The 72089-nt window shown below is 42.5% G+C and overlaps 4 protein-coding genes across 5 annotated transcripts in view; 1 reads left to right on the top strand and 3 right to left on the bottom strand.

Moving 5' to 3' along the window:
• togaram1 (TOG array regulator of axonemal microtubules 1) overlaps positions 1–14806 on the top strand; it is a 43399-nt gene extending 28593 nt beyond the window's left edge. The window contains exons 13-22 of the mRNA XM_079527916.1: positions 441–564; positions 1141–1246; positions 2181–2416; positions 3588–3746; positions 4119–4245; positions 5185–5288; positions 6022–6205; positions 8139–8358; positions 10386–10472; positions 13466–14806. Coding sequence (XP_079384042.1) covers positions 441–564; positions 1141–1246; positions 2181–2416; positions 3588–3746; positions 4119–4245; positions 5185–5288; positions 6022–6205; positions 8139–8358; positions 10386–10472; positions 13466–13770 — 1652 coding nt within the window. The 3' untranslated portion in view covers positions 13771–14806. The remainder of the gene's footprint in view (positions 1–440; positions 565–1140; positions 1247–2180; positions 2417–3587; positions 3747–4118; positions 4246–5184; positions 5289–6021; positions 6206–8138; positions 8359–10385; positions 10473–13465) is intronic.
• Positions 14807–22621: 7815 nt separating this feature from the next.
• On the bottom strand, positions 22622–36840 carry ccdc28b (coiled-coil domain containing 28B). Its single transcript, XM_079527920.1, has 6 exons — positions 36635–36840; positions 34756–35026; positions 31006–31175; positions 29493–29647; positions 26236–26258; positions 22622–22898 (listed from the first exon to the last, which is right to left on the bottom strand). Exons 2-6 carry the CDS (start codon positions 34989–34991, stop codon positions 22841–22843), a joined length of 642 nt encoding a protein of 213 aa, XP_079384046.1. The 5' UTR covers positions 34992–35026; positions 36635–36840; the 3' UTR covers positions 22622–22840.
• Positions 36841–40415: 3575 nt separating this feature from the next.
• tmem39b (transmembrane protein 39B) lies at positions 40416–53287 on the bottom strand. The gene is made up of 9 exons (XM_079527282.1): positions 53074–53287; positions 50217–50419; positions 47858–48077; positions 47437–47520; positions 46626–46780; positions 44678–45011; positions 43160–43347; positions 42347–42467; positions 40416–40800 (listed from the first exon to the last, which is right to left on the bottom strand). Exons 2-9 carry the CDS (start codon positions 50345–50347, stop codon positions 40567–40569), a joined length of 1467 nt encoding a protein of 488 aa, XP_079383408.1. The 5' UTR covers positions 50348–50419; positions 53074–53287; the 3' UTR covers positions 40416–40566.
• A 2002-nt stretch (positions 53288–55289) lies between these two features.
• Positions 55290–63215, bottom strand: khdrbs1a (KH domain containing, RNA binding, signal transduction associated 1a). Of its 2 annotated transcripts, XR_013792193.1 has the most exons (10): positions 62869–63215; positions 62029–62153; positions 61228–61344; positions 60547–60693; positions 59996–60394; positions 59806–59882; positions 59603–59670; positions 58845–59035; positions 57047–57114; positions 55290–55876 (listed from the first exon to the last, which is right to left on the bottom strand). XR_013792193.1 is itself a non-coding variant. In XM_079527179.1 (8 exons), exons 1-8 carry the CDS (start codon positions 63023–63025, stop codon positions 58920–58922), a joined length of 1206 nt encoding a protein of 401 aa, XP_079383305.1. In that variant the 5' UTR covers positions 63026–63214; the 3' UTR covers positions 58044–58919. The 2 variants fall into 2 exon arrangements, 1 of the variants encoding a protein (XP_079383305.1); XM_079527179.1 differs by lacking the exons at positions 55290–55876; positions 57047–57114 and having other exon boundaries at positions 58044–59035; positions 62869–63214.
• Between the last annotated feature and the right edge of the window lie 8874 nt (positions 63216–72089).

Below are 72089 nucleotides of genomic sequence, written 5' to 3'. Positions count from 1 at the left end.
CCCCGGCATCGGTGTATGAATGTGTGTGTGAATGGGTGAATGTAAATGCACAATCTCTGTAAAGCACATTGGATAAAGGCACTATATAAATGCACCATATACCATATTAACCACATGAACCCTAGCATCACTAGTCTGGGCCTACCATAGAGCTAGGTGGGACTCCATTCAATGAAGTCATTCTATGTAGAGTTTTAAGTGGCTGACAAGGCCGCGGTTCATTAATTGGCCCATCAAACCTGGCAGAGCATGGCTGAACAACATGCTCTCAGAACAACTAATGGGCCACTGCGCTCTCCTTTTGACAGGCTACTATTAAAATGCCTCCGCCCACGCCATGCACTGCTTGCTTTCAGGAGATGTAACGTGAAACTGTGTGTGTGTGCATGCGTGTGTCTGTGCGTGCGTGCATGTCTGTGTGTGTGTGCGCGGCCGTGCAGACGAGCTGTCCCCAGGTACTCCCAGCCAGACGAGAGATGTGACAGAATCTTCGGAGCTAAGGCCCTTCACTGATCCTGAGCTGGCTCTGACGCAGAGCTTCAAACTCCTCAGCTCAGAAGACTGGTGAGCACGATCACACACCACACACCACGCACGCACGCACGCACGCACGCACGCACGCACGCACGCACGCACGCACGACGCACACGAAGAGTGGATTTTAAAGAACGTATTTTAAGCACACATCTATATACAGTGATTAACTTGGAGGTGGTCTCTCTAGTCTCCCATTGGCCCTGGTGTCTGGTAGGACACCTACTGGTGAACAAGCAGTACTGCTGCCTTAAGCTCATAAGACCAATATCTCCCCTGGCCAAACTCGTAGATCTAATCGTGAAAGCGTATGCAAATCTTTGAATATATATATTTTAAAGCAAACATTTGTAACTCAAAGCTTTGGCGGCCAGATAAATCTACTACTTGCACGTACTCTCCTACGGGCTGGGACGGCACCGGTCAGCGGGGAGTGTTGGGCATAAAAGGTTTGATCACCACTGATTTGAGCACCAAAAGGATTTGGAAGACATTTTGTAGAATCGGCTAATCAGGTCTAACTGGGTTAAAATGGAAAATGAATGAACCTGCATTATGAACATGGGACCAGTGATGTCTGTTGTGTTGTTGATGTTGTGAATGCAGGGAGGATAAGATTCGAGGTCTGAACGTCCTGCGCAGCCTGACACAGAACCATTCAGACACCGTGCTCAACAAGCTCCACGATGTGTGTCTGATTCTCATTCAAGAGGTACACAGACTACACACACACACACACACACACACACACACGCACGCACACAAGGGCTTTAAGCAACTAGTCGACTAGTAAATCCACTACTAGTCGACTTGTTGGTACTAGTTGACTAGTTGATAAGAAAACATTTTTAAAAAAATCTGTTTTTGTAGGCCTCAAGATCAGCTAGAGCTAGATTATAGTTATACTCAGTTTTGAAATGTACAACTATTATTAAAAAAAACATACATAATAGGTAGGCCTAGTTAAACAACTAGTCGACTAGTAAACTAGTCAACTAGTAAAAATCACTAGAAGTGAAAGCCCTACGCACACACGCACGTTCAACATATGTGTGTTTTGTTTCAATTACCTCATTGACATGATATTTCCGTTTATTTCTCTAGTGATATTAGCAATAGCATTGACAGTATATTATCGACTCAGCCAGTCTCACTGCATCAGTCTTATTCAGCCTTGGGTTTCATTCAGACTGTACGACGTGTGGGAACGTCAACTAATCCAACCGACTGATTGCGACGACGTGTGTACACATCCTAGCGCTTTTTCATTGATATCAAACGGAGAAAATATATTGCGCACACACAGTCTATGACACACACACACACACACACACACACACACACACACACACACACACACACACACACACACACACACACACACACACACACACACACACACACACACACACACACACACACACACACACACACACACACACACACACACACACACACAAATCAATGAAACGAAAGTAAGCAGCAAATGAAAATAATAATAACACTCATCTTTGACTTTCTCTAACAACAACCTCCTATAACATAAGCCTGGGTTTAAAAAAACAAAAAACAAAGTTGTCCTAAAGACAACCTGAAAACAAACATTTTAAAAACCCACCTGCTGCATCCTTGCTGTCTGTGTCCAGATCAAGAACCTGCGTTCGGGCGTGTCCCGGGTGGCGGTGGTGACGCTGGGCGACCTGTACCTCCACCTGCAGAGGAACATGGACCAGGAGCTGGAGGCCACGGCCAGGGCCCTGCTGCAGAAGGCCGGGGAGACGAACGCCTTCATCCGCCAGCACACGGACGCCGCGCTGGAGTGCATGGTGCAGCACTGCACCCCCATCCGCGGCATCTACGCCCTGATGGCAGGAGGACTCGGGTCAGGACTCCCTTCAATTCAATTTCACTTAACACAATCTGTGCCAATGTCGAGAATCTCGTCATTCATCTATTAGACGTCGCACATGCTTCCGCAGTGCGACGTCATTGAAATGATTCTGCTCCGTCCACATACATTATAAGTGCGATCTTTAGCAGCGTTTTTCTCGGAATTGAGGCTCAGATTGAGGTGATGGGAGGCGATTAAAAACATATCACCGCCACCTTGCGGTTATGATATTAGCGCTTCTGACAAAGAGTAGTAACTAGCGGCCGCCCTGGAAATAACTAATAATGATTATTACTTCCGGTTCACAGGGGCGAATCATTGGGCCCTAAGAATCGGGCTTAAAATGTCCCGTTCATTCTGTTGTCAAAGGGGAACCACAGTGCCGGAGTCAATGGTGGCATCAAAAGATGCCACCATTGACTCTTCCCATTTAATTAAAAACAATCTCTCTCTTCATCCTCAAGTTAATTCAATTTCAATTCCAAGGAGCTTTATTGGCATGAGAAAACATGCTTAAGTTCAACATTGCCAAAGCAAGTGTCAAAAAGTAGTAAAACCAGTTTAAGAAAATGGGGCAAATATATACAGTACAGTCATGTACAAATGTAAATATATACAGTACAGTCATGTACAAATGTAAATGCTCTATGTAGTCAAGTCAAGTCACCTTTATTTATATAGCACATTTTAAAAACAACAGAAGTTGACCCAAAGTGCTTTCCATATAAAAAAATTACATCATACAATACAAAATTAACATAAACGTTTAGCAATACTTCAAATAAGAAAAAATACAATATAACAACATCTTAAGGAACATGAAACAACAAATGGCCTACTGATAACAATTACAAAGAGGTTTAAAACGATCACAGAAACTAGGAGCTGAAGGCAATGGAGAAAAGGTGAGTTTTTAGGGATGATTTGAAGCTTTCGATGGTTGGGCTGGATTTGATATGCAATGGGAGGCTATTCCAGAGTTTGGGGGCAATTACCGAAAAGGCCCTATGTAGGGCTAGAACGCATTTTGTGGTTTACCTATGATCCTAGATTATTATTTCTATGTATTTCCTGGTGTTGTCCTGGCTTTACTGTAAATCACTCTGGATTTTGTGGATTATGAGCCTCTGCTAAATGCCTAAATTATAAATTGTGTGTGTAGAAATCTGAATGCGGGGGTCCGGAAGTGCACGGCTCAACATCTGGCCACCCTGGTAGAGAAGGTTGGCGCTGCCCGCCTCCTCTCTGGAGGGAAAGATCTCACAGACAGAATCGTGCCCGCCGTGGCCAGGCTGGCACAGGACTCCTCACCGGAAGCAAGGTACGGTTGTAGTCACTGATCTGGTTTGTGTTGCTTTAAAACTATTATTATTCCCAAGTATTATTCCCAATTTTGGACAGTAATCTGATTTGATAATTATAAAACATTTATATGAATACTTAGTACACTGATCTTACCTGGATTCAGAGTGTATAGCGACACGCTTTGATCTCGCCACAAAGCGGTTGTCTACGGGCTATAGTTCCAAACATTGCTCCTATGGCTGGAACTATCCCATTGAGATAGAATGAGCATGTCCGCATTCCATTGTTACAATGGGAGTCAACGCTAGTGTCGCCACTCTCTTACTATATTACTCTGCCTGGATTAAGGCAATAATCTTTTTTAAACATACATTTTATTTCTCCTAAGGTACTTTGGTCGGCGGATGCTCTTGTTCCTCTCGTCACACCGAGACTTCGATAAGATCCTGGAGAAAAACGTCCCCGCTAAGGACCTGCCGACTGTCCGAGACATCGTTCTTACTCTCAAGACAAAGGTTTGTTGGTTGTGGGTTCGTTCTGCTTTGTCGGGCCGTCTATGCCAGGGGTTCTCAACGTTTTTGTCCGGGGACCCCCGAAAATGCTTTGGCAACGTCTCGGGATCCCCGCCCCGCCCCCTCCCGACCCCCAATATAAATTGACTGCTACAATAACCTTAAACCATTTTGGGCGGGAACCTCTTTTGGTGTTTTAAGCGTTGTTATAATTTAGCTATTGAAAAATAGCAGATCTACAAGCTCATAGCTTGTAGGTCTACGAGCTTGTAGGACTGCTATTTTTGAAAAATCGTGAAAAAATAATTTTTTTTGAAAATAATTTGGGGACCCCCTAAAATATTTTGGCGACCCCCCGAGGGGTCGCGACCCACGGGTTGAGAACCCCTGGTCTATGCGAACACAAATCACTCAACAGCCCTGCGTTATGCGTACCACCTGTTTTGAATTTGCACATAATACAGGTGGCAGCAGGAGGTTGCTTTACTAAAAACCAGCGCTTCCAAACTCCCAATACTTTACCTGCAAGGAATTTCTTGACAGGAAGTAGCTCATAACAAGTCTACAGTGGATTTTCATGAAACAAACACTTATAGAAAGAGGATAATTCAAGCTTTTTGCACAGCTGCAATGTTGGTAAGTTTGACATTGTTTAATACAATCAGATAGGACTTTTCTGTTTGGATGAATGGGCTGTCAATGGGAAGTTGCACCTAGTTAGCAGTTAGCACCTTGTTGCACCTAGTTAGCACCTTGTTGCACCTAGTTAGCACCTTGCTGGCAAGACGGCAGCGGTCTGAATATCGTCAGTAGGACTAACGACTATAAAGACATAGAAACATGTGTGTTTCAGGGTCTTCACGTAAGAAACATGTGTGTTTCAGGGTCTTCACGTAGAAACATGTGTGTTTCAAGGTCTTCACATAGAAACGTGTGTTTCAGGGTCTTGGTGAAATGCCCCAGGATGCCCCAACCAGTGGGAGGCGCTCTCTCCCAGGCAGTGGTACAGTCAGGGCCTCGTCCCTCACCAGAGAGCCAGTCAACAGGTGGGTGGCAACATCTGCACATCCAGGGTCCCAGGGGGGGTCCCCATGTGATTGTTTTTTTTTTGGGGGGGGTGGGTCCCCAGATGACAGTGAAAATACAATTTAAGGACTTTTAAGACCTTTTTAATGCCTAAAAAAAGAAATACGACCAAACTATACTATGAAAACGGGTCAAATATTGGCCTAAAAAGGTGAAAATAGCTGGGCGTTGTGAGCTTGTAGAATAGATTGTCTATTTTCACAATAGTTATATGTGGAACCTCTGTGTTAGGATTTAGAAGACATTCTTTTGAATCGGCCTCAGGTCTTAATGGGTTAAAAACGAATTAAAAGTTTTTTTTCTAAAGAATTTCTTTTTCCATAAATTCCATTTATATATATTTTTTTAGTTTGCTTGTAGATAGATAGTCTATTTTCACTAGTTTGGGTCACCGGGGAAGACATAACATTTCTCTTTTGGGTCTCAAGCTAAAACATTTGGGAACCGCACTGCTTTTACAATACGTCCTCCATAATTAAAACTCATCCATCGCCACTAGGGGGCGCCAAAAGGCCCTGACCGCCACCATATATCTTTTATTTTATTTTATATATTTTTATTTTTTTCAAAAAAAAGTCTTTTTACCATGTTATAAAACACGAAAAACACGTCCTTGGCGCTCCAGGACATCATGAAAAAGAAATTAAATAAGTCCTTGGCGATGGATGAGTTAACGTTTGAGCCGTCCTGCAGGGAGTCCGGTCGGCAGTACAGCTGCAGAGCCGTGCATCACAACATCTCGGACAAGACGGAGTACATCAAGCAGATCTCCGGTCTGCTGGCTTCCAAGGACTTCCGGGAGCGAATGAAAGGCATCGACCAGCTGGTGGCGGACTGCCAGCACAACGCCAACATGGTCATCAACAGCATATTCCCGGTGAGTAACTCCATGAAACAACGTTTCACCTCTCTGTCTTACTGCTTAATCCATTGAGACCTGGAACGCATCCATGTCACGTTAGCGTTTAACCACATTAACCATTAACCCATTTTGGGGCGGGAACCCCTTTTGGTGTTTTAAACATTGTTATAATTTAGCTATTGAAAAATAGCAGATCTACAAGCTCATAGCGCGCCACCGAGTGGCGCGCTATGAACTTGTAGGTCTGCTATTTTTGAAAAATCGTTAAAATGTGCCTTTTTCTTTCCGAAAATTGTCATGATTTAGAAAACTTTTTTTTTTTAAATTTCGACGTCAGGCCTGAATGGGTTAACCCATTTAGATCTGAGGACGATTCTACAAATGCCTTCTAAATTATGACAGTTTCCTGAAAAACCCATGTTTCTATATCAGGCGTCACTATATCAGTGACGCCCAAAAATGTATGTAATTGGCCGCCGACCCCCATCTGAAAATATGTTGTTCCAGGGACCCTCCAGAAACAAAGATTTGAGTTAAAAACGTTCGCTCTGAAAGAATATATATTCAAAGATTTGCGCCACATTTTCACGATTTTCCAAAAATAGCAGATCTACAAGCTAGCTATGATCTAAAGCATAACATAATGCTTAAAACACCAAAAGGGGTACCTGCCCAGAATGGGTTAAGAACAGGCTACCCGATTAGAGCAATCCTTTTCAACCAGTGATGCGGGGACCACCCGTGGTCCTTGAGGGGGTTCCAGGTGGTCCCCAGCTAAGTGATGGGAGAGTTCGTAACCAAATGGACCCTTATAGATCTTTAACTCTTGAGAGCGTGAGATTATTGTTAAGCATCTAATTTACAAGATGTCTACACAATCATAGAATTGTTATTTTGATCAACTCTCCATTTAGGCTGGGGACCACCTGGAACCATCTCAAGGACCACTGGTTGAGAACCCCTGGCCTATGGGGTTTTCAAGAGAAAAAATTAATCTGTGACCCAGGGGGATAGCGCCCTCTAGCGGCAGTGATGTCAGACATGATGGCAAGCCAATAGAATAGTTACTGAACTAACCCAATGTTCTATCATATTATGCGTCCTCTGGTAGGAAGACCAGTTCAGGTTTCGCAGCTACTAAATCCCTGTGTCATTAAAACTTTTAATGTGGTTAATTAACCCATTTAGACCTGAGGTCGATTCTACACGTCTTCTAAATCATTAAAAAATACTGTTTCTATATCAGTGGTTCTCAAACTATTTCATGTCAAGGAGCCCCAGAATGATATGGATTTGGCCGCGGACCCCCCATCTCAAAATATGTTGTTCCAGGGACCTCCCAGAAGCAAACATTTGAGTCAAAAACGTTCGCTCTGAAAGAATATATATTCAAAGATTTGTGCCTGCATTTTCACGATTGTTCAAAAAAATAGCAGATCTACAAAGCTCGTAGCGCGGCACTCTGTGCCATGCTATGAGCTTGTAGATCTGCTATTTTTCCAATAGCTAAATTATAACAATCCTTAAAACACGTCCCGAATGGGTTAACACATTGAGAGCCCACGCTTAACTGCCCAAAATCACTTTCACCTAGAAAATCCATTCACATTTTTTATAATTCAGCTGACTGTGGAGACACATGCTGGAACTTTTTACTTTGAAATGTTTTATAGTTTCTGAGTTATTTAATTTAAACGCCAAATGCATTCTCAATGGCGAAAAAAACAAACTTTGGCACCACGTGTAAAAAAAAAAAAAAAAAAAAAGTGTTTTGATTTTTCTGATTTTTTTTTTTTTCAAAGACGTCCACAGACGTCTTGGGCTATGCACGTTGCGCAATACCCAGGACGTCCACAGACGTCTTGGGCACAAGATGTGTTAAAAAGAGGAGACTGCACCTGCTTACCTGTGTTTATGTGCTCTCTCTCTCCCTCTGTGCTCCGTCAAGGTGTTCGATGCCTTCAAAGCCAGACTGCTGGAGTCCAACAGTAAGGTCAACCTGCACGCCCTCAAGTCCCTGCAGAAGATCATCGTCCTGATGAAAGACAACCTGTCGCCCGTGGTCAACATTCTGGTGCCGGCCATCGTGGACAATCACCTCAACTCCAAGAGCATCGCCATCTGCGCCGCGGCCAACGGGGCGCTCGACGCACTTCTCCTCCATCTCGGTATGCGAGCTCACATATACAGTACAGAAACCCCCCTATCCCGCATGTTTCAACTTTTTATGTTTTTATTTTTGTTCATACATTTATGCCCCATTATGTCATTGGTTTTTCAACCCTTTGCACATCAAGGTCCATTATTTATTCGCCATTTGAGCCACAGACAGACCACCATTTTGATGAGATTTAGCCTCTCCAAAACAATTCCATGCTGTATTGATGGTACTGAAGGTACCATAGGAGAGGTTGCAGGCAAACGTTGATCAAAATAACAATTCTTCTACATTTTCTAACTGTGCAGACTTCTTGAAAATTAACTAATGCAGAGGCTTAACAATAATTTAACTTATCTTTAACTCTTGAGAGAGTAAAATTAAACCAAATGGACCCTTAAATTTAATTTTACACTCAAGAGTTAAAGATCTACAAAAGGTCCATTTGGTTACCAACTCTCCTCCATTTATCTGGGGACCACCTGGAACCCTAGCCGCAATTTGCAACTCTAGATTTTTTTATAATGGGATGATTCTAGGGTTGCAATACCCTCCATTGACTCCCCACTCATCATTTTGCGTTTGCGATCTGCTTGTCTTAAACGACGTTAAACTCACCAACATTGCAGCTGTAGTCCAAGCTTGAATTATTCTCTTTCAATCTGCAAAGCTTGTTTTTCATAAAAATCCCCCGTAGACATGTTATGAGCTACTTTCTGTCAAGAAGAAGAAATGTTGGAGTTTGGAAGCGCGCTGCTGCCTCCTGCATTATGTGCAAATGCGAATCAGATGCATGCAGGGACGTTCAGTGACTTACGACGAGCGCTTCCAAACTCCAGCACTTAGAAAAATAATCACTTGCACAGAATTTCTTGACAGAAAGTAGCTCATAACATGTCTACGGGGGATTTTTATGAAAAACAAGCTTTGCAGATTGAAAGAGAATAATTCAAGCTTGGACTACAGCTGCAATGTTGGTGAGTTTAACGTCGTTTAAGACAAGCAGATCGCAAACGCAAAATGATGAGTGGGGAGTCAATGGAGGGTATTGCAACTCTAGATTCATCCCATTATAAAAAAATCTAGAGTTGCAAATTGCGGCTACTGGAACCCCCTCAAGGTGGTTGATAGCTCCTTTCGGAACCCTACGTTAAAGTTTCTGACATTTTGATGACTTTATGTAGGGTTCCTTATCACCGGATTCAAGCGACATGGGATGCAATCTGATTTCCCCTGACTTACCCCTGTGCTGCGGTGTGGGTGTCACGCTGACATATTCCAAAAGAAGCATATGCACGCTATAGGATACAACGAACCCTCTCACCCCCCCCCCCGAACGGCACAGAAGCCGTTAAGTATTTTTAATGTTTGTACGACCGTTTGGCAGCTCTGAAATTCTCTCTTCGGTCCCTCCTTGTTGACATCTCGGTTGGCTAGCTGCGCCTACGAGGCGCGTAGGGAGGCGCAGCTAGCCAACCGATATGCTGGAGGCGGTACAATGGGATGTCAACAAGAGAGAATTTCAGAGCTGCCAAAACGGTCGTACAAACATTAAAAATACTTAACGGCTTCTGAGCCGTTCGCGGGGGGGGTCAGAAGGTTCGTTGTCTCCTATAGCGTTCATATGCTTCTTTTTGAATATGTCAGCGTGACACCCACACCGCAGCACAGAGGTAAAACAGGGAAAGTCAGATTGAATCCCATGTCGCTTGAAGCCGGTGAGACCGGACCCTACGCGGTAGGTCCAAAGGAGCTCAACCCTGGGGGTCCGGAGACGGGCTAGGTGGTTGAAAACCACTGCCCTGCGTCATCGTACAAGAGTGCCGCTCAAAAGCAGTGAAAATAGCAGATCTACAAGCTCACAACGCGTTGCGATGCAACACGTTGTGAGCTTGTAGATCTGCTATTTCTACTACTTTAATATACCGGTTTTGGACATACAAGGTTTCCACCCCGACAGCAACGATGTACTTATCACCAGGTGGAAAGTGAGCTCTGTGATGATGACGATGGTCTTCCATTGTGTTTCCACTCCAGATAACATCCTGCTGCTGCAGCCGTTCTGCACCAAGTCCCAGTTCCTCAGTGGCAAGGCTAAGGTGGACCTGGTTCACAAGGTGGCAGGTAATGAATCACAAAATGACCCGTCCCCTCGACATTTCCACTGTGGAAACTATTGACGGTTCCATGGGAGCGCACCGCTATCTCATATCAAATGTATTCAAGCATTGTCGTGTCTGTCCCTGTTCTCACGAGAGTCTTACAGAGAATGATACCACCATGATCTTATGTAGATAATTAGATGCTCCTCACACCTTCTGTGTGTTCACAGGTGTGAGACAATCACACTCCCCTGTAGGAGTGTCTACTCTCAATGATTGTCTGTGACCTGTTTGACAGAGTCTCTCTTTTCCCGGTGTTTCATCCACTATAAAACCAAGACAAAAGGTCAAAAGGTCGACTACCTTTTTTCACTGAAACTAAGCTATGAATATGATGGCTAATTATATCGACAATTTCGTCAACAAATAAAAAAAATTGCCGAAAATGTTAGGGAGGGACTCGTGGAGAAGAAATCCGGTATAGAACTAAAAGACGAACGAGTGTTGAAAATAGCAGATATGCAAGCTGTAAAACCAGGCATTACGGCGACATCAAGGCCTGCCAACATACATTTAGGAAGACAAAATCAACTGTAGATTTAGTTGACAATATTTGGTCGACAAAAAATAGACCAAAACCAAAACTATGACTAAACTAAATTGAAACCTGCTGTCAAATCAATCAACACTGGTTTGGCATAATGTTGTGACTCTGCCTTCTCCCTCTCTCTCCCCGTCCATAATGTTGTGACTCTGCCTTCTCCCTCTCTCTCCCCGTCCATAATGTTGTGACTCTGCCTTCTCCCTCTCCCCCCGTCCATAATGTTGTGACTCTGCCTTCTCCCTCTCTCCCCGTCCATAATGTTGTGACTCTGCCTTCTCCCTCTCTCCCCCCGTCCATAATGTTGTGACTCTGCCTTCTCCCTCTCTCTCCCCGTCCATAATGTTGTGACTCTGCCTTCTCCCTCTCTCCCCCCGTCCATAATGTTGTGACTCTGCCTTCTCCCTCTCTCCCCGTCCATAATGTTGTGACTCTGCCTTCTCCCTCTCTCTCCCCGTCCATAATGTTGTGACTCTGCCTTCTCCCTCTCTCCCTCTCGTCCATAATGTTGTGACTCTGCCTTCTCCCTCTCTCTCCCCGTCCATAATGTTGTGACTCTGCCTTCTCCCTCTCTCTCCCCGTCCATAATGTTGTGACTCTGCCTTCTCCCTCTCTCCCCGTCCATAATGTTGTGACTCTGCCTTCTCCCTCTCTCTCCCCGTCCATAATGTTGTGACTCTGCCTTCTCCCTCTCTCCCTCGTGTCCATAATGTTGTGACTCTGCCTTCTCCCTCTCTCTCCCCGTCCATAATGTTGTGACTCTGCCTTCTCCCTCTCTCTCCCCGTCCATAATGTTGTGACTCTGCCTTCTCCCTCTCCCTCTCGTCCATAATGTTGTGACTCTGCCTTCTCCCTCTCGTCCATAATGTTGTGACTCTGCCTTCTCCCTCTCTCTCCCCGTCCATAATGTTGTGACTCTGCCTTCTCCCTCTCGTCCATAATGTTGTGACTCTGCCTTCTCCCTCTCTCTCCCCGTCCATAATGTTGTGACTCTGCCTTCTCCCTCTCTCTCCCCGTCCATAATGTTGTGACTCTTCCTTCTCCCTCTCTCTCCCCGTCCATAATGTTGTGACTCTGCCTTTTCCCTCTCTCTCCCCGTCCATAATGTTGTGACTCTGCCTTCTCCCTCTCCCTCTCGTCCATAATGTTGTGACTCTGCCTTCTCCCTCTCGTCCATAATGTTGTGACTCTGCCTTCTCCCTCTCTCTCCCCGTCCATAATGTTGTGACTCTGCCTTCTCCCTCTCGTCCATAATGTTGTGACTCTGCCTTCTCCCTCTCTCTCCCCGTCCATAATGTTGTGACTCTGCCTTCTCCCTCTCTCTCCCCGTCCATAATGTTGTGACTCTTCCTTCTCCCTCTCTCTCCCCGTCCATAATGTTGTGACTCTGCCTTTTCCCTCTCTCTCCCCGTCCATAATGTTGTGACTCTGCCTTCTCCCTCTCTCTCCCCGTCCATAATGTTGTGACTCTTCCTTCTCCCTCTCTCTCCCCGTCCATAATGTTGTGACTCTGCCTTCTCCCTCTCTCCCCCGTCCATAATGTTGTGACTCTGCCTTCTCCCTCTCTCCCCCGTCCATAATGTTGTGACTCTGCCTTCTCCCTCTCCCTCTCGTCCATAATGTTGTGACTCTGCCTTCTCCCTCTCGTCCATAATGTTGTGACTCTGCCTTCTCCCTCTCTCTCCCCGTCCATAATGTTGTGACTCTGCCTTCTCCCTCTCGTCCATAATGTTGTGACTCTGCCTTCTCCCTCTCTCTCCCCGTCCATAATGTTGTGACTCTGCCTTCTCCCTCTCTCTCCCCGTCCATAATGTTGTGACTCTTCCTTCTCCCTCTCTCTCTCCCCGTCCATAATGTTGTGACTCTGCCTTTTCCCTCTCTCTCCCCGTCCATAATGTTGTGACTCTGCCTTCTCCCTCTCCCTCTCGTCCATAATGTTGTGACTCTGCCTTCTCCCTCTCGTCCATAATGTTGTGACTCTGCCTTCTCCCTCTCTCTCCCCGTCCATAATGTTGTGACTCTGCCTTCTCCCTCTCGTCCATAATGTTGTGACTCTGCCTTCTCCCTCTCTCTCCCCGTCCATAATGTTGTGACTCTGCCTTCTCCCTCTCTCTCCCCGTCCATAATGTTGTGACTCTGCCTTCTCCCTCTCTCCCCCCGTCCATAATGTTGTGACTCTGCCTTCTCCCTCTCTCTCCCCGTCCATAATGTTGTGACTCTTCCTTCTCCCTCTCTCTCCCCGTCCATAATGTTGTGACTCTGCCTTTTCCCTCTCTCTCCCCGTCCATAATGTTGTGACTCTGCCTTCTCCCTCTCTCTCCCCGTCCATAATGTTGTGACTCTTCCTTCTCCCTCTCTCTCCCCGTCCATAATGTTGTGACTCTGCCTTCTCCCTCTCTCTCCCTCTCGTCCAGATCTGGTGACGGAGCTCTATCCTCGCAAGCCCCAGATGGTGGTGCAGAAAGTGCTGCCCCTGCTGTGGCACCTCCTGGGCACCTCGGGCCACAGCGGCACCGTGCACGGGCGTGCCGGCAGCGTGCGCGGGGCCACGGCCGACCTGTGCCACGCCCTCCACGCCCAGATGGGGCCCGGCCTGGCCGAGTGTGGCGCTCTGCAACCCGCCAACGTCCAGAAGGCTCTCAACGACGTCCTGAGAGCCGGCAGCGCTGCTAAGCAGCAGCACCAGGCGGAGAGGAGCGCCGACGCCGAGCTTACTTGAAGACGTGGATGATGGAGAGAGACGTTCTGTATTTCTAAACAGTGCCTGCACTTTTGTATATCGTTAAGAGAGAGAACTCGACTCCGGGGCAAGCCCCTCGGTGGCTCGACCTGGCAAGCTTGCATACCACCATAAATAAGGCTGTTCTTCCCACAGCTGGCCCGGGTTCGAGTCCAATCTGAAGCTCTCTTCTGCCGGAGCGTACCGAACCGAAACCTACCTATGTTCCCAGTTGTCCCACTAGGGTCCTATCATGTTCCAAGTTCAATATTCTGTTAACACACATTAACCATCCTATTGTGTTGCTGCCAGTCTATCTTAATGGGCATATCATTGTCAAGTACAACGGTATGTGAAATGACCCATTTCCAGTGGTTTTGAAAGTGTGATCAAAGGATCCACGCAGTGTTCCCCTCGAGAGGGTTCCAAATGGACGCTAACAGGTCTGTAACTCTTTGAAATTAAAAAAAATGTTTGAGAGACACTGACCTATTCGCTCCACCACGGCTTGCCAACTTGGGACAATGCACTTGTTGACTCGTTGGCGGGTCGTCCGGGCGCTCCCTACAAGCGCCAAGGCCTTTTATTTGATGTCAGCGTGCTTGCCCTGCCTCGTTGACAAAATCATGTAAAATCACTGCGATGTGGGGCATGGTTTGACCGTGGGAATGTGGGACACTTTTTTAAGTTCCCACGTAGGACCCGGGAACGTGGAAACATACTGTAGGCATACCCCCCTTTTCTGCATGTAATCCCTCGACTTATCTCCTTCCTGCCTTTCCTGCCTCTCGCTTTCTGTCTCTTTCTAAACAACACACACATATCTGATCTTCTAAAGAATCATGAACTCTTAACTCTCCTCTGGTACTCACAGGAAGACAATTGACTCACACAGACACTCAACCACCTGCTCTCTTTGCACTTTGAAAAGGTACAGTAGCTCGTTACCGTGAGAGGCGTCAGGTGTTTTACAATGGACGTATCGCCTGTGATTGTCGTTGCTGTCGTTTTTTGTTTTGTGTGTAAGAATCAAAAACGTCACGTACTGTACTGTAGTCGACAAATCAAGACACCATTGCGGAATGTAACATTGAAGTGCACAAAAAGGAATCGGAATTGCAGGGCCTGAAAAAAAGATGTATATATTTTTGCCGTTTAATTCAAATATATTTCTGAGATGTGGCGTACCGACCCTACACGGTCGTTTTGAAGATTCGTGAATTTTGTCTCAGTGACTGAGGATATTACTTTTGTACAGCTCAAATGTAACAATTTTAATTGCACAGTATTACCCCGATCTGTAATCGTATGCTGTATGATAACTAGAGTATATAAATTATCTATTGTGTCAACGTTATGCTTTTGAGGTTCTATTGTCTGAAATATGTCAATGGTGTGCTTAATCGGCACCGTCCTTTTTCTGCATGACCAAATTGTACTGATGGGGGGTGTGGGGGGGATAAAAAATGACGTTTATATTTTTAAGGAGATATCTATGTACACCGATGCCTAAATCAATGTTGGAGAAATAATAATGCTTGGTGGATATAACAGAAAAACTATTTAGCTTTACACACTAATGCAGCGGTTCCCAAACTGGGGGTTGGGGACCCCCAATATTTGCACATTAAGCTAATGCTTAATGTGCAACATTGTGTTCTCACTCAACAGTGAAACAAACCAACATACAGTATAAGCATACACAGGGTATAGGTGTCTGTCAAATATTACGTAAGAAAGAAGCAAACGGGATAACAGACGATCTACAAGAGTCACAACGCCTCAGCTATTTTCACGATATTTAAGTGCTTATCAGGGTGGGGGGGGGGGGTCCCCAGTTCAAATATGTGGGTGGGTGGGTCGGGGGTCACGGCCTTAAAGGTTTGGGAACCCTTGCACTAATGGTTGATTCAGAAAACAACGAAGCCCCAGCGCTGGGCTTCTGTTTCAGTAAACAACGAAGCCCCAGCGATGGGCTTCTGTTACAGTAAACAACGAAGCCCCAGCGCTGGGCTTCTGTTTCAGTAAACAACGAAGCCCCAGCGCTGGGCTTCTGTTTCAGTAAACAACGAAGCCCCAGCGCTGGGCTTCTGTTTCAGTAAACAACGAAGCCCCAGCGCTGGGCTTCTGTTTCAGTAAACAACGAAGCCCCAGCGCCAGGCTTCTGTTACAGTAAACAACGAAGCCCCAGCGCTGGGCTTCTGTTTCAGTAAACAACGAAGCCCCAGCGCTGGGCTTCTGTTTCAGTAAACAACGAAGCCCCAGCGCTGGGCTTCTGTTACAGTAAACAACGAAGCCCCAGCGCTGGGCTTCTGTTTCAGTAAACAACGAAGCCCCAGCGCTGGGCTTCTGTTTCAGTAAACAACGAAGCCCCAGCGCTGGGCTTCTGTTTCAGTAAACAACGAAGCCCCAACGCTGGGCTTCTGTTTCAGTAAACAAGGAAGCCCCAGCGCTGGGCTTCTGTTTCAGTAAACAACGAAGCCCCCGCGCTGGGCTTCTGTTTCAGTATATCTAGTGCCAGTCTTCAAGTAGCTTTTCCACTATTCTGTTGTTTAAATTATAATGAACTTGTTGGTGAACAGGAGGGAAGACAAATTGATATATAAAGTGTTTTATTTCCTTAAAACTGGACCCGTTGTCTCATTGAAATGATAATGGTTACCCTTACCCTGCCCTTTGATACTCCTTTGATACATAGCGTTTGCATTTTTAATATGTAATGTACATACAGTAATTTCTATATATCCACACACACACACACACCCCTCAATGACTATACTAGTACTATATTTTGAGGTTCAAAATGTTTATTTTATTTATATATATATATATATATACACACACATACACGCAAAAGATATTTAACCCAACATTATGGGCTGTCTCAGCGCAGTGTCATTTAAAGACATGGGGCAGTATTATGCGTGTCTTAAGTACCAGGTCTTATGACTTAACTTAAGACCTGGAGGCGTGGTCGATGCTGTTTGGCCACTCAGAATAGCCAAATGGCATTGATCCAGGTCTTAAGTTAAGTAATAAGACCTGGTACTTAAGACACGCATAATACTGCCCATGGTGTCCAAATCTGAGAAAGATTAACCCATTAAAACCGGGAAAGCCGTGTCATTTCAAAAAGCAGATCTTACATAAGATCGCGAGCTTGTAGATGTGCAATTTTAGAAAATGTGTGTGAGAACCACAGATTTCTTTTTTTAGAAGTCATGGTCAGGTCTTAATGGGTTAATGTTATGGACACATTTATGTCGAGGTTGAATTATATCTTTATAACTTAAAGCAAGGCAGGAGAGATGTTACAGCAAGCAAACCTTTACACTAAAGGCCTATTCATACTCCACTTTTAGGTGATAAGGTGGTTAGTAAAAACAGAAAGATGTGTGAGAGTGTGTTGCTTATCACACAGCGGAGTGACGTCATCATGTTGTGGTTTTCCCAGCTGGGTGCAGTTGGTTAGACATACTAACAGTCCGACAGGCATTGGTCCGACAACACCGTCGCTCCCGACGTGCGTGGCAGGTTAAAACTAACCTGTGGCTTCCCTGTGAGGTTAGGGTTCGATTAGGGTTTTGGTTAGGGTGTCGGTATAATGCCTCTTCGGTCTGTTAAAGGTATATTCAGTGATTTCACTTAATTCAAATATCACTTTTTTTCCCTTTTTGGGGATATAATCCTCCCTACTGTATAGAGTGTGCTCACCATAAGGAGTTCCTCCCTGTGTCTCCTGTAAGCCCCTGGGGTAAAAAAAAAAACCCTAGTTTTGTGGTGGCAGGTGAGAAAGCCTTCATCCAATCAGGATGAGGGGCCTTCCTCCAATCATGATCGAGTGGGGGCGCGCCTTGGTGCACGTGCTGTTGGCCTGTTGCACTTCCCCCCACTGTAGATCTTGTTACCGGAGAAGACCCGGGGGGGGGGTTCTTTTCAATGGACCTATCCCACAACGGCGGCGTCAGACGCGCGTTCACGCCTCGCCCTGTGATCCGATACGCCACTGTTCTATTTCCAGGTGTTGCCGGGCGGTGAAAGTTGGCAGCTGTACAAAGTTGGCAGCCGCACGCGCGGCAGAGCACCGCGTCCTGTTGGTGCTTATGGGCGGCACTTCACGCGCGTCGATACAGTGCTGCGCAACCTGTGTGTTGCCCTTTAGTACGTCAGACCAAACACATGCACCCACAACCACGGAGGTCACCTTATCACCTAAAAATGAAGTATGAATAGGCCTTGAAGTAACACCAGTGAGTGTCACTGTAGTGGCCGCTGGTCCAGGAGACATGAGGTAGGCTGATAATAAAGCACATGACATACATTACAATCTGCTCTGCTTTTGATATCCAGTGGTGGAAAATAACTAAATACATTTACTTAAGTACTGTACTTAAAGGACAACTTTAGTTTTTTTCAACCAAGGTTCATGTTTTAGGATGTTATTAGAGAAAGTAAAAGATGAGTGTTATTTTTTTCATTTGCTGCCTTCTTTCGTTTTAGGGATTTTTGCTGTTTTTTACAGGGGGGCGGGGGCATTCGAGCATGGTGCTAAATATGTATTTTTTTACAAAATATTATGGAGCTTTATTTTTTATTTTATTTACTATAGTCCTAATAAACCCCAGGAAATTACATCTGGCCACAAATAAATCACAGGATCTACTGAATATGAAGTATAGCCTACTGGGGGGAAGCCACACTGTGTGTCATAGGCTCAATATGTCAGTTTGACACATTCAGTAGATCTCGTGATGTTTTGTGGCCAGATGAAATTTCCTGGGGTTTATTAGGACTATAGTAAATAATTCAAAAATAAATCGCTATAAAATGTTGAAAAAAAATACATATTTAGCCCCATGCTCGAATGCCCCCGCCCCCTGTCAAAAAATCCCTAAAACGAAAGAAAGCAGCAAATGAAAATCTTTTAGTTTCTTTAATAACAACCTAAAACATGAACCTTGGTTGAAAAAAAACTAAAGTTGTCCTTTAAAGGTAAGGTAACAAGTGATATTATTTGGTTAAAAACAAAAGGTTTTTATTTTTTAAAGGTTAAATCACTATTCTGATAATCATTGCTATACACTAGTGTTTGTTCAGTAACAGGAGTCTCCCCATCTCTTTAACAGAAAATACATTAGGTAGGTGACAACATTTCAGCCAATCAGGAGGGAGTAGCTATCTATGAGCTTAATTTTTATAGTGTTCCAGTTCCAATAAGCCTATCTCACAGAATTTCCCCGCCCCCCTAAATACGCCCGCTTTCGGGGTTAGTGGTGATAGCGTGACGTCACTCCATAGACGCTACATGTTAACAGAGGTAATTTAAGAAGTCTACAACTTTTGTTTTCTCAAGGTAAGGTTTGTTCTATCTGTTCGACCTGATTTACCATCTTGTTTGCTTCATAATAATATTGGTCTGTCACATTTTTACATTAGAAAATGTACTTAGATTCTCCAGAGAAAAAAACGTGTAAATGCTCATGTTAAAGACACCACTATTTACCGGAAGTGGGCGTGGAAAGCGGGCTGTGAGATAGGCCTATTGTGTCTGCTCATTTCTTTGTGTCATCACTTACAGTTCCACTTGTTTAATCTGTATCCTGGCTGTGTTCTCTATTCTGATTGGATAAAATTGGTATCCCAGTTTCAGAGAACACATTTTGTTTAATAAAAAGCTGGAGATATGGAGACTCCTGTTACTAAACAAAAACTATATAGCAATGAATATTATCACAATATAGAGCTTTTTAACACTTATTTTAACCAAAGAAAATCACTTACACTAAGTACAATTTTGAGGTATTTTACTTCTACTTTGAGTTACTAATTACTTTGTAGATTTGGATTATTACAAAACGTATAACCACTTTGGCCCTACTGTATATAGTATATACACATTTCAGCCATTTGAACATAGGCGATCTACAAGCTCACAATGCTTTGCAGATCTTAGTTGAAAACTGATACTTTTACTCGTCTTAACCCATTGAGACCTGGAACGCATCCATGTCACGTTAGCGTTTAACCACATTAACCATTAACCCATTTTGGGGCGGGAACCCCTTTTGGTGTTTTAAACATTGTTATAATTTAGCTATTGAAAAATAGCAGATCTACAAGCTCATAGCGTGCCACCGAGTGGCGCGCTATGAACTTGTAGGTCTGCTATTTTTGAAAAATCGTTAAAATGTGCCTCAAATCTTTCCGAAAATTGTCATGATTTAGAAAACTTTTTTTTGTAAAATTTCGACGTCAGGCCTGAATGGGTTAAGTAAAACATTTTGAGTACTCTTTTCCACCACTGCTGCTTTCGATATCCCCCCTCTGGCCAGTCACGTTTTTATGTTTTATCCCTGTTTCTGGTCAGACTGAATTATGAGTCATTCATTTATTTCCTTTTGGGAAATGAAGACCGTCTGATATGGTTGATATTATTTACGTTTGATAATATCACAATTTAATTTAACCCAATCAGGATGGGAACCCCTTTTGGTGTTTTAAGCATTATGTTCTACTTTAGCTCTTGGAAAATAGCAGATCTACGAACTTGTAGATCTGCTATTTTTGAAAAATCGGGAAAATGTGGTGCAAATCTTTGAATATATATTCTTTCAGAGCAAACGTGGGAGGTCCCTCGAACAACATATTTTCAGATGGGGTTGGCGGCCAATTACATATAATTTTGGGGTTCCTTGACATGAAATAGTTTGAGAATCAGACATAGGTTTTTCAGAAAACTGTCAAGATTTAGAAGACATTTGTAGAATCGTCCTCAGGTCTAAATGGGTTAAAATGTCATTCACCGTGACATACCTGGGGGAAATGTTTTTGAAAATATACAAACCGAAACCTTCATAATAATTGTTAGTTCACAATGTATGAGCCAAAGAAAGTTGCCATAGTGGCAAATATTCACACATGCTTGAAAAGTTCCGCTCAAAACATGGAAGCGCGGGCGCTTCTAGGTGGCACAGTGGTAAAGTAGCTGCCCTTGTGCCCACCATGCACCATGCAGTCTGGGGGTTCGAAGCAACCGGCTTTGCCGAGGGGGAGCTGGGAGGGAAGCCAGGCAGGGGAGAGTGATATTTGTCACTCACTGCTGCACATAAATCTATGTGGCGCATGGCTGGTGGGACACCGCCTGTCAGCAGGGAGCCTTGGGTAGGAGGAGCGGGACAAAGGCTCCTCCCGGTGGAGGCTCCCCAGTGGCAGGTGAGTCAGTAGAATACAACAGCAGTGATAACGCACAGAAATGTGCGTGGGGAGGAATTAACTGGCATGACAACTACGTTGGGGAGAAGAAAGGAAAAAAGTTTAACCACTAAAGTCCCATTTTTGATGGCGCACGGGGGTCACATGAAAGTAGCCGATCTACAAGCTACAAAGCCACCTACAGTTTTTGCTACAGTTGAAGAATTTTTGAGCATTTTCTTTTTGGATGTGCCCAAAATATGGCGGACAGTAGTGGTCAATAATTGCCCTGGCTGCTGTCAGCATCAAGGCCTTATACAAAGGCGCATTACTTAGCGGTTTGGTTATTAACCCCCCCCCCCCCCCCCCCCCATCCCTATATAATAGCCCAGCTGTCCATAATAGAGCTTCATAATTCCTGCTTCGTCATACATACTCTTGTGAATACGGCACTGCACAGTGTGAATGTCATTAAACGGATGCATCAGAATTTGACGCCGTCACATAAGAAGTCGCCGTTGACTAACTAATGTGACAGTGAATGCTACAGCTCTGCAGTAGCGGGGTGGGCTAATAGCTTGTGCTTCCGAGGAGCTACTGCCCACTTATATGCTAATATAAATGATATATATATATATATATATAAACCAAATATATCATGGACACATCATCAACAAAACCTTCACCATGTTCCAGTATCAAAACAGCTACGCATGTTGACAAATGCAGCAGCTGAACAGCCAAGTGTAAACAAACAACAACAACAGGTCTGTACATTCGTGCATTATAATGTTCAAATCCACCAGTTCGATTTTACAACTCACGTAGTCATTCTTCGGTCTTCCAGTACTAAATGTTTTAACAAAGATAGAAAAATGAGGGAGTGCGTTTTGAATATAGCGCCGAGATGTCCCTCAAGAAGGGTCCTGAGCAGTGGAGGCTACTTCTATATGGCTCAAATTCACATACTGTAACATTTGACTGACGAGCGTCTTCCTCAAATGATGCAAGAGATAGGCATGGTATAGGCCTATAGGACCATGGTATAAGTCTATAGGACCGTTCGCAATAGAAAAACAAAGAAAGAACAGCATTCAAACATCCGTTCATCCTCGTCGAATGTGCTTTTTGGAGTTGAAACACAAGCACAGCAGAGCAGACACAGAAGAACATGAATCTTCTGGGTTTAGGCGTCTTTTTACTGCCCGTTTAGCATCAATGGAACGGCCGGCAGGGAGGGAACCTCTTAATTTAAATATATTATTGGCACAGAATGCCATCTATGGTAGGGGTAGGGGATTACGTTTTCTTGTGCCGTCTCAAGAGGAATTTATTCTTTTAATTAAAGTCATACTGTGTAACATTCAGTTCGTTGCGTGTTTTTTGGCGACAGCGTCTTGTCTGTCTGTCTGTATGGTCTGGTAAAACTGGTCAATTCAGTTCCAAAACAAATACACAGAGGCACCGCTCCAAAACAAATGATGCAGGGTCCTCCTATAGCACCGAGGATGTTTTAGAAAGCAACATAACAACGTCATGAAAAACAGTATGTATGTATTGTATTAATTACAGTATAATGTATTAAATAAATAAATGCATTTCCGGTGCCCGCGAGTGTGAGACACTGGTTATTGTGAAGAATTTAACAATGAAGGAAAGATTATATAAAAAAATATAAGTTGTTTAATCGAAAACATGATTACACAGTATGACTTGTTAAAAAAGTAGGACTTGTTAAAAAAGAAAGATCCCCCTCCCCCCTGTGAAAACCATTCGGTTGCGTTTTGCGAAGGCAGCTGGATCCATGTCATGTCACTGTGTCACTGTGAGCCTGCTTGGATGCTGTGAGTGAGGAGAGGACTCTCCACACCTCACTTGTTCACGGACCAGATGTCTTGGGCAGATCCTGCTGGTTCTCCGCTAAGTGCAGCTTTTGTCTGCCAGCGGTCACGTTAAGGATTCACACACCACACACATACAGTACGCACACCAGCCAGGAGTCAGAACTATGAACTGAAAAGAGAGACATTCCTCAATTTCTTTTTTTTTCTGGTCGGGAACCCCTTTTGGTGTTTTAACTAAGCATTATGTTATACTTTAGCTATTGAAAAATAGCAGATCTACAAGCTTATAGCGCGCCACCGAGTGGCGCGCTATGAGCTTGTAGGTCTGCTATTTTTGAAAAATCGTAAAAATGCGGCAAACATATTTGAATATATATTCTTTCAGAGCGAACGTTTTTTTAATTTCGACGTCAGGCCTAAATGGGTTAAATCAAATACCTCGACATTGAGATTGTGATATGCTTTCACAAAACATTTACAAAATAAAAAAGAGTTGATAAATAATCCCCCAGTAATGGCTATACAATAACTTAGTGGGTGAAGAGAAATAACAGCTGAAGGTCTATTCATACTCTAGTTTTAGGTGATAGGTGACCACCTGGTTGGGAGAACTACAACATGACGTCACACTGCGGTGATAAGCGACTCACCGCTCACCACCAACACATCTCTCCGCTTTCACCTTATCACCCAAAAATGGAGTATGAATAGGCCTTAACCCTTAGAAGGTGAAAGACGCCAATTGGCGTCTTCATCAGAATTCCGTAAATGATCAATGACGCCAATTGGCGTCTTCACAGTTTTTGATGAATCTAAACATATTAATATGCTCCGAAGCGCTGTTTAAATTCCTGAGCTTATATTCCAACTACATTACCCAGAAAAGCCGTGTCACGTGACACACGTGTACGTGTTGCCATTGGAAGCTGGTCCCACCCCCTGTAAACAGTGGGGGCAGAGGGAGTCTTCATAGTTTTCATTGTTTTGCCTGTTTTGCCGTCTCGCCCGAGCGATTTTCTAGCAGAAAAAGTTGAAAGCAGTACTATTTATTTGAGCGAGTTTTGTGGTAGTAGTATTGATCCATACGCGTCCCAGTCGCCTTCTCCAGGCGGAGTAGCCCTGGTACAGTGCTTACAGCGAGACTCGCTGCTCCCTCCCTCCTTTTTTCATTGTCTCCCCATCGTCGTCCGATGAGCTATACCGGGAAACCATTGAAGAAGACGATCAACCCGGAATGTTTTGAGGTAATCTTATTGTAGAAAATGCTTTTCTATAGTGATCAGAAATCATAAGATGATCGCTACAAATAGATGCTTGGATAATTACTACTACTAGTCAGATCATGACGCCAGAATGACTCACCACGATGGCCCCCAGCCATTAGCCAGCACCAAAGGTGCTGGCTAATGGTGTTGGTCGGTGCATTGGTGCTGGCTAATGGCTGGAGGGGGGGTTGGTGTCGATCGGTTGGTTGGTGCAGTACAAATGTATCGTAGCAGGCATGCACGCATGGCAGTACAAGTATTTTATATTGTAGCGTGCCTTATAGGCGATCTGATCTTTAGAGTAATGTTCGCTCCTTTTATTTACTGTCTACAAAGACGGAGAACAAACATGCATCGTTTACTGAAGCAACGCGTGGTTATGATGAGTGATGACCTTGCTACAAGGATCGGAGGGGGGACGGGGAGTGAAGCTAACAGTAGCGTATTATATAAGATCTGTATGACGTTTCATTGACGTCTGAGCTTGCATGATAATTGCATTCATTGTATACAATCATGATTGTACATTGTTTAGTGTGTCTCCGTGTGATGATGATGATGACGATGATGTCAGATAGCCTACGTCCCCCCCCCAACTGGCTATTGGCCGGGCTGACTACAGCTAAATGTTTATTTTTATATATTTAGAACTGGCATCAGATGAGGAGGAGGAGGAGGATGATGATGATGATGATGATGATGATGATGATGATGATGATGATGATGAAGACGAAGAGTCAAGACTGCGATGGAGTTCTCCGACACTGAACCGGATGCATTCATTCATTTCAGTTGTTGTTTTTTTTTAATTTAGCCTACACACACACACACCGTCAAGAACAACTGGAATGCAGTGGTTTGGGGACACTGGGGAGTTTGGGGACAACTGTTTTGTATGTAGGCCTATTTATTTTCTGTAATATTTATTATAATTGTATTATGTTAGTAGTCATAAAAAATAAAAGACACACTTTTACAATGAGTTAGACCTGTCATGGCTATTTTGTTCACTATTCTGAGGTTTATGGTTTGACTAAGCGAGTTTCAACTGTGATTTACTCTGTAACGGTAGATGGTAAGAACCCAATTTTTTTGTTATAATACAGTATACATTCAAGTCTATATTTTGATACATATCATGGGCACAAAGTCATATCAAAACAATGTCCTTGGATGTGTTTTTTATCAAAACTGTTTCTTCACAACAGGTTTTTGAGATACATGCATGAATAGACACGGTACTGGTAAGACTATGTAAACATGGTATATATCAAAATGTGCGTTAGAATGTCTAATTTTACCCCAAAAAAGAATTGAGTTTATATGATGTTCCATTTCAGAGCTAGGGGGACTTTTAGCTGGATAGGTCAGATTGATCATGACTGACCATGCTATTTATAGATGGCAAAATATCTACAGTGGTACATGTGAGAAACTTTTTATTTTATTTTAATTGAACTAGACAACTCACCCTTTAAAATGAGATATTGCATGGCTATGTACGCCCAGCAGAAAAAAAGTTATTTAGAAAATAAAACTTCAACCGGGCATAACTTTTTTTGTTGTCCTAGAAACACTACCCAGTGTAAATGCAGGCTCTTTTAAATGGCTTCCAACACAAAAACTAAACATTTTATCAACTCAGTTCATTTTTTTCCTGGAAGCAGACAAGCCAAGCTTTCTCTGAAGGTCTTTCGTTGTCACACATTCACAACAGAGAATTTTCAATAAATCATTCAAAAACGCCATTCTGCCATAGAGAAGTCTAAAAACTATATAGAAATCCTTGAAACTCTCAAAGAGTTAACAGTCGGGTAAATTCAGAAAAGTACAGTAGCTCACTTGCAGACATTAAAATTAGGAAAGCACAATGTCTTATCTCAAATCCCAGAAATCCTGTGTGTCCTGTCACCTTATTGACATAATATGCCGCGTGACAAAATGAATGTATCAATAATACATTCATTCTGTCAAGCAGCAGAGTTTGATTATGGACAATGCATCATATGTAATAATAATAATAACAATAACAATAAATACTATATACAGTAGCACAGCAAGTCGTATGGCAACATTTAAATATAAAGGTATCTTTAATAATCTAATCTAAAATCAGTGCATGCCAACAGCAGCGCATGGAATGGAATGGAAGTAGGAAAGGATACATTGAAGTGCTGAGTTCCTCCAGCTGTGGGATATAAATAAAAGACACGATTAGGACAGGTAGGAACTGTACTGTACTTGACGGTTTACTGTTACAATGTAGAAATAATCTATAAAATCTAAACATAAACCTAAACATAAGGACAAAAACCACCTTGGTAGAATTGTGAGAACGGCCTCAAAGATTGCCGGAGTTAATTTCAGTAGTCTAGACCAAGTATTTAAAAATCAGGTGCTTAAGAAAGCCAAGTCCATAGAGCTCCGAAGTCTGACGTCACTTTCAGTAGAGGGTGTCAATCTCCAGGTTCATGTATTTGTTTATTTGCATTGAGATCCCCAAACGGAGATTTTAGGTCGCTTCATATAAGAACTGTGTTTGAAAAATAAACCGACCACCTCTGCGTTTCTGTCAGGGGAGTGGCTGTGCGTCGTTAATGATGTCCATTCATATTTGATACAGCCAGTTTCTAGAGAAAATGGAATTAATGTGACCGCAAAAGCCTTGAAACTACATATGAATGCAATGTCGCTGAGCATATACGTCACGCCCAGCTGTCAACATATTGCGTTCCTGAGATTCCTCGTTGACGTAAGCTCAGCTGGTGGTGACTCGACTCGTACTAACCACGATACATTATATATCAATAAAATAAAAATAAAAATAAACGTAATTAACGTTCAGTTTCTGTTGTGCGACGGGCTGCGGGCAGAAGCAGCCTACCCGGAAATGTAGTCTCTGGGTTGTTTGGCTCGTTTCTAACGCTTATTTTGTTACTCTTTGGGTATATTTGTACATTTCCACCTTCAGTCGATGCTTCATATCCATATGAGTGAAAAGGCCCGGGTGATCGGTTTATTTTTCAAACACAGTTCTTATATGAGGCGATCTAAAATCCCCCTATGGAGAGTACAATGCTTATAAAAACATACATGAACCATGGCGCTCACTGCCCTCTACTGGTAGTAGAGGGCAGTGACATCAGGACTTCGGTGCTCTATACGGACAACTCCCATCCCCTCAGCTGAGTTCAAGCTGCTTCCCTCTGGCCTTCGCCTAAAAGTTCCAGGGGCCAAAAGCAATAGGTATAAGTTCTCCTTCGTGCCTGTAGCTATCCAGGCTCTAAATGCCGGTAGGAGGAGGTAACTTGTCACCTGACTCGCTTGTATGAATTATTTATACAACTGTTCTGAAAATGTTATGAATTACAATGTTACACTGATACCTTGAACTGCCATCCTGTTTTATTGTTCTATGTGTACTATGTGCCTTTTTACTGTGTTTTTGTGTTTCATGTTACCTGCCTGTGTGATGCCTTGCTGTAAACCAAATCGCCCCATGGGGACAAACAAAGAAATGAACCTGAACCTGAAAAATGTATCATGTTACAATTACATAACAGCCCAGTAGTTTGGGTTTCCGCATTATGCAAGATCATCAGATCAATGCTACGGGCCAAATCTCCTCAGTCAGTGATGTACAACAAATCTGTTTTAGAGAAAACTAACAAGTTATGGTCTCATGCACACAAGCAGGTGTAATGTAACAGCCTTCCTGGTTCCACACGGGTGTCTATAGCCAACTACTGTCATCATTCCGTCCGTTAGCTGCTAGATCCAGTCACATTCAACATGGTGTTCATATTTATAGTGTCATTATAGGCGAAAAATTTTCACCTATAATGACACTATGAACAGGAACACCTGTCATGCGACAAATATGTTTGACAAAGTGAAAAATGTTCACTTTGTCAAACATATTTGTCGCATGACGAGAGTACAAATAGGGCTCAAAAGTGGTTAATGTTCTGGGCACCACATTCTGTAATGAGGCGAGGAGTTTTCACACCACCCTCACACATACTGGGGCTCAGTCAGCACTTTTCTCCCGACACACTTTTCAACCCCAGCAGTGGATAAATACACATGAACAGCAGCACTTTCAAATTCTTATATATCTCACACACTCTTATTTAGCATTTAGACACTTAGTTACAATTGTAAAATTACCCAGAGTGATTTACTAAGAGCAAGATCGAAGTAAATGGCATCAGCCCTAGTCAACAAACAGACTAAAAATAGAATGCAAAAAAAAGAAAAAACAATTAAGTGCTACACAGTAACTAGGATACATGGTAAACATCAAACCTAGCAGCACACACACACACCTGCATTATATGATGCTCACGTTTCTAAAAGAACATGGACACACTCTGCATAATGATGCTAATGTTCTAAACATCATGTATATACCTGTTATCACATGCAGCATCTGTATGTTTATCTTTATTCGTTTTATTTAACCCGTTGCTATCTCTTTCTTCTCGCTGTACTCTTATCCCCTCTCTTTTATTGGTGAGCAGTGGTGTTTTGGTCGTAGCACAGGGGCCAGTGGTGTTTTGGTCGTAGCACAGGGGCCAGTCATATTTTAGAACGCGTCGCCCTAGATTCACGACGCACACAAGTACCCAAATCAAATGGCTACTTTGCATGACAGTTTTACCGGCAGCGAGCATTCCCAGGCATACACGGTATTAGAGCAACACTGTGGTATTCTGTTTACACACAACAAGAACGCCTCCAGCAAAGAAGAAGAGATTAAGTTCATTAAGAAAATCTTTTCGAATGCTGGTCTCATCACGACTGGACTCTCATACACTACTGTATATCAGCTGTTCTGTGTGCATGTGCACATACAGTAGGCTCTGGTAAAACACCATTACCAGAGCAGTGCGGAGCGCGAGCGGAGGTGGGAGTGGACAGCAGGCAGGGTCACATGACACACGTACTGTGCTGCCCAGCCAGAATGCACTCCATGAAGCTGTGTGCTGTGTATGTTTTGCTCCGTTTTTTGGACACGCAGCAAAATACTTTAATGTTATTATTTATTTATTTTTGCTGCTGAGTGACGTATAATATGAGCGGAAAGCGGAGCGCCAGGTACACAATTGAAGGTGACCGCTGAGCGCCGGGGTATCAGGGTGCACACGCAGATCCGACACACCAAATGTCCGAAGCGCGGGGACATGCGATGCGAAAATGTGATGGTCCGACATGCGCTGCTCCCGTGCTTGCGGTTATGGTTAGGTTAGGGATTGAGGTTTCGGAACTAAAGCCTGTACCCGGGGAATCAACACGAGCGAGCCAGACAAAAAGCCCCCCCCCCCACTCACATGCTCTGATCATTACACCACTGTTCGTGATGTGTGACAAATTGTTGTGAGCGAGTGAGACGTGATTGTGAGTGGCGTACAGTACGTACGTTGCAGAGCAGGTGCTCCAGGTTGTGGTCCGAGGCTCCTCTCTTCTGGTCCTCAGAGAGCTCCTCCACGTGGCTGTCCAGGCTGAAGTGCAGCCGCGCCAGCTTCTCCTGCATCTCGCGCACGTGCTCCAGCTGCTCGAAGCTGCACACCTTGCCTGTAGTACGGCAGGGAGGGAGGGGAGGGAACGCAACCACAGCTTTGTCAGATCTATGCCAGCGGTTCTGGGGAGAAGGGCCTCCAGGGGACTGTAACTGGGTCTGTAACTACCACTTGTACTCTCTCTGAGTTTCATTAACATTGAGGATTTTGAAGTGTAGAGTGGGGTCCCAGGGATGCGTGTGTGTGTGTGTGTGTGTGTGTGTGTGTGTGAGAGAGAGACAGAGATGCAAATGAGGCATTATGTAGGAAAATATGCAAAATAGAAAATATGAAAAAGCTACTACTGTGGAAGGGTTACCATGTATTAATTTACTTGTATTCATTTGATCCTATAAACAATTTAATATAGGTCTAGTTTTTCCCACCAATTTTGGAGCTCTGGCTCATGGACCAAAGAACCAAAAAGAACTGAACCGGTTCCCATTGGGAACCAACTGGTGGAAAAGGGGGTCGAAGTGTCACCTCTTTATGGTAGAGAGAGAGAGCCTGAGAGGTGGGGGTTATAATAACAAAGTCAAAGATATTTCCATTGTGACAGAAATAGCACCGGGCCGACCACTTGATGGCATTGTGTGCTGCTGTGTGGCCGGCCAGCGGCTGGGGTCACTGTACCGTGCAGGTGGCTTCATTTTTCAAGCCAGTAACTGAATATTCCTGGTGTGGTCCCCTCCTCCTCCTCCTCCTCCTCCTCCCTGGCCTGCCAAGGTCGTCTTACATACTGGCTCTCAAACTTGTCAAGCCGTGACCTCCCAATATAATCATTATATTTTGAACGGGGGGGACTCTCCCACCCTGACAAGCACTTGATGTGCATTCAGAAATATTGTGAAAATAGCAGATCTCCATGTAGATCTGCTATTTTCACAATGTTTGCCCCATTCTTATATTATTTGACAATTTGGCCAATGTTTTACCCGTTTTTATAGAATGGTTTGTTGAATACTTTTGATGCAGTAATGGTCTTTTTTTTGTTTAGGTATTAAAAAGGTCTTAAAAGTGTTTGAATAATTATGAATAAAAATTACATTTCTGTCTGTTTGTTTGGCTTTTAGGGCTTCATACACAAAATGTACACAGGGCAAATATGACAAATAACTTACATAGATTAATAACTTTATTATACTTATACTACAAAAAACATGAATAGTGGAAATAGACAATCTAAAAGATCAAAACGTGTCACATCGTGAAGCGTTTTGCGCTTGTAGACTTGCTATTTTCACTATTTTTTTTAAAAATGTTTGAATGTTTCAAATGTTTCCACATGGAAATGATTATGACGATTATGCAAAAATCATGTAATCGATCGTATAATAATTGTGACAGTCCTAGTTGAGAAGCACACAGTCTTACCAAAGGCCTGCAGCTTGCCGGAGTGGAAGTCGTTGAGGAGGTTGAGAAGACCTCCCTCCATCTCTCTCACGTCCGACACGTCCGTTAGGAAGGAGTGCTGCAGGGGCGACGACTGGGCCACCTTACTGGGGCCTGCAGGCTGCGGGGCCCTCTGCTTCTCCTTGTGGGGCCTATGGCAAGCACATTATAGTGTTACTGGGGCCTGCAGGCTGCGGGGCCCTCTGCTTCTCCTTGTGGGGCCTATGGCAAGCACATTATAGTGTTACTGGGGCCTGCAGGCTGCGGGGCCCTCTGCTTCTCCTTGTGGGGCCTATGGCAAGCACATTATAGTGTTACTGGGGCCTGCAGGCTGCGGGGCCCTCTGCTTCTCCTTGTGGGGCCTATGGTAAGCACATTATAGTGTTACTGGGGCCTGCAGGCTGCGGGGCCCTTGGCTTCTCCTTGTGGGGCCTATAGCAAGCACATTATAGTGTTACTGGGGCCTGCAGGCTGCGGGGCCCTCTGCTTCTCCTTGTGGGGCCTATGGCAAGCACATTATAGTGTTACTGGGGCCTGCTGGCTGCAGGGCCCTCTGCTTCTCCTTGTGGGGCCTATGGCAAGCACATTATAGTGTTACTGGGGCCTGCAGGCTGCGGGGCCCTCTGCTTCTCCTTGTGGGGCCTATGGCAAGCACATTATAGTGGAGAGTTAACTGATACGCACACACCGACAGTGGGTGTTGGGTTTAACCCAGTCGTTTTCAACCCTTTTCATATCAAGGCCCATTATTTATTCAGCATTTGAGCCACAGACCACCATTTCATGAGATTTAGTCTTGCAGACCCGCCAAGACTAAAGAATATTTTGTCGTCGTTGGATAAGATTTTGTCCACAATTCCATGCTGTATTGATGTGGCACCATAAGAGATATAACAAGCAAACGTTTGGTCAAAATGCTAATTATTTTGACATTTTGTAATTGTGTAGACTTTTTGTAAATTAAGTAATGCAGATGTCAAATTTAACTCTCAAGAGTTAACCCATTGAGACCTGGAACACATCCATGTCACGTTAGCGTTTAACCACATTAACCATTAACCCATTTTGGGGCGGGAACCCGTTTTGGTGTTTTAAACATTGTTATAATTTAGCTATTGAAAAATAGCAGATCTACAAGCTCATAGCGCGCCACCGAGTGGCGCGCTATGAACTTGTAGGTCTGCTATTTTTTTAAAATCGTTAAAATGTGCCTCAAATCTTTCCGAAAATTGTCATGATATAGAAAACTTTTTTTTTTAAATTTCGACGTCAGGCCTGAATGGGTTAAAGATCTATAAGGGTCCATTTGGTTACCAACTCTTTATCATTTCGCTGGGGACCACCTGGAACACCCTCAACGACCGCTTGACAACCACTGGTTTTACCCATTAAAACCGGGAAAGCATCCGTGTCCTTTTAGATTTGAGCCATCATTTATTTTGTTGAGTTTTTCAGAAAACTCTTAGGATTTAGAAGGCATTTCGTTGCCGTCAGGCAGAAAGCTCTTATCTCCTTATTCTAACTTTTTGTGTTTTATTTTTTATTTTCGTAAATTCATTAATGCAATGCATTTATTTCATGAATGAATGCAAATTGTATGTAATGTAAATGGTGAGGTTCTCTTATAATAATACTATGTCATCTTTCGCATGGAAATATTAGGCATTATGTATATTCAGTTGCGCAAATCAAATAAATAAAAAATAAATGAACGCCCTACTTGATCATAGTACAGTGTCACACAAAAGCATCAAACGTAGCAGATCTGCAATCTCTTTTGAGCTCGTCCATCTGCTACTTTTGCCAATCTTTGAATTCGGTTTCCTGAAAAGTTACAGTTTTTGGACATACGAGGTTTCCCCCCCTGACAGAGATGATTCGTAGAAATGGCTTCAGGTCTTAATGGGTTAAATTAACACTTTGTGTGCCCACGCAAAAGTGGGTGAAAATCACTTTCACCTAGAAAATCCATTCATTTTTTTTTATTCAGCTGACTGTGGAGACACATGCTGGAACGTTTTACTTGTTGTTTTATAGTTTCTGAGTTATTTAATTTAAATGCCCAATGCATTCTCAATGGCGAAAACACAAACTTTGGCACCACGTATTAAAAAACGTATATATATATTTTTTTCAATGACGTCCACAGACGTCTTGGGCACTGCACGTGCGGTAATACCAAAGACGTCCACAGACGTCTTGGACACTGGATGTTTAAGGGTTGGAAGGAACTTGCACACCGATCGATGATCAGAGGTGCAGGGAAACATCCCGTTGGAAACCTGAATGAGGCTATAGTATATAGAGCACGGTGTGGCGGCTCTACTTCCAAACCACAGCCAACCAGCTCCGTCACACTGATACGAAGAAACACACCAGTGTCTGTGGACTGGACGGCTGGAGGCTCATGACAGCATCTGACTACATTCCAACTCCACCATCGTCGACCCGTTTCACATGCAGCGTGACTTTGTTAGAATGCATTCATTCTCTCATCGCTGTCACATGTCATTGTGTCATTATAGCTTTTAACCCATTTCGGGCGGGAACCCCTTTTGGTGTTAGCATTATGTCATGCTTTAGCTATTGAAAAATAGCAGATCTACAAGCTCATAGCGCGCCACTCGGTGGCGCGCTATGAGCTTGTAGATCTGCTATTTTTTTTTTTAATTGAAGAACCACTGACATAGAAACATAGCTTTTTCAGAAAACTGTCAGGATGTAGAAGACATTTTTAGAATCTGATCTCAGGTCAAAATGGGTTAATGTTGCACATGTGCATGGTCATTTTTTAAAGGTAGCCTTGGTTATGATTTATATTACATATTCTTTTCGATTTATCTCATGTCCAGGGACACTAGGGTGGATCCCTAGTGTCCCCATTCTGGGGGTAAAAACATTCGCCGAAAATAGCAGATCAATGACGTCCGAACGTGTAGAACAGCTTTGGTGGAGAAGAGGGGCTGTAGACTAGTCATTGGTTAGACATGGGTTAAGGTTAGGTTTAGGTGTGCTGCCCCGTGGGAGGTTAGGTTTAGTTTGAGTGTTTGAGATAGGTTGTAGTTGTATGAATAATGACTGGTCTAACCAATGACTAGTCTAAACCAAAAACTGTCTAAACTAAGTACTGCACCCCTGTATGTGTAAGTGGATATGGTGGTACGAGTTGTGTTTAGACATGCCATTTTGTGGACAACTGTCATTAAGCAATTAAAACCAGGAAAGCAACCACTTTAACCATTATTTTATACTTTGGCTATTCAAAAATAGCAGAGGTACAAGCTCACAGCGCGTCACTTTGTTTTTGGCTCTGTGCGCCATGAGCTTGTAGATCTGCTATTTTTAAGTGAACATTTTGAACTTAAATCTTTGCTTTTTGCCAAATAAATATCATTTTGGGGGTCCTTGACATGAAAAGGTTTGAGCACCACTGATATAGAAACACACGTTTCCAGAAAACTGTTAAGGCCTATTCATAGTCCAGTTGTCGTGTTCTACAACGCTCATACAACACATCGCTCTGTTTTTACTAACCACCGTTTCGGTGGTCACCTCTTCACCGACAACTGGACTATGAATTGGCCTTTTGAAGAGATTTTTAGGTCTTGGGTCTTAATATTGTGCTATACACCAAAATGTGGACATAGTTCTCCGTTGTCAAACTAGCACCATTCTGCATATTGGATATTAATTGGTGGAAGTATGAGATAATGTGAGCTGGGAAATACAGACCTGGTGGTCTTTGGTGGAGCTGCGACCGTACCAAGCACTTCTTTGGACTGGCCCGGCGCCCCGACAGACCTCTTAAACTTCCCTCTGTTCTTGGGGGAGGGCGGCTGCGGCAGACCCAGGGAGAAGGTGGCACTTTTGCTGGCAGGTACGACGGAGATCTTGCGCGGGTTGACTGGGGGCGGAGGCGGCTGTGGCAGCGAGACCTTGGGGCTCCTCTTCTTGCGTTTGTCCTCCATGGCTTTGACGGTAGATTACTCCAGCGGTTTTCAACCTATTTCACATCAAGGACCATTATTTATTCAGCATTTGAGCCACGGACCACCATTTGATGACACTCAGAATAGCCAAATGGCATTGATCACGCCTCCAGGTCTTAAGTTAAGTAATAAGACCTGGTACTTAAGACACGCATAATACTGCCCTTAGCCTCTCAGACCCAAAACGAAAGAATATTTTGTTGTCGTTGGATAAGAATCATAAGATTGTCCACATTTCCATGTTGTATTGATGCGGTACCGTAGGAGACAATAGGCAAACGTTGATCAAAATAACAATTATTCTACATTCTCTAAAATAGACTTTTGTAAATTAAGTAATACAGATGTTTAGCAATAATTTAACTCTTGATTTACATTCTCAAGAGTTAAAGATCTATGAGGGTCCATTTGGTTATACCAACTCATCATCTTTTAGCTGGGGAGCACCTTGAACCCCCTCAAGGACCACTGGTGGTCCCCAGACCACTGGTCTACTCACTCAGTTTGACTGAGTCAAGTCCTCGGAGCCAGAGGGTGGGGGCGAAAATATAGGATGTCCTGAGAAAACAAATGTAGGAAGTTCAAACAACTTCCCAGTTCTTGACAGCTCTCCTGGCCAGAGGGACTGTGTGGAGGTGGAGGATATATAGAGCGTTGAGTGTGCAGAAATGGTGCCAAACTCAAGACGTTTTAGCAACTCGGATATCTGCCTCAGTGTAGTAGTAATCGATTTAATAATGGGTCTCTCACTCTCTCTGCATCTTCACCAGAGACCCAGACAGTCTCACAGCTTCCCCGACCCTGGCTGTAAACAGCAGCAGCTTAACATCATTATAATACAAATTAACTGAACGTGCATAATTCCATTGCCTCGAGGATCAGGGCATCCATTAATCTACAAGAGTGAATAATAAAGTCCACTCAGACACTCTTGAGGGAAACACATTAATGATGTATTAAGCCTATATTCTGGCATGCCTTCCTAGTGGGGGAAATATAGTCAGTAGCCTATACTAGTCACAAGAAAACCTGATTTAATGAGATTCTGGTCTGTATCCGAGCAGAACGTGTTTTGATGCCATTACTTAACAATAGAAACCAATAACATGATATTTTACTGAGACAATAATGGCAAAATAGAATAACAACAGTCCATTTGATTTGACAGATGGCTGTGAAAGACATGGGATTCATTTTATAATGAATAGTATGCGACAACAATGCGTCCAATGGCTGATCGTGTTCATTCTATGCATACGGTACATAAAAGCACCACTTCATGATATGCCAAATTAACTCAATATATTAATAAAAGATAAGCCCTTTATTATGAGCGAATATTGCGCAAGCCTGGGGTGCAATCAAAGGGATTCTCTCTCAGTACAAAGATGGCCACTATGGTACTATAAACACCACAATGCGAACTTTAATTCCACGTTCAAACCTTGACTTTCATCATGCATTTGACTGCAAACCGTGAAGTGAAGAAAACACTGCAACACGGTTTATTAGGGTTTGTAGACGCGATGAAACAGCGATCATCCCAGATGGAGATTGGCATAATAATGGGACACCAAACCGCCGTTCTCTCGTGTATATAAATGCACTAAAACAGGACTTACCGAATCAATTACGCACAAAGAAACGCGCCTGGCGTGCTGGCCAGGGGGGGGGGGTGTCCCGGGTCGACCTTTCTTCTGGTTGGAATATATTAATTTGAACCGAACTGAAGCATTTTTTGCATCAGTCTACTTATGTAGTGACCTTAGATAATAACATTCTAACGCGCGGCATCAGTGCGCTTGTTGAGCTGCTCTCCTTTTCATCCCGTCCTTAAAGGGCCAGTACCGAGGAAAAAAACCCCAGCCAGCGTTGCCAGATTACAGAAACAAGCAGACAGGTCTTGCAATGCGAAATGAGTGACTAAAAGCATCTAAAATCAGTTTATCATCCTCCTTAGATTCCTTACCCTATTCCTACACCACAGATGGGCAACTTTGATAGATGATGGAGAGGAGAGGGCCACTACAGTATATAATGCACACTCACTCCAGAGGAACACATTGAATATACTGTCAGGCTCAGGCCGAAACCTCTTATCTCCATATTCCTGTAAATTTAAGCCCTAGTTTGTCATTCTATGTTACACAAAAGTAGCAAAATGCTATATTTGAATTGGAATCTTGAATTATTTGTTGCTATTCCCGAAAAGTAAATTTTTTATTTAATTTAAAATGCATTTAGTTATACTTATGATTCATACCATGTACAGCTAAGTAAGTCTGTGTACTGAACTTGAGATACAGTGTACTTCATATGTGACAGTGCAGCTTGCATTGCGATATGTTGTACTTTCTAGATATGTGAGGCATCCTGTTAGGTTGCACCCATAAGGTCCGCCTGGTATGCGATACAGTAAGATATGAAGATGCGCGACATATGAACGTACGGCATGATGTGGTGCAAGGTTGACCTCACGCGATGTACAACAAGGCTAGCCTTACTGTCTCGCATACCAGAATCATAACACTTAACTTTATGAACTTAAATACAAATACAATGGACATAAAAAAAGACAATACAAATTTAATACTAGTCATTGAGCTACTAATATAGACTGAAGTAGCCGAATTAAAGCGGGTTATGTTTGGAATTGTAACAACTGAAATCAATAACATATCAATATTCCAATAACCTGTGTGCTGCATTAAGTGAAGGTATTGGTAATGTGGCCCCTGGGCCCCTGGCCACTGTCCGCCAGTTGTCCATATCAGCACTATACAATAGCGATTTGAAAATAGCAGGTGTGAAATATTTGGAATATTGTTTTGAAACATTTTAACAACACCAAATCGGTATGGGGGTCCCGGGCACTAAATTGTTTCTGATGGGGGCCCACGTTCAATTAAATGAGGAACTGGTTTAAACAACATTATAGGAGCATTATAGTATGAAACTAGGGGGTTTTCATGATTCTGAATCCATTCCAAGCATTAGTTTTGCACAAAAAACACTCCTTGGGCTAAATTAGGCCATATCCACTTGACCAAATGTGCTGACCTCATCACGTTTGTGAGGCCGTTTTCCCCACAAGGAGTGTTTTTTGTGCAAAACTAATGCTTGGAATGGATTCAGAAACTCACAAACGTGATGAGGTCAGCACATTTGGTCAAGTGGATATGAGTTGGCTATGAGTTGGCTTTGTCCGCGGCGTAACCGTCTTTAAATAAATACTTTAAGAAATGTCTATGAGAATAATGCATTGGGTTTCATATCCTGGTCCAGGGTAGGAGGCGGGACTGCGACGCTCTATACACTTCAGAACAGGGTGGTTTATAGACACCGAATCTGCTATTGTATCGCAAACGCCTTTTTCCTGCGGCATTTGGCATAGTGGTCACTTCAATAAATAACATTTGAAAAAAGGCATCACATATTCCAATAAACTACTAATCACAAACAAAAGAAAACTAAGCACCCCAAAAAGCAACCTGCTACTACCAATATGCGTTTCTGCTCTTGTGGCTTATAATAAGCACACATGGCAACCCTGAGCCCCAGTATTGTTAAAGGGCCAGTACTAGTCCCAGTATGGACCAGTGTTGGCCCCAGTCAGTATCGATGCGACTTCATTTGGCAGACATGGAGTCTGGGCGGAGGCAACAAGGCATTAGTGCGATTGTTTATTCAGTGGCCTGTCAGAGAAGGCAGACACCATGGAGAACAAGTGCAATAGCAGCAGGATGCTGTGGGTTCTGGCCTACTCAGTGGTGGAAGTTTTATTATTAGTATCCTTTTTTTCTCCTCCCTACTTTTACTTTGTTTTTCCTTTTTCTTTTTTAAAATCATAAAATTGAAAAAGGAGTTCACCCCAAAAATGACTTATTTCCCATCAATTAGTTAATCCCCCCCCACCGCCCCCCCCTTTTTCCCTCACTGTATATGTTTCTTTTCCCTTTTTACCTCCATTATGATGAATTCCTGTTCTGTCCCTTGTCTATATAGAAGTGTCTATTTGTACATCTCTAAATGTTTTTGATGAATTGAACATGGTGGACCCTATTGGAAACAAGTGTAATGCTTAATTGTGTCGTCCACTCACAGTTAACAGCCTTTGTATTGAGTTTGTGCTTGAAATGTACTGTAATTCTGCAAACTGTTAATAAATATTTCAATCAATCAATCAATCAATCAATCAAAAACACACCTCATGAAGCCTTGAATTGATGGAGATTTTTAGTCGCATTCCTATGCCAATAATTTGATGACCGGTGGGCTCCTTTAATTTATTAGGACAATATCAGAACCAGGAACATGTTTTCATAGATTTTTAAACCGGGCCAGATTCACTACAAGCCGTTTACATTGATATTTTTGAACGTAAAGGAATTTACGCAACTTCCCACGTTAGTAGTTTGATTCATTCGTCTTTTTCTGTCTTGTGAATTTTGCGGGAGGTCCGCCCGTTCTCACGTCTGCTCCGAGACTGATTTACATGTGACCAAAGCTTGTGGATGTCATTAGAATGCCCTATTGTTCATGGAAAATCAATTGGTGTCAAACCTCAAATAAAATATTGATGTTCCCAACATTTGTCAACACATAAAAAAAGAAAATAAAGATGTCAACGATCTATTGCTTGGATATGTTATAGACATCATTGATCCGTTTAATTTATTTTCAATTGACGCATTTAGAGCCAAATTATTAGTTCCCTCTGCGTTTTTTGACGTTTCTTAAAGTAATTTATGATATTGACCACATCAGTGATCGCATGAAAGCAGTCTTACCATCTGACGAGGATACAGTATAGATGACATGTTCCAGTAATTCACCAAGGTCATGACACAACAATGTACATGAGAGACTCAACAATAAGACATTAGTGATAATATATGCAGTTTGGAAATAACAAATGGATGAGACAGGAACGTACCTTGATAGCTCACCTGGTAGACCGCATATCATATTCATATTGTTGATGTCGGGCAGAAACCTAGCTCCAGATTTTCGTAAATGAATGACCTACATTTGCCGCCACGATGCAACGTGTTGTAAGCTTGTAGATCATCTATTTTAGATCACCAGACAAGTCTGTCTGTGGGCTTATCTACATTGGTCGGATGCATTCTGAACACAGGCTCTTTTTCCGTTTCCTGAACAGTAACGGTTTTGGACATGCATCGTATCCACCCGACGGCGACATCAAGGCTCAGTCCTTCCTGCAAGCAGCCTGGGTTTGAATCCAGCCCCGAGGAGGCCCGCTGCCTCTCCTTCTCGCTCTCCTGCTGGTCTACTCACTGCCACTGGGGCAAAAAAAGGGCCTATTTGTGGTCAGGACAGACTATCCTGGATGTTAGAGCTACGTACGGTATGTGATATACTGTACAAGAGAAGCAAACATTTAAAGTAATACAAAAATATGTTTCTTTATTATGGCAGATCAGAACAAAAAAACAACGGTGAGACAAAAATGCAGTTGTAGAAAAAATACAAAGCTCTCATGCACGTTTTCTTGTTCCATGGTGAATTTGGCCGACAATAACTTAGGACTTTAACTGACCTTCTGGTCAGTTGAGCTGTTTGTATATGAATAAGCCTTCCCTAGGACTATTCTGTCTCTTAAGAGCTTGAAGAAAGCGTAGTAGTTGCTGAAGAGGATCAACGCCAGCGATATCGTCTGATGCCACTTTTCGGAGCATATCAACGAGTAGAGCTGGTAGAATATCATGGCCCCCTCCAGAATGATGAGGATGTTCAGTATTCGTAAAGGCTTGTTGAAGAAGAACTGAAGGATGGGAAATGAGAGAGAGAGAGAGATTCACCGTCAAAAATTAAAGTCCTCAGTCAACAATTATAACTTCTTCCACCTTGAATTCTAGTGGCGCTATGCTATTGCAAAAAAAGCATGCGACGCGTTGTAAACCTGTAGATCGGCTATTTTCAGGAAAATCTTTTTGTGTAGAGTGACTACAGTGATGTACACTACAGAACCATGACAGATGCCTGTTGACAACTACCGTTAACCGTTTCATTGTTGACAGACTATATATATATATATATATATATATATATACACAGTTTATTCTTTGCTGTTGATATTCTCCAGATATTCACTGTTGAAGGCTGGCTGTCACTGTGCATATATCCAGTGTGATATTAACTATTCATAGGCCATGTCTATTCATTCAAATATATCTTATATTTATTAATGAAACATAATTAAACACATAAGTCAGACCAAGTGCAGATGTGTAGTGTGGAAGTCCATTTGTTTTATTTGTTTTGTTTTTGACGCCTGAATTTCACCACAGGGATCAATGAAAAGATTCTTATCTTTATTTTGAAACACAATCTCGGTCTCTCGTCTCGGTAACGTGAGCCGTGACCAGTACATAGTCTTCATCTGCTGGTGATGAAGCGCTATAAAAACTATATCTGCCGTTTAAAAATGTTTTTGTAACACTTCAAAACGATCACACGTCTTTAAGAACCAAGTAAAATAAACATGCAATGCAGACACTGGTTATTAACCCATTTTGGGCGGGAACCCCTTTTGGTGTTAGCATTATGTTATGCTTTAGCTATTGAAAAATAGCAGATCTACAAGCTCATAGCGCGCCACCGAGTGGCGCGCTACAAGCTTGTGTGTCTGCTATTTTTGAAAAATCGAAGAACGACTGACACAGAAACATAGCTTTTTCAGAAAACTGTCAGGATGTAGAAGACATTTTTAGAATCTGATCTCAGGTCAAAATGGGTTAAAACGGGGCTTGCTTCCCGGCAATGGGATTACAATTGAATGCCATGTTCACAGTGGGCCTTTGGAGTGATTTATTGTGGCCAGCCCAAATGGACTGTGTGTACTCACATAGAAGCCCAAATGGACTGTGTGTACTCACATAGAAGCCCAAATGGACTGTGTGTACTCTCATAGAAGCCCAAATGGACTGTGTGTACTCTCATAGAAGCCCAAATGGACTGTGTGTACTCACATAGAAGCCCAAATGGACTGTGTGTACTCACATAGAAGCCCAAATGGACTGTGTGTACTCACATAGAAGCCCAAATGGACTGTGTGTACTCACATAGAAGCCCAAATGGACTGTGTGTACTCACATAGAAGCCCAAATGGACTTTGTGTACTCACATAGAAGCCCAAATGGACTGTGTGTACTCACATAGAAGCCCAAATGGACTTTGTGTACTCACATAGAAGCCCAAATGGACCTTGTACTCACATAGAAGCCCAAATGGACTGTGTGTACTCACATAGAAGCCCAAATGGACTGTGTGTACTCACATAGAAGCCCAAATGGACTGTGTGTACTCACATAGAAGCGATAGTGGGACACGTCTGAGGGCACTGCCACGTTGTAGTGGCCCATAGCTTTGTAGACATTCTTATTATGTTTAACCAGGACACCCTGGGGCCACATGTATTCTTCTGTCCATCTGCGTGGGGAGAGAGAGAGAGAGAGAGAATGCCATTTGTAGTCACTTTGGCCCAAATAAAAGATGTTCAACCCAGTAAGACTTTAGGCTGATTCTAAAAATGTCTTCTAAAATGTAACATTTTTAGAAGACATTTTTAGACAACGATATAGCAACATATTATGTTGCTATATCAGTGTTGCTGAAAGCTTTTCATGTCAAGGACCCCCAAAATTATATGTATTTGGCCACCGACCCCCAATATTTTGTTCCAGGGACCGCCAGAAGCAAAAGACATAAGTTTAAAATGTTCGCTTGTCAATCAGCCATTTTCCCTGTGCTACGCAGTTGTACGACACGGTATAAAACAGAGCTTAAGTGGTTAAGCAATTACAGTTCTTAGTCCAGTCAGCTGTTTCTGCAAAGCAAGTGATTTCCCCTGAGGCAGAGAGAGAGAGAGAGAGCTTGTAAATCAAGAGACTCCCCCTCACTGTGCGGAAATCCTATCACACAATTATTTGGCGGCCTCCCTGTGTAACTCTGAGGACCCCCCTAGCGGTCCCAGACCCCCTGTATTGACTGCCGAGGACCCCCTAGGGGTCCCGGACCCCCTGTATTGACTCCCGAGGACCCCCTAGCGGTCCCGGACCCCCTGTATTGACTCCGAGGACCCCCTGGCGGTCCCGGACCGGACCCCCCCCCGTACAACGTACATGTGCTGCAGGACATTGGAGCAGAGTGACGGGTCGACTTTCTGCCAGCAGCCCAGGTGTGCTGCAGCCTTGTGCAGTAGGTCACAGTAGCGCGGCGGGAGCAGGTGTCTCATCAGGATGATGGAGGTACTGACCGACACCAGGATGAAGAGCTCACAGGACCAGCGTTTATCCACGTACTGTGTGCTCTGCAGGAGGGGGGGGGGACAAAGCAAAGTTACTATATTTACCCAGGGTAACTGGACTAAGCATCAGATACTTGTTTACAGCCAGGCCCTGCTCAAGGGCACTTCAGCGGTGGTAATTGTAACGTGCCGGTCCGGGGATACGAACTGGCGACCTTTCGGTATCAAGACCGCTCCGCAAACCGTTCGGCCACCGCTGCCACGATAGTGAGGGTTCAGAAGCAGCAAAACGATAATAAAGGCCGATAAAAGATACTGTGGTCCAAAGAATGTCCGTTTTATAAGCCTGGTGTAGTAAGGCATTCGGTCGGTTGAGTACTCCGAGAATCATTCCTAGCTACTTCTGTCATGTCAAGTCCAAATGAATACTAGTTTTGAAGAAACTAGGATTATGCACAAGAATGCACAAGAATAAGGACAGGTGCGTCGGAGCAAAGAACTGGTCTTCTTGAGTCCCGCACACCGTCTTCACTTGCATCTGACAATGCTTTTATTGCTGCATGCCTGATGTACTGTAGGTCCGAGCGATCGAAACGTTGAATAAAAGGTTTTGAATTGAAGACACTCAAGACAGTCTGCGGGACTGCCCCTATTTTCATATTATCCTAACTATTGTGTAGATGTAGTGTGTAATTTAATTTATTGGCCTACTTTATAGTGATTTATCAAAGTGAAAAAACCTAACAAACTACAGATACATACAATGCAGATCTACAAGCAGATCTACAAGCCCAAAACGCGTGTCACGGCACTGCGACGTGTTTTGAGCTTGTAGATCTGCTATTTTGGAATGTGAATACTGAAAAGAAAATGTTTTATTAAATTTCAAATGCATTTAGTTATACTTTTATTAACTTTATGAACTCAAATAAAAATACATTGAACCAAAAAAAAAGACAAAAAAAGGAAAGCAGGGGCTCGCAACTCACTTTAAGATGCTCCAAACTTTATTTAACGACAGACAGGCATAAAATACGACGTTTCGATCTCACGGTCTTGGTCAAGTATGATACTTGATACTTACTTGATACTTTTGTATCGGTCCTTGGCAACTGGTTGCCAAGGACCGTGATAGGTGGAGGAACATTATCGATGCCTTATGCCCCATTGGGGGCGAAGAGCATAAGTAAGAAGTAAGTAAATTAAGTAGTTTGGAGGATCTTAAAGTGAGTTGCGAGCCCCTGCTTTCCTTTTTATTGTTTAATGTTTATACAGTTTTGGCTCAGCACCAATGGAGGTGCTAGGCATTAAGTGAGGGGCTGCGAGTTGCCCATGTATGATTCTAAACAACTGAATTGTGAAGAAAAAAAAGAAAAAGAAAAAAGCTTCTCACCTTGACAAACCAGACGGGTACAAAGGCCACGTAGTAAGCACTGAGCATGGAGCTGACCAGCACCTCCTTCATCCTCCAGTTGAAGTCCATCTTCAGGTACTCCACCTCCTTGCGGATGAGGTCCGGCGAGAGGCAGCAGGCGTGCGTGGGCATGGCCTGGACGCCGTACAGCTGGCTGGTGTGCTGCTTCCACGTCTCCTTGAGCACCGTCAGGTAGTCCCGGCCGCGGCCCACGCCTCCCATCTCCTTGGAGCCGATGCTGGCGATGGGCGAGAGAGGGCCTGCGCGGCGGAAGTCGCAGCTCAGGCGAAAAAAGGGAATGTACATTCCAAATCTGTGGGCGACATCGCACAAGAGACATTGGGGTTTCAGGACTGCCTATGTGTTATTTTGAAGAGAAGGTGTACTGTACATCCAGGTTCAAATGAGCAAGCTGAACTTCAGAAGAGACAGCGACGGCTTCTGATTACCAGCGATTTACCATAGTCACACGGCATAATACAACACACTCGGGGTAGGATGGAACCCCGTCCTCGAGTGAGACGTAAGAGCAAAATGACCATGGTATGAAAATGGCCAATGAGCCATTGTTCTCATAACTTAGCAGTGTTGCTCTTTGGGGGAAAACATGAGCTCTACCTAATATAGAATCAGAGAATGAGAATCAATCTATATTGTCACAACACATTACAAGTAAGGTGGCTGAATAACGTGGTTGTGCAGGCTCATCATTGCAGTTAAAAAGGATAGAGAGGAGAGGAGCATAAAGTGCATAGTATGACAATTGTGAGTGCATAATAAATAAAGGTTCATCATGGGTGAATGTATGTACAATTGGATTTATGGATCATGGATGAATGGAAATCAGTATGACAAGCACCCCACCTAGGGCTGCTTGATTATGACATCAATCATAATTACAATGGTTTTTGCTCTTTAACTGTCTTTTAAAAAATCTGTTGTATTTCCTGGTGGTGCACACAGGACTGTAATGAACCTTCCACAGTATTTATTTGTTGGACTCTCTGGAAGCAGTGTTTCCAAACGGCTGAATCGGTTTGACCTTTCATGTTGACCAAAAGGCTCTCCCTGTGTCATCTTGGCAGGAGCTGAACTAAACATGCCACAGCCTAACAGAGTGAGTTTGGGCTTTTAGGTGCACTGCTGCGTTTAGAATATTTATGCGATTCTCAAACAATCTTTAATAAGCCAGTTCAGAAATATATTTTAGAACCTTTACATGAACAGAAAAGAAAAACAGATGACAGCTTCCGTTTGTAACTTCAAAATAGGTGTACTTTCAGACTCACTGTAGTATTTGAACATTGTAGAAGCAAGACTTGATTGACTACACAAGCACACACTGATTTATAAACACAAGATAAAACCTGAGTATTATTGTTGAAGTGAATGTGGCACAATGTTTTATATAACTTTGCTCGTTTCCATAATCATTGTAAGCCCAAATTGTAAGTAAAACTAAAACCCTACAAGCTTCAGAGCTGTTATGCTGCATTCACATGGGCTCCGGCAAGCATAGGCAGACGACACCACCTGCTGGACAGCACGGCACCATAAAATAAATAAAAAATATAAAAATCTGACGGAACGGCAGGACGGCAAAATGCTGAGATTTGTCTCGCGATATGGAGCGTCGCAACATCCCATTCTAGATTTCGTCCGGTACTACGCTAAAAAGATATAATATAATAAAGATGTAACTTTGAACGGAAATGCCGTCTGCCGGGCAGAATCGGTGACGATAACGGCAGACTCTGCCGTTATCGTGACCGATTCTGCCCGGCGGTCTGCCGTGCCCATTGCATCCCGTTTACCGTCCTGCTCCCCGTCCACTAAATTAAAATGACTTCCGGTTTGCCGTCCAGCACCTGCCTGAGCCCATGTGAACGCCGCATGAGTGGCATGGTGTCTGGCTCATTATACTTACGGGTAACAGAGGAAGAGCAGGCTCAGCACAGAGTATGTCCTGAACAGGTAGATGAGAGAGCGACACAGACTCCAACCGGTCAGCGTCAGCACGGCAAAGCGTGCCATTACTAAAAAGATGGAGTGAGGGAACGACAGCTTCCCACTCTGAGACGCCTGGAGGGGAGGAAGAAAAAACATCAGACCCATCTGAAGTAAGTGGTGCTGTACTGTACTTGTGCTGTGCTGTGCTGTGCTGTGCTGTACTGTACTGTACTGTACTGTACTGTACTGTACTGTACTGTACTGTACTAGCGCTCTTCCCTGGCCTATGTGTCTCTGTGTGTTAGTGACACTTGGTGGTGAGCAAACGCTATAACGCTATTTTCGTGCTCGGACACAGCCAGGGACGGACACAGCCACACACATAGCGGTCTATAGGAGTGGTTGGTTGCACCACTCAAAAACAGATAAACAAAGCCAGATAGCTAAGCACATGGGTGAAATGTTTCAAAAGCAGAGCACTTAGTCCGTTTCCTTCAGATAGTTTTGGTAGCGGTGGTGGGGTGGGAGGGTATTTTGGGCTATGAAACTGCTTGTTCCAAGACCTATTTATAGAGTCAGCTCCATTACCTGCAGCCGAATCAAACTGGCTCTTATTAGGTCCAGATGTATCATGATGACAAATGGTGGAAATTATGTCATGATGGAAAAATTGCACAGGCAACTGCATTATCATTTGCACACAATGAAGACCAAATGAACATAGGAGAAACGCTGACGATAATGGAAATTAAATAAAAATGTAAAGGCCGTGAGAAAGGTGTTCCTACCTCTTTAACAACTGCTGCAATCAACCTCCGTGCCAATATGATGACGGTAAATATCAGCATATTATAGTCAATGAGGTGAAAGTTCTGGAATGATAACACGAAACCCTTCAGTCAGTAAATACAATACAACATCGATCAATAGTGCAAATGACCGCATCTTCTTCCAATTGTTCCGTCAACTAAAACGCAAAGAAACGTGCACAGAGAGACCTCCAAAAGACATTTAAACCGACACAATGTGATCAATCACAACAGCTATCAAGAAATCATTGACAGAAAAACATACCCGACAAAAAAAATAAAATAAAATACATACAGTAACTTCACAAAGGGTCGACATAAACAAGTATGATAAGAAGAGATAAGGGCCGCGGTCGATGAGTTCAATCATGCCATGGAGCCACGGCGCCGCGGTACTTACCAGAGATGTGTGCGAGGGGGGGTGCGACGGTGGATACCACCACACTGTCTTGTAGATGTTGACGTAGTGCACGAACAGCGCTATGAGGTGGCAGAAGAACAGGTGCAGCTCGAAGAGCACGTTGCGGTCCACGGACAGCTCGGGGATCTTGCAGTGCTTGAGAGGCACCACGGTCTGGGTGGCCAGCGGGGGGCTGGAGATGCCCGTTCCAGAGCCGTTCCTGCAACGTAAAGCATAACAAGCTTGTGAGGCATAACCTAGTGCTGCACGATTTCTTCTGCTCAAACGTGAATCTCGATCTTCCTCCACAAGAATTGAGATCACGATTCTCTGTTTTTTTTTTCTCCATGAAATAATGTATTGTCTTTAGTCTGTAGTTGCTGAACATTACTACTTTCAAAAGGTGGCACCTGGAGCCAACTACTGTGGCTTTAACTCATTTTGGGCGGGAACCTCTTTTGGTGTTAGCATTATGTTATGCTTTAGCTATTGAAAAATAGCAGATCTACAAGCTCATAGCGCGCCACCGAGTGGCGCCCTACGAGCTTGTAGGTCTGCTATTTTTTAAAAATCAAAGAACGACTGACATAGAAACATAGCTTTTTCAGAAAACTGTAAGGATTTATAAGACATTTTTAGAATCTGATCTCAGGTCAAAATGGGTTAAACAGACATCAAAGTGCTTGACTTAAACCTCTCTTAAAGTCTCTCTTGTAGCAAAAACATAAGACATGGGACCCTGACGAAGGCTGTTACCGCCGAAACGCGTAGGTCGTTTGTTTTAATGCTCTTCGCCATGCCACTTAAATAAAGGCTTTTTTACCTGACTGTAGCAGAGTGCGTTTTTAGTTACCGTTTTCTCAGTAACTAAAATCAATTGGACGGCGAACTAGTGCTGCACGATTCTTGCTCAAATTTAGAGATTAGATCGCATAGGTGTCTGAATGTAGATCTCCATCTTTTTTCGAGTCATTAATTTGTGCAGCACTACCGTGAGCTACCATAAAGATATCATGGACCGGACAGTGATAACAGTGAAACAGAATTGGAAGTGTGGCAAAAGGGTCATATGACAAGTGTTTAAAACACTTAAGGACCATTTCAAAAATCACACCTGTGTGAAGTGAGGGGCGCTCTTATCATCATACATCATCTCATTCTGGCCAATCACAATTTGCGTCCTCACTTTTCCGTCTTCACTGTTATCTTTGTTTGTGTTTACACAAACCCGGAAAGCTGGGCATAGGAGGGGCTAGCGCCCCTCAAAAATAGCCAGTCTAAAAGCTCACGATGCAACGCACTGTGAGCTTTCTTGGCGCCTATAATGACGTGCCGGTTGAAAGTGGTTAAGTATAATTGTATAGATTAATATCCACAGGGATGTATGTTATTGCCCATTCTATGTCTTCCGTGTTTTGGTAAGATGATGCGTGACCGCGACGCCCCGCCCACCCCACAGCCATGCCGGTCTGTGGTAATAGAAAGGTTGGGAACTACACGTTTAGACAGTAGACTACACGTTTGAACATGATTTGATCAATGCACTGATTATACTTGAAATTTTGTATTTGATTCACATTTATTTATTATTGTATTAGCTCGTTCTCAATAGACATAAGCCGAAGGTTAGGGTTGATATATGTAAGACTCGACAACTTTTTTAGAAAACTAAAGATGCCTTTGACATGCTTGGTGTGCAGGCTCAACCTTTTTCCAACGTATGATTAATATTGGACCAGAAAGTACACCGTGGCAACCTAGTTATATTTTCTACCTTCCACTTGAAAAACTAGCCTTTCAAATGCAAGTAAAGCAGAAATCTCAAGACATGTAAAGACGAAGGAATACATGCATTTAGCACGAACATATATGTTCATTCAAATGATTCTGTTGTATTGCTTCAGTCTTGAGCATAATATGCTCCAGGCTGTACTACACTACAACGTAAGCAATATAACGTAATAATTTGAATTCAAACAGTGCACCGCACACAGCAGATGCAATGACACAGGCGAGTGAATGCAGTGCAAAAATCTACCGTCCCTCCCCAAGTGGCAAAGCATCTTTCCAGCCACACGTCCACACAGTACGATGACAAAGCATTCCGATAGGAGGAGGTGTGTCATTCACTGCTGCCGTTTTTTCCTTTGTACATTTAGTTGCTCGTGATTGTTGATATGTATTAATGCATTAACATTCTATGTTGATGAATTGAACACATACTTTTTTGTGTTATCCTTTAGCGTAAATGTCTTACTGTACCTCCGTGCCGTTTACATTTCTTCTGTCTAATAAAGTATTCCATAAATCACTCAATCAATCAATATACATTAAGGACAGTAGGACACCTGGCCCTCACCTTGTGCGAGATCGCACCCCAGTGACGGGGGAGCTGGTGGCGTGGTTGCCGTTGCTCACCGAGCCGGGCTCACTGCTCAGCGGGGACCGGCAGTATGTGGTTCGGTTCGCTCCTCTCCGACCTCCGGCCATCGCAGACACGTCCGCCACTCAATGTCTCCTGTCTTGTTTCGGATTCTCCCTTTTGATATCGGCTGTTTACAACTGAGAGGTCAGAGCACATACAACTTGATTAAGGAATATACATAAATACACACATGTGAGAGCAGAGCACGCACCCACACACACTAGATGTTTACCATTTTAGATGGGTCAGTGTACTGTAGATAAGACAAGAAACCAAGGAAATAGAGAGACAAGCAAGACGTGTCAGATTTGAACCTTGATCACACGCACTATAGGACCGTGGTTCTGGTTCTCAAAAGTGGGCTCCAAGGACCTTCGGGGCAGAAACGTAGCCTGCCACCGTATAGAGGCAAGTGAGCTCTTGCCTGCCCTGGCCTGAAAGACTGACCGAAAGCCCCGACGTGATCACTCTGCTTAACGATAGATGGATCAAATCACCTCCCCACAGAAACCACTCCAAACTCACTGCATGTAAATTTCTGTTTAAGGGTGTTGTGGAGGTGATTAGGCGACCGATACTGCTTAACAAAAGACAGTAAGACACCCTCAACACCTTCACTGAAATGTGTCACTGGGAAGTTCTTCTTTTAACTGAAGGTTACGATTCGATTATAGGCATTTTCAAGTGCAAGCCCCGTCCTCTCATGCTGTAGTGTAGACCAGAGGTTCCCAACCACTGGTACGTGGTTTTCCTGACCGTGAATCTATATTAGTGCATCACCAGGATCAATGATATTATATGGTCAATGACAATGATATAACATTGTTGTGATATAATAATATAACAGCGGGTAGGCTATTTGAGGCCAGTCAACTGTCTTTTATGAACTGTCAGCCGCCGGTCTGTGGTAATAGAAAAGTTGGGAACTACACGTTTAGACAGACTACACGTTTGAACATGATTTGATCAATGCACTGATTATACTTGCAAAATTGTATTTGATTCAAGTTTCCTTTTCTTGATGCACATTTATTTTTATTGTATTAGCTCTAATAGCTCGTTCTCAATAGACATTAAGACATTAAGACTGATATGAGGTTAGGGGACTTACGTACGTGGCCGGTTAAGACTGATATGAGGTTAGGGGACTTACGTATGTGGCCGGTTTAAGACTGATATGAGGTTAGGGGACTTACGTATGTGGCCGGTTAAGACTGATATGAGGTTAGGGGACTTACGTGGGCGGTTAAGACTGATATGAGGTTAGGGGACTTACGTGGCCGGTTAAGACTGAGGTTAGGGTTGGATTTAGTGTTCGGGTTAGTTGGTTCTTGGTAGGTCAGTAGACGTCTATACTGAGAGCATTCAATGGTCTGATTAAAAGTGACGTTGTCCCTTTCAGCTATGCTACTGCCTCAGGGTTCATTGAGTGTGCAATACACACCAGTGCAATATTATTGTTATATTTCTAACTGGTCTGTGCAACGGACCCTTTCCTTTCCCGTATGCAGGAAAATGCAGCTGAAGGTAGTAAACATTGGTAGTAAATGTTTGGGTTTCATGTCGGTGTTTCTGTGGCAGAGCATGAGGACATTACTGCAACTGTACAGGAGCTGTCCGTGCTGGCAGTGACACAGGAAAAGTAAACGCCTACATTAAGTTACTATACGTCCAAAACTGAAACATCCCGTTTCCAATTTTAAACGTTACGTTCTACTTTTTATACATGACTCTATATTGTTCTCATGTGCTGTATAGTCATGTAGTGTAGTACATATACTGTTTATGTGAACATCTATATAGCGATGCAATGTGATATAGCTGTTTACTAAATACTCCAACTGTATATATACAGTCACTTTCCCCATTTTCAACTTGTTTTTATTATATTTTGAGTTGACACTTGCTTTGGCAATGTGTAAACGTATGTTTTCTCCTGCCACTAAAGCTGAGAGCAATGCACCAATTAATGCAATCCCCTAAACATACTTGGGTCAGTAATGAACGCCTCTGATTTGTGTGAATCTACAAATCTAGGGGGGGGGGGGGGGGGGGGGGTTTGGGGAAATAATTACATTACATTGACGTTGTGTATAAGAATGGGCGTCGGTTGGCTAACATTCAGCTGTTAAGTAATATCCAGGAGAGCAAAATCATGTGGACACACACACACACACACACACGCACGCGCGCGTTGCACAACAACAAAAACAAAAGATGCATCCTCTTTGCACCAAGACTGGAAGACAGAATTGCAACAATGCACAATCTGTGGCAGGTTAAAACAGGGACATATTGTTCTGATGAGTGGGGGAAACTACAACGTGGTCGTTTCGTCTTTAAAAAAAAAAAAGCACAAAAAGAAAAAAAAAGAACACTCGGGCCCTGCCTTAACAAGTTCTGCACTTCTTCTAATCGTATTGCTGCATCACATTTTGCGGAAGCTGTGACTGACATCAGTTTCTTTAGCTTCTCCACCAAAACGCTGCATCATTTGCTTCTCTCTCTCTCTCTCGACAAATCAAATAATAAAATATAATATCATTACCCTCCGTTTGTTCGTGAGAGGCGTGCACGGTGCACATTATTTAGAGTCGTGTGTGCGTGCCGTGCATGCGAGTGAAACACAACGTGATCATCACAGGAGGAGGGGAGGCAGCAAAAAAAAAGGCATGGCTCGATAATAAATACAAAAGACGCTGAGGCCTAGTACTAACGTTAGCTGTGTGGCTAACAGCCAATCCAACTGGGATAATATATGGTCACAAACACAAGGAAATGTTGCACTTACCGACGCTATAAACGATAAGAACGGCTCGTTATTATATTAGCTGTAGTCTCGTGGTGAACGACGCTGAGTTAAACACGGTGAGCGCTCTGCTTGTTGGCTGGAATAACACTAGATTGGTCATTATTATGATGAGCTAAGGTGCTGCTCATTGTTGATGTGTGACTGTGTGAAAGTACTAGCTAGTTCACTGCTGCCTGTCGGACGATAGGGGGCGCTGATGTGACACTGACACTTGTGGGAGGAGGAGGAGAGAGTTTTAAAGGGACATTTACACCAGTGGTTCTCAAAGTCGGGTCCGGGGATCCCTAGGGGTCCTTGAGAGAGTTCCAGGGGGTCCCCAGCTAAATGATAATTGGGAACCAAATGGACCCTTTATGGGTCTGTGACTCAGAGTGTTTGGTTCCATTTGTACACTCTGAGTTAAATTAACATTGATTTAACAATACAAATTGGGGTCTCAGAGATAGAAATGCCTTTAAATGGGGGTCCGTAGCAGCTATTGCATATCAGGGTTGTTGAAATTCAAATGGTTTAAAATGTTCTCTTATGGGGGTCCCTGGCATATCTTTTCAAATGGGGGTCCGCGGGACAATTACTATCAATTTGGGGGTCCTTGACGTGAAAAAGTTTGGGAACCATGATTTACACCAGTCGGTTCTCAAACTTTTTCATGTCAAGCTCGCCTCACACTCACAGCGCAGATTTTTTTTTGTATTGATGAAAAGTTGTAATTAATTTTGTTTCTTTTTTTTCTTTTCAAAGAAAAAGAAAAAAAAGTATATATATATTTTGTGTGTGTGTGTGTGTGTGTGTGTGTGTGTGTGTGTGTGTGTGTGTGTGTGTGTGTGTGTGTGTGTGTTAGAGGTAGTCGCAACCCATACAAATTGTATGTGACCAGTCACTGGAGTGTACTGGGTTTATTGTGTCTCTGAACAGTAGGCCCATCTCCAATTTCAGTTGTATTGGCATATTAACTGACACTAACCTATTACATTTGAAAGACAATGTTGTTGTGACTTGTGACCCTGAGTATTCATTTGTTATACAGGGCATTCATTTTACCATAATACTACTAACAGTTTGCAAATCCAATGATTGTTAGAGATAACACAAAAACCACAATTGTCTCCATTGTTGATTTGTCTTGAAAGGGTTAGGGATTAACTACTGTAATGAGGTTAAACAAAATACTGACAAAATTAGTTATCGATTTTGCTTTGGCGTCCTGTAGGTGCATGCATGGATTCATTGTGGTGTTTTTGTTAGGTGTTATTTCGTGGTCATCAGAAATTAAATTAAAACTAAATTAATACATGTGACGTTTTAGATTTACGTATAAATCTAATTGGCATTCATTTATTATGCATCTCAGCTTGGCAGAAAATAATGCGAGGCCATAAATGTCATAAATAAATGTTGCCACCATCTGCAACATTAGCCTAGTGAAAATCCATGCTGTTCCGATTTATATTTCTTTTCAAATGGTGCATCTCGCAATCAATCTTGTATCATTTTACTAAATATAATCATGTCTTGTACAGTTGGTCCTGATAATCAACCACCAGGTGTCACTGTCGAGCTATCACCAGCAGGTTGAGCGTAGAGATTCTTCCAGACGAGTTTGTGGTTTCCCCCCCCCCCCATCACTCACTAGTGGAGAGACCAGAATGACTGGATGAGACAGCACAGTCATTTAGCAAAACTAAATACCTGAATAACTCCCTGCGACATTGACCATAATTTGTGGTTAGTCTCTCTTTTTGCCCTCAAACGTAACACAATGGTAAACATTAATTTAGTCTGTAAGCGAAACTGCTCTCCACATTGTGGTTACAGGCCGAGCAGAACATTTTCATGGAAGGGCCCACATCTCAAATGTGTTCACAAGATATCCTGACATAGTCACTGTCTCACACATCGAAATTCATTTAGGACCAATTAGAATGAGGTACACACATTTTACTAAAACTTCTTGACTATGTATAAAACACGCATTAACATAACTCTTCATTTACTTTCATCCAAACAATATCTGCTCATTGTGAAGATAAAGAGTTAGCTGCAAAGCAATAATTTCACTACTATAAAGATTCACAGGATAAAACCAAGTCATCATATCTCTTAGTCACCAAAGGACCATTTCAGTCAGTGTGAAGTCAGACATGGATAAATTGAGTCATTAAATACATTTGGTTTAAAAACTTTATTTACAATGTCATAAAATGGATAAAACCAATTTGTAACGAACCAGTGTACGTCGAGCATTAAACACTCTTAGAAAAATATATATACACCCACATATTAAAAAAGGAGCCATCGGATCATGGTGATGGTCAGAGATCTCCATATTATAGAGTATAAAAAAAACTTGAGGCCAGATGTCTGTATGGACTTTGTAAATGACAATAAAGGCTAAAACATGACTGACAAAGCTGCCATTCTAGACAAGTCAAACCAAGCGACAGGAAGGGCTTGAGAATAAAGCACACTTCCTTTTCAATCTCTCAAGCAATGGCAGTCATGCCCTGCAGGTGGATTCGACTTAAAATGATTACATCCAGGACAGTCAGACAAAGAATCACAAATCATAATTAGGTTGCCGTAAGAAAAAACAGAGGGCTGTTCATATATAAGGCCTGTGGGCTGGACTTTTGGGTACTCAAGCTAATTTCTCTGTAATTGCTACCACATATTCCAGAGCTGGCCATTCCCCAGTAAAGATTCAATGCCTCTTTTGAGGGATTGCAAACAATGCACGGAACCGCAAGGCATCAACGTCCAACATCCATCAGTGGGTTGACACCTGTGAAGACATGAGAGACTGGTAAGAGACATATTCCAATATTGCAGCACTCAATAGAACATTCCTGTCCATCAACAGCTCAGTTTACGCGGTTATTTTAAAAAAAAGAAGCTCAAGGCCAAAGAGAAATCCTGCAGTGTAAACCATCACTGTTGGTTTCTGCACCATGACTAACTTAAAAAAAAATCCCTATTCTTCTGATGAAAGTCTTTTCCTGCTCCCTAAATTAAGTAGTTTTATTTGGGGATGTGAGGTGAACAGTATAATGACACTTTGTAACATTCCTTGAAATAAACAGAGGCTTTTTAGATTTTTTTAACATGTCATCACCACAAGCGGTTATCTTGTGGCCCATTCAGTTTGTATATGGACCCGACTCACACCATGCCTCGACTTCCACCGCTCGCATGAATGCAGACCAGCCTCTCGTCTTTGGTGGGAAAAAAATATATCCCTTTCTGGCCAAAAAGTACCGTTTATACTTCCACTAAGGAAATTAGGCTTTCTAATGACACAACCCACCTTTGTTTTGTGAGTAGCAAAACGCTAAAGACGAGAGGCTGGTCTACATTCATGCGAGCGGCGGAAGTCGAGAGTAACATAGCTCTAAATGGAACGCATTAGAGCTATGGACCAGAGCTAGCCACGCGTCTGCTCTTGTGTCCACACTAAACCATAAATGGTGCGTTCACACGGGCCGCTGCAAAGATGATCCAAATGGAAGCCACTAAGCCAGCAACATGACAATGCAGACGCATGTAGCTGCACTTAGTGTAATGGGTCTACGGACCCAGGGGTAGTTTTTAGATGGGTTCCAGGGACAATTTATGAGTCCTACTTCCAACGACATTAAGAGTACAGTATTGCATCCCAGGACACTGGATGGCAATTGTGTCCTTTCTCAATGTAGTCTACGGATGAAGGCTATTTGCATCACTGCTACAAATGCCAGTAGTTCTCACTTTCAAGGATTCAAAAATGTTTTGCAGATGTACAAAGTGACTCACTGTAAGTTTGTATATCTGCCATTTTTGAATAGCCAATGCAAAGATAAATTACAATGCTTTCCCAGTTTAATAGAGCAGATTGCCAAATCTTTTTTGTAGAGTACATAAACGTCTAAGCTTTTTTTTTTTTTTTTTTACAGACAGAAATTCAAGTAAAACTTACCATAGGTAATTCTGCAAGACAATGGCTATTGCCTCAGTTGCAGCTAAGACAATGCACTGACTGTCCACCTATAAAAGAAACATCAGTCAGACTCTCGACATGCAAGTGACAAACAGTCATGCAAGCTTAGTGTTAACACTACGAAAGTATCATGCAACTCGAGCTGGAGTTTTTGTACACCAATACTTAAGTTAACGGAATTGCACATTTCTGCAGTTTTTCTTTAACAAATTATCAATCTGGAAATTGGTCATAAAGTATTTGTGAGTGAAATGGGTGAACCATAGTTGTTTTTTTGAGCAAGAGTTGCACAACCATTTCTGATTGTTTTGTATGACTAATTTTGCTCGGGAATACTACTCATAGCAGATTTTGTACATGTGATATTTTTTTTTATTACGGTTTTTGATGACTTGCATTACTTGGCATTTTGCACAGAAAAACAAAAGAAATCTAATAAATAAGTGTTGGGGTTAGTTTTACCTTCTTGTGGCGATCTTTAGGCTTTTAGCATCCTCTCCTCTGCGATTTTTGTCTTTTTAAAAAAAACAGCCCATCTTTTCATCAAAGTAAGTCATCCCTGAAAGCTTGATTTGAAATACTGTTGAAATTCAGTTCAAATGGCTGAAGGTACATTTGACTCTTGGGCAGATGGAATAGTCTGGCTAAATAAAGCTTGATGACATAATACACGGTCAAGCACTACATCATCATTATCAGATGTCAAAGTATTTGGCAATACATTACCTCAAGATATGATAGCTTCATTTTGAGGGTGACATAACAGTTCACGTATAGCTAAGTTTTGAATACAGAGACGAAGAGGATGTTCATTGTCAAAATAGAGCATACTTTTTTTTTTTTTTTTTTTATCAGGACGATGTCATATATACATACAGTTGAATGGCTTTTTCAGCATTGAGAAGCTAAAATGAGGACAACGTTCAAAAACTAAAGGCATTTCTCTAACACAACAAAGCAAAGTACCAGATTTAGATTGATTAAAAAGAAACTAGGCTTTATTGACAACGCACTGCAGCAAAACATTTTTTTTGGCTATGTTTAATATCCTATTTAGCCAAGAGTACACAAGCATTATGCATTTTGGAGACGGCACGGCTTTAGAGAGCACATACAGTTGTACTAAGGTTATGTACATAATATTGAGTCGGCTGCAGTTTTTCTTACAGATTGAAGGAAACGTTCATTTGTCTTTCAAGCTTCACAACAGATAGTGGATCACTAAAGATCATTTAGCAAGGACCGTTAAGTGAGAATACACTGCGGAACATCGCCACGGTTGCAATGCAGTTAGATTTGAATGAGGTTTTACATGATGTCTAGGTTTGAAAAATATAAACCAAAAGGCGACATAGTACCTCTGCTGGGAGTTTTTGTTTTTAAACGTAAACAGCCTAGGGGGCTGCAATTGCCACTAATTCTAAACTAGTTGGTAAAGTTACATTGAAAGATTTTGTCCCGTTATTTAAGACATTTAAAATGCAGCCTAAGTGAGAAACTTAATCGCCACAACGACATTACAGCTAAGTGAAATATCCATCATTAAACAAACAAAAACTATAAAAAAAAAAGTTCCCCATCACTGTATCTCATAAACGGCATACTCTACGCAAGTGAAAATTAACATTTAGCGAGCGGAGCATTGAAACGTCTTGCACTCTCAAACTTCAGTGGCACTCACTAATTATACATCCAAAAAACACGTCTTGTTCAAGTTATATAAAAAAATAAACATAAAAATGGAACATAAAAAAGGAACAAATGAGGGGGAAATTACTTTTGAAAATTTAAAAGTGAAGTTACAAATTGGAGACAGTTTGCGGGGCAACTCTCTCTACCAGGGGCCATTCATTCAGTATCTTCCGTATGGGTGTTGTCTGTAGTCTCCCTTGGCCCCTCCCCTGGAAGCAGGTGGTGCTTTGCCTCCTTGACCGCCGCTGGCCCACTGTCCCTCCCAATCGTCTTGAGCTACAACAAGAAAGAAACACAACCACCAACGTAGGTTTAAAGCACTGCTTTTCAATCAGTGGTCTGTGGACCACCCGTGGTCCCTGAGGGGCTTCCAGGTCATCCCCAGCTAAAATGTTTATAATCGCATTAAACTCTTGAGAACGTAAAATGAAGCCAAATCGCTCTCAAGAGTTAAATTCTTGTAAAAGATCTGCACTGCTTAATTTACACGTAGTCTACACAAATTAGAGAATGTAAAATAATTGTTATTTTGATCGTTTGGCCGTTATGTCTCCTATGGTACCACATCAATACAGCATGGAATTGTGGACAACATTTTATCCAACGATAGCAGATTCTTTAGTTTTGGGTCTTTGAGGCTAAATCTCATCAAATGGTGGTCCATGGCTGAAATGCTGAATAAATAATGGGCCTTGATGTGAAAAGGACAATACCAACTACTATATATATATATACGTATACACATATACGACATCAAATCATTGATTATCAATCTCCAACTACAGAGCAAGACGCACATTTGTTTTCACAAAACAAAAAAAAGGGATGTTGTTGCCATCTTACCGTATGGTTCATATGTTGGCTCCTGGGCCTCTGCTCCCCCGTGTCCGTAATCATAGTATTCTGTATCACTGAAGAAAGAGCAGAACAGGAAGCAAAATTAAGACTTGCATAATAGCAAACACTCAGTCACCTAATAAGGACGGGGCACATCATCCGACCGTGACAAAAATATAAAAAAACGGATCAAAACCATTTGGACTTACGCAGGTGCAGGTTGTTGACTGTAATAATTATCGTAGTTCTCATAGGCAGGCTCAGCATAGGATTCTTCATATGAAGGCTGGGGAAACAAAACAAACTTAACAAAATGCTGTGGGGGGGGGGGGGAGACAAGGAAGGACCACTGATAATTGTTGGTCATCAACAGACATGTAATGCAAAAGGAGAACTTACGTATTCTTCATAGGAATCCTGTTTTGGCTGCGACGCTTGTGGTGGAGCATGCTGGTGTTGCTGGTGGGAAAGGGCAGCAGGGGGGAGCATCCTTGGTGCCCCTGGTGCGGGTGGCCTGGAGCGGGCAGCAGAGCCACCTCTGGCAGGCGCGGAAGGCATGCCACCTCGACCAGAAGGTGCCCCTCTGGGCGCGCCACCGCGGCCCATTCCTCCCCTAGGGGCGCCGCCGAGCGGCAGACCTCCGTGAGGGCCGCCGCGTGGCATCCCTCGACCCCTGGGCCCGCCGGCGTTGTGCGGTCCTCCTCTACCCCTGCCTGGGTGACCACCTCGCCCCCGGCCCCCGTCCTGTCCTCCGTTCAGGTAGTGGGGGTCCATGTACTGTTCCTGCTCACCAGGCTCCTGCATACATGAGACATTGCCATGAAGTTAGTTATATATATATATATATATATATATATATATATATATACAGTATTTTTGAATAACCAGTTCTTTGCTTGCATGTGCTCGTTTGTTGTGTTGAGGGAGAAAGGTATATTTTGTACACATACCGGGGTCAGGAACTGTTTGACCTCCTCCATGGCACGAGCCATGCGCAGGTAGCAGTCTGGAATGGGCGCCATCACCTCGATGAACACGTGCAACTCCATGGACAGGTGAGCATACTTGGCCTCGCCTCCCTTCCTCAGCTCTTCCTCCTGAGGAATACAATGATAATGTTTATGATCCCATTATAGCAGATGTATACGCTCACATGCACCATCACCGCTGTTGTAATCTTAATGTAGATCTGCTATTTTGGAAACATTTTGGAACATATACAATAAAAGTGGTTAAACCCATTAAGACCCGAGAGCAGAATCTACAAAAACATGTCTTCTAATTCCTAACAGTTTTCTGAAAAACTATGTTCCTATATCAGTGGTTCTCAAACTTTCTCACGTCAAGGGCCCCCAGAATTATATGCATTTGGCCGCCGACCCCCATCTGAAAGCAATATGTTCCAGGGCCCCCCAGGAGCAATGTGAAAAACATGTGCTGTGAAAGTGTGCGTCTGTCTGTCACACATAAAAAGATTTGGGCCACATTCACAATTTCTCACAAAAAAACAAATAGCAGATCTACAAGCTAGATCAATGGCTAGATCAATGGCTAAAAGCTACGGTGACACCGATACGTTCCATGAAGAGTTACATGACGAGTTGATAAAAGTTGAAGCCTTTTGCCCTTGCCTTATTCTTGTCTCTCATGGAACCTTTCCCCAGAACAGAGATCTTGGCTCCGGTGTCTTCCTGGAGCCTCTTGATGGTGTTACCTTGAGGTCCCAGAATCTTACCAACAAAGTTCACCTACAGACACAGAATGTTGAAGATTAAGACAGTGAACAAGATGAAAACATTTGTAGTGTGGTCATCAGTGTAGCTAGTACTGCCATGGCAAATCAATGGTCGACACATACAAGAGGTCAAGAGTCAAGAGTTACCATTGATTTTTTTTTTTTTTTAAATCAATACATGGGGAACACTTTAATTTACCTCCAGGGTTAAATAAAGCTGTGTTATCATCATTCATGTACAAGATGGCAAAAATGTGGTATATCTTGCACTTGTGTCCATCTGCTAAATGCCCACAGCTTGTGTTAGTCACAAAACTATGACTAAATAATATACCAACATGTTTAGTCAACAAATAAAAACTAGACTAAAATGTTAGGGAGGGACTAGTGGCGGAGGTCATTTTATTGTTTGTTTTTTGCACTCTGAAAATAGCAGCTCTACAAGCTCACAACACATGTGAGCTTGTAGACCTGCCATTTTCAGAGCTCAACCGCCAACCAAGTGTAAAATATGCCATTGCGATGCCATCAATGCCTCCCAAGATGCAATTTTGGCCACAAAAGCAAAAGTAGATTTAGTGGACAAAAAAAAAATCGTATGATATTTAGGTGACTAAAACTAGACCAAGCACAAGAACATTTCAGGTGACTAAAATAGAACTAAAAATCTAAATTTGCTGACCAGAACAACACTTACCCTTGGGTACTGTTTGGTGGGAATGAGGACACGCTCTTTGAGTTTGAGGTTCTTTGTGGTGAACAGGTCCAGGTATGTTTCATTAGACAGGTCCTTCTTGTCTCCTTTCTGAATCCTCTCGATTTCTGCACAACGGTTTGCATACAAGTACATATTAACCATGTTGCCAGAATAATAGAAGTGACCAAACTAAACATCTTCATATAATTAATCATCCGTTAAGAACTTGCATAGACACTGAAGTGGATAACGGTAAAGTGCACTTGGCTACTGTACGTCAGGCCTACAATAGCAGGCCTCAAAAATTAGCATTTTGTATTATTTGTGTATCATCTAATCATACAAATGTCGGTTCAATCGTGCCTAAACGCACTGCTAGAGGCCAAATTGGTTTAAAAACAATAGTCGCAACCTCTGTTCAAAACGCCTTCAAACAGAGCGCTTTAGTGCAACGGGCCTAAACAATGACCCATTCATTCACTATACGGTTATTTAACGTAGACTACACGTGGTTATCGGGTGCAGGTTGGACAGAAACAAAATCTGCTTGTTTTTTATGCTTGAATATTTCACTTGGTATATTTGTCAACTTTAAATTAAAAAAATAGAATAATCGTTTTTTTACAATGGGGGATGTTTTTCCAGATGCTCAGTTATCCTAGCCACCGTCAGGCCTGCAGTGCAGACACACACGGAGCCAAAACTAGGCCGTGACCTACATTCACGTTATATTAGCAGCCTCCCGTCCAGTCGCTTTATTGTTATCCAACAACATGCTAACGGTTGAGCTAGTAAGCAAACAATAAACACAACAACCTCGATATAAGAGCACAATTTTACCTGCATTGATGAGTTTCATGGCGTGCGTGAAGGAGGAGTCCAGGCTGTCTTTCTCCGCCTGCAGCTCGGGCAGATACTTGTCGTCCATTTTGGTCTTTTTCTGCGCGGGACCCGATTCAGTAGCCATCGAGTCAGATTTAATCTTCATCTGATTCATTACTTTTACGCTACAAAAGTTTTTCCAGCCCTGGGGTGGTGGTGGTGTTGCTACGATGCTTCAATGGCCCGAAGTAGGAATGATAACGGCCTGAGCTGGGCAAACGGGTTACGGATAGACAAAGCGTCTCCTCTCCTCGCAGGGTGTAATGTTCTCGGCCTGCTGCTGCTTCGTGGACAAAGAAGAATGGCGCAGTTTGCCTTTGATAATGTGAGAGGGAGGCAGTGACGGCCGCCGATTGGCTGGATCCCCTAGGAGGAGGCGGGCGTTCAGAAGGAGACAATGACGTCACGAGATGAGTTTTTTTTTGTGTGTGTGTGGGTGGGGGGGGGGGTGGGGGGGGGGGGTTGAAGACGATTTCCCCATTCAAAAATACAATCTACTCTGTGTGTGTGTGTGTGTGTGTGTGTGTGTGTGTGTGTGTGTGTGTGTGTGTGTGTGTGTGTGTGTGTGTGTGTGTGTGTCTCTCTCTCTGGGCAGATTGGGCCTGGTTAAGACTTTGTGTGTGTGTGTTTGTTGGGGGGGGTATTTATATTTCCAAGAAATCACAATACTTTTATAATATAGGGAAGAGAGGATGTATAATTTATAGTTCCAAGAAATCACAATACTTTTTTTAATATAGGGAAATTGGCAGATCTACAAGCTCACAACAAATTTAGTGACACTTGGCGAGCTCAAAGATGTTACTATTTCTAAAAGGTTAATTAGTATATCATATTGCTTTTTAGCAATAGCCAGTAAGAAAAGGCAATTCTGTTTCTACTGTACCACCTGACCTGACTAATATATAACTTGTCATGTGGCACACCTTGGCAGTACGGCTATGCGTATGATACACCTCAAAGGCCCTTAAAACAAGGCTCCAGACTTCCCAAAACAAACTGGTCAGGCTCCTACTTGGCCTCACCCCCCGAACCCACCTCACCCCTGCCCACTTTGACAGGCTGGAATGGCTTAGGGTCGATGACAGAGTACAGCATCTTGCAATGGGTCTGGTCCACAAGATTCGATAAACCACCAAGATACCCATGTACCTGTCTAAATACTTCCTTAATGTTAACGAAGTCCACACCCACAACACCAGAGGGAGTGCAACAAACCATGTACAACCCAGATTCGGCACAAACAAGGGACTAAATTATTTTCGCTCCTATGCCACCAAAATGTGGAACGCCCTACCAACAGTCATTAAGACATGCAAATCCCTTGACTCCTTCAAAACCGCTCTCAAAGGGAACCTACGGACGGCTGCAATTCGAAACTGGCCCCCGTAAAATCTGAATCCCTCCCACCCACCACCCACCCTTTTTTCCCCTCACTGTATATGTTTCTTTTCCCTTTTTTACCTCCTTTATGATGAATTCCTGTTCTGTTCTTTGGCTATATAGAAGTGTCTATTTGTACGTCTCTAAATGTTTTGATGATTTGAACATGGTGGACCCTCTTGTAAACAAGTGTAATGCTTTATTGGGTCGTCCACTCACAGTTAACAGTCTTTGTATTGAGTTTGTGCTTGAAATGTACTGTAATTCTGCAAACTGTTAATAAATATTTCAATCAATCAATCAATAAAATAAAAACATATATGGAACAGAAGTTCCACTGAGTTCCAGACAGTTTACAAACTGTACACTGGGGCCCAGATAAATCAGATATATAGGTCATATCTAGAGAATCTGCCATCTTAAAGTATTGTCCGGCCTTGTGGTTTCTAAAGAACACACACATGCAGTAATTTCATAGTCTAGGCGGCGGCCTAAATTTACTTCACATTTAGAGGAAGAGAATGCCACATAAATGAAATGTTGAATGAGATGCGTGCACGCAAGTCCATTTGGCACTCAAGATAGTTACTTTCTCTCTTATTTCATTCAACTGTTTAGATCAGGTGTGTTGAGCAACCACCATCAACAAATAATAAATAGCAGATCTACAAGCTCACAACATATGAGCTGGTACATATTTTATTCTCAAATATTTTGCATTACAATTTGTTTCAGAAAATGTGCTCAAAATAGGGATGCATGTGGTTAAAATGCAGGGTAGCTAATCTTGACAGGCTATTTGGTCGACGACTTATTTTGCTACCCCTATGTACAGCAAACTCTCAATACATTTTGCAAGTGTGAACTTGTAAACACACCTTTTCACTCTTTGTAGTAAAAGAAAAAAACACGACAAAAACACACAAATCAAATCACATCTGACCAATCATGCTCAGGAGGACTGCTGTTTTGAATGGGAAAGGAAACCCAACGGGGGGGAACACGGTGCAAATTAGCATGGGAATGACCCAGGTAGCATATCAATGGTACAGGTGTGATAAGACAGAGAAACAGTAGAAGAGTTTGGAAACCCAAGAGAGAAGAGAACAGGACAGGACAATGGGCAAATAAGTGTCATGAAACTAAAGACTTAGATTTCTGTAGACCCCAGTTTGGTTGTGTGAAACTGGATCTTTAAACATTTTCACTATCCAGAGATGGGCAATATTGAAATACATGCACTTGAAATACATATTTTCTGTATTTTAAAATACAGAAAATACATTAGGCCTACAATGTATTTGCCAGAAGAGTGCCTTGTTTTTCTTCTTCTTTGTCTTGCCTTTGCGTTGAATTGCTATTATGTTTGTTGTTTCTTCAACTGACTGGCAATTTGTATGCTGTCCTGTGGATTGTCAATTAAACTGAGTGAAGATTTAACATCTCATCCAGTTAGTGTAGATCTCTAGTCAGTTAGACTATAGATTCTGTTGAAGCAGTCATTGGAGGCCATTGTGATGTTAGTGTCAGCATGGATGGACAGCCTCATACCTAACTATGTCCCCAAAGTGAGTGACAGGCCACAGCCATGACAGCCATGACATTAAAACAAGGCTCCAGACTTCCCAAAACAAACTGGTCAGGCTCCTACTTGGCCTCACCCCCCGAACCCACCTCACAGCATCTTGCAATGGGTCTGGTCCACAAGATTCGATAAACCACCAAGATACCCATGTACCTGTCTAAATACTTCCTTAATGTTAACGAAGTCCACACCCACAACACCAGAGGGAGTGCAACAAACCATGTACAACCCAGATTCGGCACAAACAAGGGAGTAAATTATTTCCGCTCCTATGCCACCAAAATGTGGAACGCCCTACCAACAGTCATTAAGACATGCAAATCCCTTGACTCCTTCAAAACCGCTCTCAAAGGGAACCTGCGGACGGCTGCAATTCGAAACTGGCCCCCGTAAAATCTGAATCCCTCCCCCCCACCACCCACCCTTTTTCCCCCTCACTGTATATGTTTCTTTTCCACCTCCTTTATGATGAATTCCTGTTCTGTTCTTTGGCTATATAGAAGTGTCTATTTGTACGTCTCTAAATGTTTTGATGATTTGAACATGGTGGACCCTCTTGTAAACAAGTGTAATGCTTTATTGGGTCGTCCACTCACAGTTAACAGTCTTTGTATTGAGTTTGTGCTTGAAATGTACTGTAATTCTGCAAACTGTTAATAAATATTTCAATCAATCAATCAATAAAATAAAAACATATATGGAACAGAAGTTCCACTGAGTTCCAGACAGTTTACAAACTGTACACTGGGGCCCAGATAAATCAGATATATAGGTCATATCTAGAGAATCTGCCATCTTAAAGTATTGTCCGGCCTTGTGGTTTCTAAAGAACACACACATGCAGTAATTTCATAGTCTAGGCGGCGGCCTAAATTTACTTCACATTTAGAGGAAGAGAATGCCACATAAATGAAATGTTGAATGAGATGCGTGCACGCAAGTCCATTTGGCACTCAAGATAGTTACTTTCTCTCTTATTTCATTCAACTGTTTAGATCAGGTGTGTTGAGCAACCACCATCAACAAATAATAAATAGCAGATCTACAAGCTCACAACATATGAGCTGGTACATATTTTATTCTCAAATATTTTGCATTACAATTTGTTTCAGAAAATTTGCTCAAAATAGGGATGCATGTGGTTAAAATGCAGGGTAGCTAATCTTGACAGGCTATTTGGTCGACGACTTCTTTTGCTACCCCTATGTACAGCAAACTCTCAATACATTTTGCAAGTGTGAACTTGTAAACACACCTTTTCACTCTTTGTAGTAAAAGAAAAAAACACGACAAAAACACACAAATCAAATCACATCTGACCAATCATGCTCAGGAGGACTGCTGTTTTGAATGGGAAAGGAAACCCAACGGGGGGGAACACGGTGCAAATTAGCATGGGAATGACCCAGGTAGCATATCAATGGTACAGGTGTGATAAGACAGAGAAACAGTAGAAGAGTTTGGAAACCCAAGAGAGAAGAGAACAGGACAGGACAATGGGCAAATAAGTGTCATGAAACTAAAGACTTAGATTTCTGTAGACCCCAGTTTGGTTGTGTGAAACTGGATCTTTAAACATTTTCACTATCCAGAGATGGGCAATATTGAAATACATGCACTTGAAATACATATTTTCTGTATTTTAAAATACAGAAAATACATTAGGCCTACAATGTATTTGCCAGAAGAGTGCCTTGTTTTTCTTCTTCTTTGTCTTGCCTTTGCGTTGAATTGCTATTCTGTTTGTTGTTTCTTCAACTGACTGGCAATTTGTATGCTGTCATGTGGATTGTCAATTAAACTGAGTGAAGATTTAACATCTCATCCAGTTAGTGTAGATCTCTAGTCAGTTAGACTATAGATTATGTTGAAGCAGTCATTGGAGGCCATTGTGATGTTAGTGTCAGCATGGATGGACAGCCTCATACCTAACTATGTCCCCAAAGTGAGTGACAGGCCACAGCCATGACACTAGAGGGAGCAACCATGATCTGGGGAACATTCTCATTCTACTACTCTGTCACCAAAATGTGGAATGCCCTGCCCTTGTGAACTGTTGCGACAAAAGAAGGCTAGCCAATGGAGTACAACCACCCTAAGGACTATCTGTACCAGCATACGGTGGCGGCGGTGGCTCAGGGGTAGAGTGGCTGGATGGTAACAGCAAGATTGCTAGTTCGAACCCGGGCTCCCCCAGAGTCAGTGTCGAAGTGTCCTTGAGCAAGACACTGAGCCCCTGATTCTCCATATGCAGACCGTGGCCATCTTACCATATCAGTTAATGGCAAGGTGCTACCTAGGTGCAACTTCCATTGGCAGCCCATTCATCCAAACAGAAAAGTCCTATCTGATTGTATTAAACAACATCAAACTCACCAACATTGCAGCTGTACGGAAAGCTTGAATTATTGTCTTTCTATCTATCTATAAGTGTTTGTTTCATAAAAATCCACTGTATACATGTTATGAGCTACTTTGTGTCCTTGCAGGTGATTCTTTTTCTAAGTGCTGGAGTTTGGAAGTGCTCATTAGATATCACTCAATAGCCCTATGTACCACCTGTTTTGAATTAGCACATAATGCAAGAGGCAGCAGGACATTGCTTTACTGAAAACGAGTGCTTCCAAACTCTGATGGAAACATGGCTGCGGTCTGCAAATGGTCAATTGCTCCTGATGTGCTGGTTGGTGCCTTGCATGGTTTGCACCGCCATCAGTGTATGAATGTGTGTGTGAATGGGTGAATGTAATGCACAATCTATGTAAAGCGCCTTGAATAAAGGCACTATATAAATGCACCATTTATATTTACCAAGTAGACTGCTAGACCTGCTGCACATGTAAACAGAGCTGCTACCTTTAAACACATCCTAAATCTGACCTTTTTTTGTATGCTATTTAAGTTTTGAAAAATGTTGCTATTTGTCCCAATGTGACTGGAAAAATTGCTGCTATTTGTTTATAAAAAAAGAAAAAGAAAAAAGTGTTATACCCTGTATATAATAATATATAAGTATATAGCCTAACGACCTTTTCCACCGGTTGGGAACAGGTTTTTAGTCCATGAGCCAGACCTCCAAAATTGGAACGTTAATTATGAATTGAGTGGGTAAAACCATAGTCCTACCTATATTAAATTGTTTATAGGATCAATATAAGTAAATGAATATATATTTAACCCTTCCAAAGGAGTAGCTTTTTCATAATTTATCACACATTTTGTAATTTTCACCTACAGTAGGCATATACGTGATAGCCAGGTGAAGAGGTAACAATTTTAATTATCACCATGAAACTTCCCCAGTTGATTACTTACATGAAGACAATGATTTATTGTATTACACATTTTCTGAAATTGTACATTTAAATATGCAAATTAGGCATTCTGTAGGAAAATATGCAAAAAATAGAAAATATTTTCTTCTATTTTGAATCTACTACTGTGGAAGGGTTATATTAATTTACTTATATTGACAATTTAATATAGGTATGGTTTTTCCCACTCAATTCATAATTAACGTTCCAATTTTGGACGTCTGGATCAGACTAAATACTGGTTCTGAACTGTACCGGTTCCCAAACGGTGGAAAAGGGGTCAATGTGACTAGCTCATGTTACAACATTCTGTGCCCCCTCAAACTGTATATTCTTTCCCCATTTTCAACTGTGTTTATTATATTTTGACACTTTCTTTGGCAATGTAAATGTGTGTTTTCTCATGCCAATAAAGCTAATTTGAATTGAAAATTGAATTGAACACCAGCCATTAAAATATGTAAATTACTGGTTTCTTTCAAAGCGGTCCTGAAAAATCATATCTGACCACAGGAGGAGAGGTGGAGCCATTCTTCCTTTTCTCCTGTACATACCGGTATTTGTTTTTGTCATATTGTGTTATTTTTATGCTGTTGATGAATTGAATACATAGGACCACAATGAGGTTATCCTTGACCTTTTAGCCGTAATGTCTGACTATACCACAGGCCGTTTACATTATATTCAATCAACCAATCAAAACTGTAGGCCAGCATTTCTCTTGCACTATTGTTGAAGATGCATGTATTCTTTTTACAATTTCACATTTTCTCAAGTTTGTGTGTGTGTGTGTGTGTGTGTGTGTGTGACTGTGTATATATAAAAAATACATACATTACAGTTTGAAATGTACTGTAATTCTGCAAACTGTTAATACATTTTTCAATCAATCAATCAAACATTTTAGTGGCATAACCCCATACCTTTCGGTTTTGTATGCGTCCTTGGGTTTCTTAAAAGGCGCTATATAAATTCAAGTTGTTATTATTATTATGACTCAGTATGCAAGCTATTGCTGGTTTCAGTAGAACCACACCTTTCCTACAAGCCCTCACGACAATCCATTGTAAGAGCAAACATTTCTTTTGACTATCTGACTATCTATTGACTTTCAGGTTTTTCTAGAACGTATAGAGAGGGATGTCCATGACTTCAAGGTTGCACGTCAGCCTTACACAGGCGTTGATGAGGTTTTAAAAGACAGACGTCGATGTGAAGATTATACTTGGAAATTGTAAGTTTAATTTACCTCATTATGCTTAATGGTGTTTATTATCATTATTTAATTTAAAGTGTGAATAGGGCATGACTCTTACAATAATCTATTATATAAAATTTAAATTAAATATTCTGTGAGAGGCTGAGAGCAGCATCGGAACAAGACCAATATTACCTTGCTGTTAAACATTTATTAAAGCTGCCACACCCAAATTCTTTCTTAATAGCATTTTAAAAAGCAAATACGTTTACAATGACAGAACATTATATGTAACTGCATTATTATGAAAAATACACGTACTGGCCATTTTTCGTGCTGTGTTTGTTTTAAGAGATATTGTACAGCAGGACAACTTCATAGAATGTCGACTGTTCTCAGTCTGAAATAAGGATGTTAAAACTCTAGAGGATCTACAACATCAATGCGTGCATTTGGAGCTGAATAACTAGACTGGGCCATGGAGTGAAGAACTAAGAGCTTTTCAAAAGTAAATATAATATGGAAATGGAACAATATGGAGACATGAATACTGTTGCTTCTACCAGTGAGTTCATGCTTTACCATGAATACAGACATTGTATACATTTTTTACATTTCAGTGGAACAATCCTACTAATTAGAGGATTGTGAAGTACAACTGGTCAGGAGTGACTGATTTTTATTTCGAAGTGGTGGTTTCATGAACAAAATACATTGTTGCATCCAGCATTATTACTTATTTACCTCCTTTTTGATGAATTCCTGTTCTGTCTATAAAAGTGTCTATTTGTACGTCTCTAAATGTTTTGATGATTTGAACATGGTGGACCCTGTTGGAAACAAGTGTAATGCTTAATTGGGTCGTCCACTCACAGTTAACAGCCTTTGTATTGAGTTTGTGCTTGAAATGTACTGTAATTCTGCAAACTGTTAATAAATTCTTCAATCAATCAATCAATACCTGCAGTATCAGTATGACGTAATGACTGCATGCATCACTGGTGTAGAGAGACACAGTATATTGGTACCTGGCATTGTGCAGGAAAAAAAGGTTTCAGTCGTACATCAGAACTGTGAGAGCAGTATTTCTGGGTAGAATGTCCTAGTTTATATCTACACAATATAAAATAAAATGTACAGAACATCATTATCTATGTGTCAACCTGTGGATATTTAGAACAAAATAATATATTTCTAATAAAATGGTAAATGGTGCATTTATATAGCGCCTTTATCCAAGGCGCTTTACATAGATTGTGCATTACATTCACCCATTCACACACACACATTCATACACCGATGGCGGCGGAAACCATGCAAGGTACCAACCAGCACATCAGGAGCAATTAGGGGTTCAGTGTCTTGCTCAAGGACACTTCGACACTAACTCTGGGGGAGCCCGGGTTCGAACTGGCGACCTTGCGGTTACCATCCGGAAGCTCTACGCCTGAGCCACCGCCGCCCCAATAGTCAATAAGAATTCACTGTACATGTCCTGTTCTTAAGGTTAATGAATAAGAGTACTGGTCCAATGCCACGCTGCCGGTTACTCCCTGTTTTATTGTAGACAATAAATGTATAAGCATAGTGTTGATGTGGTTCTGAAAGACACACATGCCTGTCAATGTGAAGATCATGCTTGGAAATTGTAAGTTTAATTTACCTTCAATATTCTTAACAGTGTTATATTATGCTACAT

Source organism: Electrona antarctica (assembly GCF_951216825.1).
Source record: "Electrona antarctica genome assembly, chromosome: 18".
NCBI lineage: Eukaryota > Metazoa > Chordata > Actinopteri > Myctophiformes > Myctophidae > Electrona > Electrona antarctica.
Note: the sequence above shows the minus strand (reverse complement) of the source record. Positions and strands in the feature narration are given on the sequence as shown.

Bases quoted from the DNA above. Each gene is read 5' to 3' on its own strand.
- ccdc28b (XM_079527920.1), bottom strand. From the start codon at position 34,991: ATGGAGGACAAACGCAAGAAGAGGAGCCCCAAGGTCTCGCTGCCACAG. The intron at 29,648-31,005 runs GTAAGACTGTGT...GCCGTACTACAG, and splicing joins CGGCAAGCTGCAGGCCTTTG to GCAAGGTGTGCAGCTTCGAG. The intron at 22,899-26,235 runs GTATCCTTTCCT...GACCGCTGGCAG, and splicing joins GAGGAACTCAGCACTTCAAT to ACAAAAGCTGCACTTAGCGG.
- tmem39b (XM_079527282.1), bottom strand. From the start codon at position 50,347: ATGGCCGGAGGTCGGAGAGGAGCGAACCGAACCACATACTGCCGGTCC. The intron at 43,348-44,677 runs GTGAGAAGCTTT...CCCCTCCTGCAG, and splicing joins TACCCGTCTGGTTTGTCAAG to AGCACACAGTACGTGGATAA. The intron at 42,468-43,159 runs GTACGTTGTACG...CTCCCCACGCAG, and splicing joins TCCAATGTCCTGCAGCACAT to ATGGACAGAAGAATACATGT.
- khdrbs1a (XM_079527179.1), bottom strand. From the start codon at position 63,025: ATGAATCAGATGAAGATTAAATCTGACTCGATGGCTACTGAATCGGGT. The intron at 59,883-59,995 runs GTAAGTTCTCCT...TTGTTTCCCCAG, and splicing joins AGGATTCCTATGAAGAATAC to CCTTCATATGAAGAATCCTA. The intron at 59,671-59,805 runs GTAAGTCCAAAT...CTCTTTCTTCAG, and splicing joins AGTCAACAACCTGCACCTGC to TGATACAGAATACTATGATT.